Source organism: Antedon mediterranea, chromosome 4 (assembly GCF_964355755.1).
Source record: "Antedon mediterranea chromosome 4, ecAntMedi1.1, whole genome shotgun sequence".
Classification (NCBI taxonomy): domain Eukaryota; kingdom Metazoa; phylum Echinodermata; class Crinoidea; order Comatulida; family Antedonidae; genus Antedon; species Antedon mediterranea.
This window is the reverse complement of record NC_092673.1, coordinates 18,209,719-18,281,807: the sequence shown is the minus strand read 5'-3', so window position 1 is coordinate 18,281,807 and position 72,089 is coordinate 18,209,719. Positions and strand designations below refer to the sequence as shown.

The 72,089-nt window shown below is 34.1% G+C and overlaps 3 protein-coding genes and 1 long non-coding RNA gene across 4 annotated transcripts; all 4 read right to left on the bottom strand.

Annotated features, from left to right (window-relative positions):
- Positions 1–22,073: 22,073 nt before the first annotated feature.
- On the bottom strand, positions 22,074–36,194 carry LOC140047641 (uncharacterized). Its single transcript, XM_072092678.1, has 4 exons — positions 36,098–36,194; positions 24,369–24,407; positions 22,967–23,503; positions 22,074–22,171 (listed from the first exon to the last, which is right to left on the bottom strand). The coding sequence occupies exons 1-4, from the start codon at positions 36,192–36,194 to the stop codon at positions 22,074–22,076; spliced, it is 771 nt and encodes a 256-aa protein (XP_071948779.1).
- A 378-nt stretch (positions 36,195–36,572) lies between these two features.
- Positions 36,573–37,745, bottom strand: LOC140046559 (uncharacterized). The gene is made up of 3 exons (XR_011844808.1): positions 37,613–37,745; positions 37,436–37,507; positions 36,573–36,749 (listed from the first exon to the last, which is right to left on the bottom strand). It is a non-coding gene; the product is annotated as an uncharacterized lncRNA (long non-coding RNA).
- A 278-nt stretch (positions 37,746–38,023) lies between these two features.
- LOC140047640 (uncharacterized) lies at positions 38,024–67,530 on the bottom strand. The gene is made up of 29 exons (XM_072092677.1): positions 67,073–67,530; positions 66,600–66,765; positions 62,769–62,866; positions 55,386–55,442; positions 54,887–55,023; positions 52,564–52,653; positions 52,283–52,474; positions 51,876–52,118; positions 51,422–51,616; positions 51,169–51,339; positions 50,774–51,076; positions 50,092–50,184; positions 49,804–50,008; positions 48,766–49,320; positions 48,413–48,559; positions 47,768–48,292; positions 46,919–47,005; positions 44,605–44,773; positions 44,017–44,102; positions 43,454–43,518; positions 42,901–43,194; positions 42,143–42,170; positions 41,743–41,885; positions 40,708–40,797; positions 40,357–40,536; positions 39,885–40,136; positions 38,644–38,829; positions 38,167–38,361; positions 38,024–38,032 (listed from the first exon to the last, which is right to left on the bottom strand). The coding sequence occupies exons 1-29, from the start codon at positions 67,119–67,121 to the stop codon at positions 38,024–38,026; spliced, it is 5,010 nt and encodes a 1,669-aa protein (XP_071948778.1). The 5' UTR covers positions 67,122–67,530.
- A 1,274-nt stretch (positions 67,531–68,804) lies between these two features.
- LOC140047639 (uncharacterized) lies at positions 68,805–71,865 on the bottom strand. The gene is made up of 6 exons (XM_072092676.1): positions 71,564–71,865; positions 69,881–69,971; positions 69,524–69,617; positions 69,225–69,332; positions 68,954–69,061; positions 68,805–68,822 (listed from the first exon to the last, which is right to left on the bottom strand). Exons 2-6 carry the CDS (start codon positions 69,886–69,888, stop codon positions 68,805–68,807), a joined length of 336 nt encoding a protein of 111 aa, XP_071948777.1. The 5' UTR covers positions 69,889–69,971; positions 71,564–71,865.
- Positions 71,866–72,089: the final 224 nt, after the last annotated feature.

Below are 72,089 nucleotides of genomic sequence, written 5' to 3'. Positions count from 1 at the left end.
TACAACCATGACATAGCTGTAGAAGCTGAATGGTTTGCAGGCATATAACCATGACATAGCTGTAGAAGCTGAATGGTTTGCAGGCATATAACCATGACATAGCTGTAGAAGCTGAATGGTTTGCAGGCATACAACCATGACATAGTTGTAGAAGCTGAATGGTTTATAAGCATAAAACCATGACATAGTTGCAGAAGCTGATTGGCTTGCAGGCATTACAACCATGACATAGTTGTAGAAGCTGAATGGCTTGCAGGCATTACAACCATGACATAGTTGCAGAAGCTGAATGGCTTGTAGGCATTACAACCATGACATAGTTGCAGAAGCTGAATGGTTTTTAGGCATACAACCATGACATAGTTGCAGAAGCTGAATGGTGTGTAGGCATACAACCATGACATACATGGTTTCAGCTATGTCATGGTTGTATGCAGTATATGGAAAGCCATCTCGATAGTGCTTTGCACTCATGGCAATCCTCAGGGTGCTGCACCGCTGTGTTGTCATGTATGTTTGCCTGAAAATTGAATAAAATAAAAAATTAAAAAAAATAAAATAGTTGCAGAAGCTGAATGGTTTGCAGGCATACAACCATGACATAGTTGCAGAAGTTGAATGGTTTGCAGGCATTACAATCATGACATAGCTGTAGAAGTTGAATGGTGTGTAGGCATACAACCATGACATACATAGTTGCAGAAGCTGAATGGTTTGCAGGCATACAACCATGACATAGTTGCAGAAGTTGAATGGTTTGCAGGCATTACAATCATGACATAGTTGCAGAAGTTGAATGGTTTGTAGGCATATAACCATGACATAATTGCAGAAGCTGAATGGTTTGTAGGCATACAACCATGACATAGTTGTAAAAGCTGAATAGCTTGCAGGCATTACAACCATGTGTTAGGAGATACATTTATACTATTATATTATTATCACTTTACCATACGGTAGTATTGTACTGTATATATTATATTGGTTGTAGACTAGACCAAAGTTCAGTAACCAGGTTGTTAATAATTGTACCTAGGAGACTGCTCATAACTCAAGTTGTCAGAGACACTTGTTTCATATTCCATATAAGGAAATTGTTACAACAACTTCATACTAAGATGATGATGTCATTTGAATTTCATCTTAAAACCAATTTCATCATCTTTAAGTTATTTGATGAGATCATCATATATCCTGCATAAGAATATAAATAGTGGTACATTAACCATATTTAATCAGTCCTAATACGAATACTGACATAGCTAAACTAAATGCTGTTAAAGTCTATTGAAGTATCTAGGAGTCTGTTTGACTGTTTTGAACAACTGAAGTAAAGCTTTATATTAGCCTTGGGCTTGAATTTCTTTATGTATTTTGATTGTGTGTTACCACCATCTTATACTTTGATAATTATTTTATATTATTAATTAATCTTTATCTTTATAATCATTTTAATTGATTTTGTTATCTTTTGCTTTTCTGTTTGAAGAATAAAACGTAGACTAGAGTATATAACTAATATCCATTGTATTGCCTATCTTCTGTTTGTGCCTTGCATGTAACAAACGCAACACAATCAAAACAAAATACAAAATGTTATATCGTCCTGTAATTAGTCACGTGTGTTTATTGGAGGGAAAAAGTAGCATGCTACATATAAGAGTGTCTTTTCCTGCAAATTAGAGGTGCCATTTATCATGAATTTTATGTGCGAGCGTATCATTTATTCCGGCCATCTGGGGCGTCATTTAACAAAGTTCGCTTCGCCACAGTTCCTGTCGACGGCCCTGGACAAGCACCTTTTTCCGCCATGTACGTGCAAACGCTGACTAGCGCGAAATGCCCTGTTGTGACGCTTTTACTCAAAATAGGCCTATAGGGAAAATGTTACCCTTTAATAGGCTAGTACCTCAGTTTTCATATTTAAAATATCAATTTTTGTTTACATTTATTTAACGCGAGAGTGCCATTTCTGACCATCTAGAGGTGTAACATTTTCAAAATCGCCTCACCTCAGCCCCAACCATGGTGGGGCTGAGTTGGTGTGGACTTTCTACAGTTGCGCCCCCCCCCCCCCTCTCACAAAATCCTGCATCCGCCCCTGCTGTGTGCATTCCAAGTTCTCAAATTGTTAAAACAAATTTCATTATTAAATAGAAAAGTTTTGTCATTTTTTACACATCACATCAAACTTTACAGTGCATTGTAGTTATTTAATACATCATGAAAATGAAAGACTGTGTTTTCTAAAAATGAAAGACCACAACACTGTGTTTGAATGTTGTGAGATCAGGGAAACCCCATGGAAGGCCTGTTTGTTATGTGGTGACACCAGTATAGAAACAACGTCAACTCAGTTCTGATTGGTTGGTTAAAATGCTTACATAATACATTTGTTCTCTATTCATATTATATAAAGTAAAACCTGATTCGATCAACAAGCTGGATGGATCGGTGGTGTATTGATGAGGGTATAGGCCTAGAGGCAGGGTTGCAGGGGTCGACTCTCTGCTTGTCAATTCTTTTTTACTGGAGGCCCGATCTCCTCAATAATGAGTCGAGCATGAACATTAAAGGGGGGTTCCGGTTTAAAATTATATAAAATATATTTGTTTGTCTCTTCAACGGTAAAAGTTTCAATTTATATAAGCGCCCAGTGAAGCAGAACGAAGGCTGTGAAATGAGGCCAGATTACAAGTGCAGCTACGGCAAAATCACACTGTGGTTACAGAATAGGAAATTCGTGAAATGGTCAATCTTCCGACGACTCGTTAACCATATCAATTACTTTTGTAAAATTATACTTATCTGATGTAATTTTAGTCGGTCTTCCCATTTATAAAGTCAATTTTCTATGAAAATTCATCACAATTGTGTCAAATCATTTGGAGATTCAGTTTACGTTTGCCGATTTTCAGCACTGACTTAGGGAAAAGCCTTCAAAATCAATGAAGCGTAACGTATACTGTACATTCCTGCTGCTGAGGAGCGATACACATGCTCTCTGCCCATGCCTGACATCGTCACATGATAAGCAGGTACAGTATACAATACCAAACTGGTCGGGTCGAGTATACCCCGTCTATAATCACAACATGAACGATGTACAGTATTTCATTGAAGGTCGACTCGACCTACCGGAGTGGTATCTTATAGATAATAGAGATCGAATGAGAGCAGGGCTCGCAGAATCGCTTGCCCGACGTCCCGCGGCAACCAAATAAATACGTCGGGCAACTAAAATTTAACATGTCATGTCCCGACGGGCAACCTCTTAAAATCACCGAAAATGTCCACGATGTTTTACAGGGGTTGTGAAAAACTGTAACAATGAAAATAATAGTCGCGCACGAACGAATTCTCTTGACGTCGAGACCAGTGTAGTGTTTGTTAAGTAAATGTATGGATCGGAATTCGGTGGTATGGAACGTTATCTCCAGGAGCCAAAACATGTGTTTCTATGCAGTCGGGCGTATCAAGTCGTTGCGTATAGAGTTTCCAGGTCTGTCATATAGCACGCGGTCTCTTGCGGCATCCATTGATCGCGAAATAGGAAGCGTTGAACTCTCGGCTTTTAACTTATTTGAAGTTATTATACCAGGGAGTTTCTAATTAACAACTCCCTAGTTATACTATAAACCAAATAAAATAGGGGCTAGTATGTTTTTGTTTTTCTCAATTATCGACATCATTTTACGGTGGTAATAAAATCTGAATCTACTACTTAGTATTAATTATGTGGCCTACAGCCTGATAGTAGATTAGGCCTATGTTTAATTACATTCATGTTATGTATTTTGTGTGTAATAAATAATTTGCTGAATTACTGTAATTATTGTTCAAATGTACAGTTGTATTGAAAATACACAGTATATTATTAAATTATTATAATAGATACGTAATTTTAATTGTCTGTGCCAAATAGGCGGCGGCCGATGTTTTTAACACGGCCAAGTAGGCCTACCATTTTTTTAATAAATATTACAGAATATAAATTTAATAGGCCTAATAATTTATTTAATAAATACATTGAATACTTAAATAGTTACAGTATATTTTTTATTATCAACATTGAAAACAATACACTTCTTCGGGTATCGCCGAGAGTTGAACTTTCAAAAACTCCAACTTGGCGGAGCACGTGGTTTTCACCACAATTCGGCACAGTTCCCTTGTGTTTTCAATCACCAACTTGTGCGAGCAGATGGTTGTTTTTATCCAACCTGTGCGAGCTTCTACTGAAACAACAAGTAAACTTCCACAAGCCCGCACTCTCCACACACCGTGCCCATGTGCTCCTACTACGTACGGCAGCTGCTGTGAGGTTTTTTGCTATACGCATGCGTATTGTTTCACGTCACGTATACGGACGTCAGTTGATGTTTGTTTTTTTTTTCTTCTCTATGATTTCAACGCGTTACAAGCTCATCACCTTCATTAGTCTGGGCTCCAGACGGAGTTTTTTTCTTAATATTAGTAAAAATATAAACATTTTTGCACATATGGCGTTTCATACGTGTATTACTTGAGTTTGGATACTCCGTCTGGGGAAACACGCAAAAGTCACGTGGTTTGACACCAAGAATTCTTGGTGCATAGATTATCCGGTTGACTAGTTTCAGCTGCATGCGATTGGCTACTCACTCGTACACTGTTTTAATATTCATATTTCAGAATTTCAAAGACTCAACAACTAAGATGGTACGCATGCGCTATGTTACGTTTAGACAATGTACTTGGGTACATTGATCGGGACATTGATGAAAGTTTCTGAAGGCTAGAAATGATTTTATATGCCTAGTAGTAGTCTGGTAAACATTTGATAGGATTTTCCCCAAGAACATGAAAACTCGTCTTGCTTCTCCGCAAATCAAACATTGAATGGATCATTTAATATTACGCGGAGATAATTTGATTTAAATCCCACCTAGACCCTGTCCTGTTCTGTGTAGCGGGTGTCGTAGCCCTGTCTGTTGTGTGTGAATCCTGTTGTGTGCCGGTGGTGGTATGTAGGCCTACCTCTTATTGGCGTTTTATTTGGCAGATCATCATACGTGCGAGGCCTAGGCTAAGGACTAAACAATTAATAAACAAAACAACTTGGCAACACGATTTCATTATTTCAACAGTCTCGATCGTACATTCAGCACTGTACGTACTCGATCTTTTTCATTTTGAAACAAAATGATCATTGGTTGATTTGAAATCCATATTTACATACCGCCCGCCCCATATAGCCAAATACGGTATGATAACCTACGTCATTCTTATCAGTTGTTTGCGGTCTGCAAATCGATTTCTATACGTGTTTCACAAGTCTGTATTTTCAGACAAAAATCGCGGTCGAAATAAAAACAAATAAATTATTAAAAAAAACAATACAGACTTGGAGCAAGTCTACACCTTCATAAGTACTTTGTTTAAACTTTTTAGGCCTAGGAGGCCTACATTTCTATAGGCAATATTTTAGATATATCTATTAAATAATTGTAAGATAATTAGTGCCATGTCTAGGCCACTACATTTTAAATATCGCAAAATAGCTTGATTTCGGAATTTCATTGCACAATAGAAGCAAAACGTTTTTGCTCCCAAAGTAAACCCACGTGACGTGAATACGCCTTTTTCATTCACGAAACGGAACACATCTTCGATCGATGACAAACAATGCCGTGCAACGAAGCGTAACCAACAGAAATAACATAGCGTTTTCAAGGGATTTCAGGACACCATGTTAATTAAACAATCGCAACTCTTGTACGGAGGATCGTATGAGAAAATAAATTACTGTAAAATGTTCTTAAAAGATTGGCCTACATCACTGTGTAATTGAAAAAATTTGAAAAATTGTTTACACTACTTTAAAATCCATCGGAAAAAACACCACAGTGTATTAAGCATAGGCGTTTTTCACCGACGTTTTTTCGCGGTGCAGTCGCGGTATAAAACGTTAAAATTAAGTTAAAATAGTGGGCAAGTAAAAAAATGATGAGGGCAACCAAAATCTAAAACCTACTTGCCCGAAGGGCAACCAAATATTTTAGGATTCTGCGAGCCCTGGAGAGAGTTGGAATATTGGTGAGCATAGTATTGCTAATTTTAACAAGTGTAGCCTATAGTAAATAGCCTGGTAGTATCAATTCGCATAGGGTCTACTACACTAGCTAGCTCAATTTTTAACTGTTCCGGATCGGCTAGGTCTCCTTCCTACTACTAGGTCAACTTGCTTGATGCAGTATCCGCTTTTTTGGAGAGTAAACTATTTTAGGCCTACTTACAGTAGACGATCGCGGGACACCATAACGTGCGGACGGCGATCAGACCTTGTTTTGCCTCAATATTTACATACAGCCGATTTTGTAGAACGTTTTAGGTTTAGATTGTTTAGGAGTTTGGTTGATAGGATGGGTTTGGAATCCACTGAGTTTTGTTATTTATGGGCCAATCGTCTAGTAGGCTAGCTAGGCCCACGGGCCCCAATGTTTTAACGTAGCCATCATCACATGGAATCCCTACGGTAGTCAGAATGGCTCTCACCCATAAAAAAAATGATTTAGGTTAGGCCTAGTACGTGAAGCCGATAATACGATCTGTACTATAGAGGTAAAAATAGTACAATTTATGACTCTATGATCTGTACTAAATTTTGTATTCATTAAATGTCAAATAAATATATGCTACTACTGTTATTATTACACTTTAGGCCTTCTAGCTTAGAAAATCTACAAAAAATGTATTTCACAATGATCGGGTGGTCGTCGTTTGAGAGGGGAGAAAGATGTAAATTAGTCGACAAACACAACGTACATGACGTCGCGAGTTTGGAATCCACTGATGACGTGATTTTGTGAATATCTCATGAATATTAATGAGCTTTCCTAAAGCCTGGTTTCCAGTCGACGTAAGAAATTAGAATTTCTTACGTCGACTGGCTCGTTTTTACATTGGAAATTGAAAATCGACAGGAAACCGGTTGAAAAAAGCTAAATGTCAAAACGACGTAACGCAAGTAGAAATCGCCGTAGTACAAATGTTTGACAGGAAACCGGTGACTGAAGCTTCCGTCTGTTACGTCGATATTCGACTGTTCGACAGGAAACCGGTGAATTTCTGGATGAACATGCCTTACGATGCGATTTTATACCCTTTCGCTTACGCTTACGAAAGTTGACTTGAGAACCAGCCAATCAGTGACGAGGACTATGTGACGTTGGCAAGAAGGTCAAAGCTTGGAAAGGTGAAATAAAGTAGAAAGTACCGTATATAAGAATATTGTTGACAATAAATGATACGTAAATAAACCTGAACCACGATGTTGTTCAATTCGTGATAGAATGTAATAATTTAGGTGGATGAAATACAAAATAGATGTGAGAACTATACAAAATTGTCTTGCTTGTTACTTATTATAATTATATAAACATAGTAAAAATACGATATAATGGGTAAAAATAATACACATTGGCGGACTAAATTAAAAACTAAATGGCAATAAAATGTTAGAGAACAGTGTCATCATCAGGCTTATCAGGAACAATACGTTCACCTGGCATATAGTTTGCATTCAAAAGCAGGTGGGGAAAAATTACGTAATGATTTTGTTTTAATTGTAGGATGAAGGTAGGTTTAGGTAATAAATTAATAATATATACGTATTTATTAAATTCACCGTAGTGTTTGCAATTTATAGGCCTATGATAATTTGATGATGAAAATAAATAATTATTAGCCTACATCATTTGAATTATCTATAATTTATAAAAAAATGAAAACCGGGTAAAAAAAACCAATAGATAAAATGTATAAATAACATCGTAGGCAAGTCATGATATTCAACATTATAACAACAGTCTAATCATAAACAATAATTAAGCCATGCAGGGTGGTACAAAGAAAATCAAAACAAAAGGCGGCAGACAAAAAATTAAAACTCCGATAAACAAGCTCTCTCGGGTGGGTAAAATCATGGGATTGTTTAAGCCGCTCATAAAATAATTCTCAGAATAAAAAGACTAAATTTGTCGGCGACTATCAAAAGAAGAATTGATAAAACATTTTAATTAATAACTAATTAAGATTATGTAAAAAATATGTCATAGCCTCACTGCACTGTTTATGTTTTGGAAAATGGCCTCCTCTTTTCGCACGGAATTTATGAGCCAATCAGAAATCATTTCTTGTTATCACGTCATATGTGTTGTAATCGCAAGGAAAAATTTCAACTCGACGTAAGGGCAAGAAGGACAGACTTTGCGATAAAATTCAACTTTCGTAACGACGGAATCAGCACATGTAATGATCTAAATTTTTGCGGTCCAACGTGATTATGACAATTTCGTGTCAACGTTAGTTTTTGGTCAACTGATCGGAACGCAAGCGTAATCGTAAGAAAACGACGCAATCGTAAGCGGAAACAAATCTTACGTCGACTGGAAACCAGGCTTAAGCTGCTGAAAAACAGACTCTCCATGAATTTACCCTAAAATGTATATGAAATTTAATTGTTTAAATTTCTCGTTATTAATATTACTTCTTCATTCTGACATGTCTATATAGGCTTAGCCTAGTTATAACATTTTTTATTTAATAAAAAACGGCGCTAGTTCCGTTTCGCACCTGTTTTTATTTCGACTTCCTTTTGACTCGAAATTGTTAAGCAACTTATTGTGAATACCACACCTTAAAATTGGGCCTCATAAGTACTTTTATGAAGAAGAATCACATAAAAAGTAACAAATAAATCCTTAAATTGATGATTTTACAGACATGATTCTCGCATACCGTTCGCGAATTTAGCATACTCGAAGTTCAATATTTTCGTTTCTATGGAGCGCCAAAAGAGCAACAACAATAGATGGTTAAAAACTCAGTGGAATGCGTCTTCTTTTAATGCATTTATTATTGAAATACACGTTTAATTTTAATATATTTTGTCAATAAAAATGCTGTAACATTTTACTGCTAATAATTTGCTGTTTTCAAATAGCAACCAACCCTAGGCCTAACTAAGAGTAAGAATATAGACTAAGAGGAATATTATTTAGATCAGGTATACCCCTACAACAGTACATGTAATATGATAATGAATTAAATCCTAAAATAAAAGTTCCTGCAAAAACCATGTACAGTATCAACAGTAATATTTTTGTTGCGTTGACATTGACAAATATGATAAAATTGAACGTAATTTTCACCAATAAATGCATTAAATATACGCAATTTACTGAGTTTTTAGCCCTCTAATTATGATTGCTCTTATGGCGCTCCATAGAAACAACAATATTGAACATGGAGTATGCGAAATTCACAAACCGATGTGCGAGAAACACGTCTGTAAATTCATCAATTTAAAGGATTTATTTTTTACTTTTTGTGTGATCTCCTTCGTAAAAGTATTTTTGAGGCCTAATTCTAAGGTGTGGTACTCACGATAAAGTTACTTAACCAATTTTGAGTCGAAATAAACGACAGGTGCGAAACGGAACTAGCACCTAAAAAACGATATTTAAAAGCAATTATAAACCCAGAATCCCCCTACATCCTCATCCATCCATGTGTTTATGTTCGTCTTAGGACCAATCACAATGCAGTTCTCTAACGACAAGTTGTGGAGACTCCCTCAGCAGGCCTGTCTTTATTCTACTAGGGGCCTAGCCTAGTAGGCCCACTAGGATATAGTATATAGAATAGGCCTAGCTATAAGGGCTAAAAGCCTTTGATAGCTAGAGGTAGGGCCTGCCCTAGCTAGTTAGAACTAGCCTAGCTAGGCCTATCTAGGCCGATATAATATAGTACTAAGTTTGTAGGCCTAGGATACAGTAATGATAATGAAACAAAAACTTACTTCTTGTGTTTGACATTCTTCGGCATCCCATGCATGTTGTTGAGTGGTTTGTTGGGTGAATAAACTTTTATTTTTTATAGAGGGCGCAATCACCATTTTTGTCTACGACTTAACATCGCTGTGTAATGTATAATATCGAAGAACTTTATTACTCTCTGGATTGGTGGAATGGATATTTTGTATAATATACAATGAATAGCAAAGCACGTACATTTTAATACAGTATAATGATCTCCTCGATGTTAAAATCTCCCCATTCAAAACAAACACACATTCCTTACAAACAAAAAAAAAGCTTTTCATTCATTAGTATTTATTTAAAAATATATGAATATAAACATTAAAACACAGCAGCATAAATACTTAATTGAGTTTTAATTTACAAAATTGAATTAAAAGTGAAAAATATCAAAATATAAAACATTTCATTTTTAACAAATAGGTATTAGAAAATTCATTCATATAAAAACTATAATTCAGTTCTGTACAAAAAAATGTATTTATTCAAATCATTATATTTAAACATCGTTCTGCACTTCCGTTTACCTGGTCTCATTTGCATATGCACATGTTAGTTATTTATAATTAATGTAAATATGTTAAAAATTACAAAAACAAAACAGAACAAACACAGATATGTTTTGTTTTTGTAATTTTACAAACTTAGAAAAGAAAGAACAAAATATTAATGTGAATTGACTTATTATATTTATTGTAGGCCTATTAAGTACAGTAGGCCACACTTTAACCAAGAGAGAACAAAATATTAATGTGAATTGACTTATTATATTTATTGTAGGCCTATTAAGTACAGTAGGCCACACTTTAACCAAGAGAGAACAAAATATTAATGTGAATTGACTTATTATATTTATTGTTAGGCCTATTAAGTACAGTAGGCTACACTTTAACTAAGAGAGAACAAAATATTAATGTGAATTGACTTATTATATTTATTGTTGGCCTATTAAGTACAGTAGGCCACACTTTAACTAAGAGAGAACAAAATATTAATGTGAATTGACTTATTATATTTATTGTTGGCCTATTAAGTACAGTAGGCCACACTTTAACCAAGAGAGAACAAAATATTAATGTGAATTGACTTATTATATTTATTGTTAGGCCTATTAAGTACAGTAGGCCACACTTTAACTAAGAGAGAACAAAATATTAATGTGAATTGACTTATTATATTTATTGTTGGCCTATTAAGTACAGTAGGCCACACTTTAACTAAGAGAGAACAAAATATTAATGTGAATTGACTTATTATATTTATTATAGGCCTATTAAGTACAGTAGGCCACACTTTAACCAAGAGAGAACAAAATATTAATGTTAATTGACTTATTATATTTATTGTTGGCCTATTAAGTACAGTAGGCCACACTTTAACCAAGAGAGAACAAAATATTAATGTTAATTGACTTATTATATTTATTGTAGGCCTATTAAGTACAGTAGGCCACACTATAACCAAGAGAGAACAAAATATTAATGTGAATTGACTTATTATATTTATTGTTAGGCCTATTAAGTACAGTAGGCCACACTTTAACCAAGAGAGAACAAAATATTAATGTGAATTGACTTATTATATTTATTGTTGGCCTATTAAGTACAGTAGGCCACACTTTAACTAAGAGAGAACAAAATATTAATGTGAATTGACTTATTATATTTATTGTTAGGCCTATTAAGTACAGTAGGCCACACTTTAACCAAAATGCAGCATGAAGAATGACAACATTGATATCGCAAAATATGAATTAAAAAGGGTGACAGTTAACACAGACTGACAATTGCACATCATTAATAGTTATCATTATCAATTTGGTCATTTTTTGTAAAAATCTCTGTACTATAAATACAGGGATTCCTACAGCTTTTAGATTTATCAATAACAAAGTGTGTTGTTAAAATCCCTCTACTATAAATACAGGGATTCCTACAGCTTTTAGATTTATCCACAACAAATTGTGATGTTAAAATCCCTGTACTATAAATACAGTGATTCCTACAGCTTTTAGATTTATCAACAACAAAGTGTGTTGTTAAAATTCCTGTACTATAAATACAGTGATTCCTACAGCTTTTGGATTTATCCACAACAAATTGTGATGTTAAAATCCCTGTACTATAAATACAGTAATTCCTACAGCTTTTAGATTTATCCACAACAAATTGTGTTGTTAAAATCCCTGTACTATAAATACAGGGATTCCTACAGCTTTTAGATTTATCCACAACAAATTGTGTTGTTAAAATCCCTGTACTATAAATACAGGGATTCCTACAGCTTTTAGATTTATCCACAACAAATTGTGTTGTTAAAATCCCTGTACTATAAATACAGGGATTCCTACAGCTTTAAGATTTATCCACAACAAATTGTGATGTTAAAATCCCTGTACTATAAATACAGTAATTCCTACAGCTTTTAGATTTATCCACAACAAATTGTGTTGTTAAAATCCCTGTACTATAAATACAGGGATTCCTAGAGCTTTTAGATTTATCCACAACAAATTGTGTTGTTAAAATCCCTGTACTATAAATACAGTGATTCCTACAGCTTTTAGATTTATCCACAACAAATTGTGTTGTTAAAATCCCTGTACTATAAATACAGGGATTCCTACAGCTTTTAGATTTATCCACAACAAATTGTGTTGTTAAAATCCCTGTACTATAAATACAGGGATTCCTACAGCTTTTAGATTTATCCACAACAAATTGTGTTGTTAAAATCCCTGTACCATAAATACAGTGATTCCAACAGCTTTTAGATTTATCCACAACAAATTGTGTTGTTAAAATCCCTGTACTATAAATACAGGGATTCCTACAGCTTTTAGATTTATCCACAACAAATTATGTTGTTAAAATCCCTGTACCATAAATACAGTGATTCCTACAGCTTTTGGATTTATCCACAACAAATTGTGTTGTTAAAATCCCTGTACTATAAATACAGTGATTCCTACAGCTTTTGGATTTATCCACAACAAATTGTGTTGTTAAAATCCCTGTACTATAAATACAGGGATTCCTACAGCTTTTGGATTTATCCACAACAAATTGTGTTGTTAAATCCCTGTACTATAAATACAGGGATTCCTACAGCTTTTGGATTTATCCACAACAAACTGTGTTGAGTAGAAAATGGTGTTGTTGAGTGGAAAATGTTGTTGTCTTTGTTACAATACACTTAGGTTGTCATGGTCTAATTATTACATGATTTCTTGATTTAAAATACAATTTAGCATCATTAATCATAACTACCATAGTTATTAATACAAACAAATAGCAACATTATTATCATCAGTATCATTATATCAAACACCTAATTGCTGCCCTCATATCCTGTCGCGTCCCCTTATTAATTTGAATTTTTTTTTCTTTTATCAAATTATTACTTTACTTTAAAATGTTTATAGCTGCAATATACACTTTGAAAAAAATTGAGATTGTAGGGGCATCTCTAATTGTATCAATATTTTAAAAAACCCCACTTTTTGTTCCCATATCCTACCAATCAAAAGGTGTATACTAATTATGTAACAGATATCTAAACTGTAATCATTGAGTACACAATTGACAACTGAGTTACAGCTTTAATATGTTGACAACTGTCTACTACAGCAATGAGTACACAATTGACAACTGAGTTACAGCTTCTATATGTTGACAACTGTCTACTACAGCATTGAGTACACAATTGACAACTGAGTTACAGCTTCAATATGTTGATAACTGTCTACTACAGCATTTAGTAGACAATTGACAACTGAGTTACAGCTTCAATATGTTGACAACTGTTTACTACAGCATTGAGTACACAATTGACAACTGAGTTACAGCTTCAATATGTTTACAACTGTCTACTACAGCATTGAGTACACAATTGACAACTGAGTTACAGCTTCAATATATTGACTACTGTCTACTACAGCATTGTGTACACAATTGACAACTCAGTTACAGCTTCAATATGTTGACAACTGTCTACTACAGCATTGAGTACACAATTGACAACAGAGTTACAGCTTCAATATGTTGACAACTGTCTACTACAGCATTGAGTACACAATTGACAACTGAGTTACAGCTTCAATATGTTGACAACTGTCTACTACAGCATTGAGTAGACAATTGACAACTGAGTTACAGCTTCTATATGTTGACAACTGTCTACTACAGCATTGAGTACACAATTGACAACTGAGTTACAGCTTCAATATGTTGACAACTATCTACTACAGCATTGAGTACACAATTGACAACTGAGTTACAGCTTCAATATGTTGACAACTGTCTACTACAGCATTGAGTACACAATTGACAACTGAGTTACAGCTTCAATATGTTGACAACTGTCTACTACAGCATTGAGTACACAATTGACAACTGAGTTACAGCTTTAATATGTTGACAACTGTCTACTACAGCATTGAGTACACAATTGACAACTGAGTTACAGCTTCAATATGTTGACAACTGTTTACTACAGCATTGAGTACACAATTGACAACTGAGTTACAGCTTCAATATGTTGACAACTGTCTACTACAGCATTGAGTACACAATTGACAACAGAGTTACAGCTTTAATATGTTGACAACTGTCTACTACAGCATTGAGTACACAATTGACAACAGAGTTACAGCTTCAATATGTTGACAACTGTCTACTACAGCATTGAGTACACAATTGACAACTGAGTTACAGCTTCAATATGTTGACAACTGTCTACTACAGCATTGAGTACACAATTGACAACTGAGTTACAGCTTCAATATGTTGACAACTGTCTACTACAGCATTGAGTAGACAATTGACAACTGAGTTACAGCTTCAATATGTTGACAACTGTCTACTATAGCATTGAGTACACAATTGACAACTGAGTTACAGCTTCTATATGTTGACAACTGTCTACTACAGCATTGAGTACACACAATTGACAACTGAGTTACAGCTTCTATATGTTGACAACTGTCTACTACAGCATTGAGTACACAATTGACAACTGAGTTACAGCTTCAATATGTTTACAACTGTCTACTACAGCATGTTAAGCTTAATAAAACTAAATATCAAACATGAGATATTATATACATACATAATACTGGCATTGCATTACCCACTTTATTAAACTAAAAAGTCTAATTTTAATTTTAATCTTTTCATAAAATCAATAATAGAATTTGAAACGTTAAAAAAACTTTAAACTGAATTTTGTAAAATTCTAATGAGAGTTCTGATTTTAAAAAGTTTATTGTATTTTACAAAAATCCTGAAATCAATGTTGTTGTTTCATTTGACAAGCAAGGCTGAATTCCTTGAGGGGAAAATAATTGTGATATTGACCCTTGGATGGCCATCTTTAATTTAACACCCTCTAAACCTCTAGTCATTCATCATCGTGAAAAAAACTCCCATTTTGTTTCACATATTTTTCATTTTACATCTATCTTTGATATTCTTTATACAAGGTCTGTTTACAGTATCTCTCCTTTTTTCAGAATAGCGTACTGTCTGTCCGTCTGCTGCTGCGTTTGTTGACTGAGTACGAGACTTGGTGACTTTCTTATTCACACACCAGATACAGCCACCACCAAAAGTTACCAACAATCCAATACCAATGCCAATTATTGCTGCTAAGCCGTCATATATAATAATTAAGATGACAAAGGTTGCCAATAGAATAAACCAAATTACAGTAACTATCCACCAGTGAGCTGTAATCAAAATGAAAATTTTACATAATTTAATCTACAAAAAAAAGCATTTTATAAGAAAACAAAGGATTTCTTACATATTGAAACTACAGTAGTTTTTTTTTATAGAAAAACAGTGCATGACTTTAGAAACAAATTCAATTTTTTAAACTGTTATATACACAAGTTAAATACTATACCTTATAACAACTTGCAACGTTTGCTACGTTTCTTGTGCTTTCGACTAGAATTAAAAAAGTACAATTAAATAATTAAAATTCTAATCAAGTATTAACATTAAAATTGTTGTTTCTTTCAACCTGATCTTTCAAATGATCGTAGTTGAACTTTTAACAATGATGCGGAGAGCCACAAGACGCTTTTGGTAATCTTGCTGGCCTTTGTGGGGAGGCGGAGTGTACAGATACAGATAAACTTTATTTCATTATACACAGGAATTTTACATGGTCACAGTTCAAGGTGATGATATTGGAAACTTAACAAATACATCAAACAGATTATCTCTGAAAATGTTATTTATATCATATCATACTAGTAGGGATAAATTATTTCTACAATTGTTCGTACGTGTCACCGTCACCGATGACCGAAGTAATCTCTTTTATCTTTTTTATTTTGTTTTTTTTTAATTGTATTGTTATAAATTTTATGTGGCAAAATAAATGAAATGAAAAACTGCCCATTTATTAACAAAAAATATATTTTAATTTTATCAAATAACAATACATATGTGGAAAATACTTACCCACCATGATGTGTACCTGAAATAACAACAAAGCAAGCTCATTAAGTAATAGATATGGTGAGAAATAATTAAACAATTAAACACTCTAACCCCAAAGTATAAACACAGTTAAACCTAAAACATTTAATATTATGTTAAAATGTGGATCAAAGCCTTGATTAAATAAAAAATATATAGTTTGAATGTGTACAGTACAGTATACAGTGTTATAAAACACCTAAATAATTCCTGTCATTTGATTGGACTATTGTGGGTCACATGGTGTGTAATAGTATGCACTATTTAGGTTAACAAAGTATGAACACAGTCACTTTATTTTATGTTTCAGGCTTGCTCAACACAAGTCCTCCTTCAATGTTACTTTGTCATATTATTTATCTCCTTTTATTTTGTTACTATGTTATTGAAAGTAAATAAATGTTTAAATGCTAAACATAAACCATTTTAATATTATGTTAAAATGTGTACCAAAGCCTTGATTAAATAAAAAATATATAGTTTGAATGGCATGTACAGTATACAGTATTATTTAGTTGTTTTAATCAAAAGGCACGGATATTTCAATTAATTAAAAATGTTATTATCTAGCAGGGAAACTCTGCTGGCCTTTGTACATACAAATAATACTATATAATGATATCAAATTTACAAGGAATGATACAACATTTATCTATTTAAAAAAACAACTACTATACTAATTTCAAATTGCTGATTAATACACTAATACATTTAACAATAGTTTTCATCAAGTCATTAAAAAAAAAGATAAATAAAACAAGTATCTATACACATGTTATTAACAGAAAAAAGATTACAGATGGATTATACCTGGTTTCTTGATGAGCGATTCATCTTCATCTTCCCCATCTGTAGAAAAAAGTTTTTGGAATGTTGTAAAATAATTAAATTACATTTATTATTAGTACAACTAGCTACAAGATGTTATTTTAAGTATGCTAAACGATAACTACTGACTATTAAAAATTAATATAAACTGTTAAATAACAGTGAAATATTTAATAAATAAAAGTTTTTGGAAAGTTCAAATATCTAAGCTGATATTGTGTGAACCACAGAGTGGAACGAATGTTTAAGCAACAAACAGGATTAATGTATAATGTTTTGCTTCACAGGTCTACCTAAAAAAGAAATGAACGGAATAGATTTGGAGAAAGTCAAAGAAAAACTTAAACTCAAGTTATTTTAAGGTTGCCTAATAAATACAGATTTTAACTGCATAAACAACTACATTCACTTAACATTGAAAGGTAATAAAGCCTTGTTCTAATGCCTTGATATTCACCTGAAGACACACCTGCACCTGACGGCACAACTGCATCAGAAGACACACCTGCACCAGAAGATGCGCCTGCACCAGAAGACACACCTGCACCAGAAGATTCGTCTGCACCAGAAGATGCGTCTGCACCAGAAGACACACCTGCACCAGAAGACACACCTGCACCAGACGACACACCTGCACCAGAAGATCCAGATGTGCCAGTACCAAAAGACATGCCTGTACCAGAAGACATATATACTTATTTAGAATACATATAATTATGTAGAATATGACTACTGGATGATTTCTGGATTTTTCAATCCACCTAGGATGGATGATGATTAAAAGAAGTGTTTCAGTAAGCTAATTGTCATTGAAACAAACTATTAATTAGGAAATGTAAATAAACTGGTGTCCGGCTACATAAATTGGCATGGAGGTGGTGATGGGTACGCTCTCAACCTGTGAACAGGTTCACAAAATAGCCCCTGTATCAGGAGGACTACCACCTATCTGATAGGACAGTGATTAATTCACTATTAGTAATCCTTGGCCACATTGCCTAAAGACATAAAATAAAAATACAACTTAATGATCCTCTTGCAATAGTAAAGAGTCGGTACTAATTTGACCCTCAAATGGTATGCTGAGCCTTACAGGAATTATGAGTCATTCACAATTTTATAATGCAGATTATTATTATGTTCCAAAGGTTTGGGTCAATCTGATTTATAGGGATAATATCATGGAATACAAAAATACTTTTCAGTTCAGCTCATTTTCCATTGGACTCATTAAGCATATTATTGTTATTTTACTATCTTGTCATTCAATTCAGCTGAATTGCCATTTAACGGAATGTTGGTTGATATCCTTAATCAACCATAACAGCAGACAGACAGGGACATCATAATAATTTGAATCTGCCTAAATTGTTTAATTTGTTACAGTACTCTTACTTGATTGTATTGTACTACAGTATGTACTATATGTTTTAACAATGCACCATGATGATGAACAAAAAACAAATAAACCAACCAACCATCAATGAAATTCTTCCTAGCTTTTGTCATTCCATTTCTTTCTGAAACATCAAGAAAGTTGGATTGGTAAAATAGAGCGATAATTCTCAGGGTAATTCCTGGAAATTTTCAGTTACGACATTCATTATCCATTTTCTGTGTTACAAGTTCATGCAGGGTGTTGTTTTGTGTGTTGCTTGAAACACATTGTTTATACGTAACTTGTACAATTAAAAATTTCACTGGTTTCATCAATGTAGGCTACTTTAAAACTTCATTGCGTCTCTGTACAAGAGACCATCATATTTGACACATTATGCATATGATTTTCCCGGGCTTGATCAGCTAAAGTAACAGATGCAGCTCAATTACATCCGACAGATAGACACTGAAAGGTCTATCTGAATTGGGGCTATTTTCCCCCAAAATAGTAATGGTACTGACATTTTTAAAGTATAAGAGTACAACAAATTCGGGGGATCTAGACATTGTAATAAATTACCATTCCCTAACATATAGAGTAACATAGTATTTACATGAACATTCTAGAATTAGATGTTTTGATTTAAGAAACCATGTATAATTAATAAGAACAATCAAGAACATTCCAGAAGTCCTATTAATAGAAACTGTAATCAATAGAATAAGAAGAAGTATAAGGAATGATCTAGAAGGTTATGAACATATTGTATATAAGGGGAAGTATGACAATTGTAAGTGGGAGAAGGATTTTGATTGAAGCATTTATTTTGAAGAAGGTGGTTGGATTAGAGGTTGGATATTATATTGTAAAGTCATTGTGAAGCTGTTGTTTAAAGCGCTTACTGGATTGTTAAAAGTTGAAGTTGATTGAAATTAAAGCTTTGTTTTTGAGTTATTTTACAACTTTGTGGATTTTGTGTGTATACTTTTATGTCACAAGGGAGTTCCTAAAGTATTTTCAACCGCTCGGAAACATACGTGAGAGGAGTTCGTGACATAATTTGGTGGCAGCGGTGTTCAGCCTAATTTGGTGGCAGCGGTGTTCAGCCTAATTTGGTGGCAGCGGTTATTTCGATCTACTGTTCGACTTAACTGTGTATTTATCTACGGTTGTGATATTTTGTGGTAGCAGTTTGATCTATTGTATTTTGCCATAGATTGGTGGCTGTTTTAGGATCAACTGTACTTTTATTGATATTTTGTTAAAGCGGTACTTACGATACTGTGAGATTTTACGGAAGCCGTGGTGCTACGTTTTGTTTAATCGTAAGTACACAAACATTGTTTTAAGAACAGTACATTATTTATTTGGAACAGTAGACTTGTGAACGTCTCGGTAACTACGATTAACTAGTAACAAGACCCTCATCCAGATTTAAAATATGGCTGATAAACAATCAACAACAATATCCGGTAAAGTGTACAGCAGTACAGACTTTTTGGTGTTGTTAATGAAGCAACAAATACAACAACAGAGTCTTCTGATGCAGCAGATGATGGATAACCAAGAACGTTTACATCGGGAAGATATTGAAAGGAAAGAAGGTTTATGTCGGGAAGATATGACGGTCTGTAAGGACGGAATTTTATTTAGGCATGTTTTTACTAAACACCAGACAGAACCCATAGAGAAATTAGTGGTTTTATATCATTGCAGTAATAGTGTTTTGAAATTTTCACATGATATTTCGTTGACAGAGTATTGTAAAGCCTCAAAGTATAAAACTAAATTTAAGGATTTTATGATTCCTATGTCAGTAATTGTTAGTGAACCATTCCGACAAATTTACATGAATATTGTTTGTTCATTATTAGTAATTATTAATGATTATGTTGTATGTTATTATGGCGTATTTAAGTTTTATAGAATAGGAGTGGGTTAACTTTTGCCACGTCCGTGTATACTTGCCCCTCAAAACTCCAAGAAAGAGTTTTGAGCTCAGAAAGAGGGGGGAGTGTAATAAATTACCATTCCCTAACATATAGAGTAACATAGTATTTACATGAACATTCTAGAATTAGATGTTTTGATTTAAGAAACCATGTATAATTAATAAGAACAATCAAGAACATTCCAGAAGTCCTATTAATAGAAACTGTAATCAATAGAATAAGAAGAAGTATAAGGAATGATCTAGAAGGTTATGAACATATTGTATATAAGGGGAAGTATGACAATTGTAAGTGGGAGAAGGATTTTTGATTGAAGCATTTATTTTGAAGAAGGTGGTTGGATTAGAGGTTGGATTAGAGGTTGGATATTATATTGTAAAGTCATTGTGAAGCTGTTGTTTAAAGTGCTTACTGGATTGTTAAAAGTTGAAGTTGATTGAAATTAAAGCTTTGTTTTTTAGTTATTTTACAACTTTGTGGATTTTGTGTGTATACTTTTATGTCACAAGGGAGTTCCTAAAGTATTTTCAACCGCTCGGAAACATACGTGAGAGGAGTTCGTGACAACATCCATATATCCTACCTAAACTAACATAATGATCCTCTCCTATCAGACCAAGAAGAAGCTGCTGGTCATCAGAGTTCAAATTTCCTTTGATGTCATTGAACAAATATCCAGATTCAGAACTTTGTTTCTGACTTGTAACTATCCTTATGTTGCATTTGAGAAGCCTGGCCATTGCACGCACTGCAACTTCATCAACCCAAGTTCCATTTTGTTCAAGGTTATGTAGGTAATGATCATTTACATGTTCCTTAAGTGGGTCGTCGTTATCCTAAAATATGTAAAGTGTTAATTAACCCCTATATAGTAATATTTTATTGCACATTTACTGTATAGTATTGTAAAAAGTTTCAGTCTCACCAATTGTTGCAAGAATTCTACAAGTTCAGTTCTCATGTTTGCTACAGGTTGTACAGGCAGTTGCATTCTTTTCAATTGATCTTGTATGCAATAGAAAAAACAATTGCCGTCTCCAGGAACATTCTTTCTTATCATTAAACCTAAGGATGCTATGTTTTTTTTCAGTCGGCTATAGTGATCTTGATGCAAATCTGAATCTAAAGTGGTTAAATATACCATCAATATTTCAGTCCCAACATTAATTTTCATTTCATTCATTTTTATTGTTAAGCAAAAATAAGCATCAACTTTAAATAACCTATAATAGCAAAAAGATTTAAATAGTAATTTCCACCGCAAAATTGCAGTACATGTATTGTATATAACATTTAGTTCAGTTATTTTTCCATCATGTGACCCAATTGTTCAATAAAATGACAAGAATCTACTTAGGTGTAATAAATAGTTATATCATCAACTTGATTGGTTCCATTGTGATTATAAGATTTCTTTTTTTTTCCTTTATACTTCTTTCCGCAACTTTTGTTTGGGAAGTTGTAAAGTGTTTGAAGTTTTAAATTTGTTAACTAAACATTTTGCAAATCTGTCAGAATACAGATATTTATGTGAAATTGTGCGGGAAATGTTGTTTTTTTACGCACCATAAGACACACCTGCATCAGAAGACACACCTGCACCAGAAGATGCGCCTGCACCAGAAGACACACTTGCATCATAAGACCTAGACATGCCTGTACCAGAAGACATATACTTATTTAGAATACATATAATTATGTAGAGTATGACTACTGGATGACTTCTGGATTTTTCAATCCACCTACAGTAGGATGGATGATGATTAAAAGAAGTGTTTCAGTAAGCTAATTGTCATTGAAACAAGCTCTTAATTAGGAAATGTAAATAAACTGGGATAGGCAGAAGTGTTGATCTCTATAATTTTACAACATTTATGCTGCCATATAATCTAAACTTAAGTTTATAATGGTTTAAGTGTCCGGCTGCATAAATTGGCACTGAGGTGGTGATGGGTATGCTGTCAACCTGTGGTTTTCTTAAACAACTTAATGATCCTCTTGCAATAGCAAAGGTCTGAATCAGCCTCAGAGTCGGTACTTTGACCCTCAAATGGTATGCTGGGCTTTACAGGAATTATGAGTCATTCACAATTTTATAATGCAGATTATTATTATGTTTCAAAGGTTTGGGTCAATCTGATGTATAGGGATAATATCATGGAATACACACACACTTTTCAGTTCAGCTCATTTTCCATTGGACTCATTGAGCATATTATTGTTATTTTACTAACTTGTCATTTAATTCAGCCTAATTGACATTTAACAGAATGTTGGTTGATATCCTTAATCAACTATAATAGCAGACAGACAGGGACATCATAATAATTTGAATCCTAAATTGTTTAATTTGTTACAGTACTTTTACTTGATTGAAGTGTACTACAGTATGTACTATATGTTTTAACAATGAACCATGATGATGAACTAAAAACAAATAAACCAACCAACCATCAATGAAAATCTTCCTAGCTTTTGTCATTCCATTTTGTTCTAAAACTCTACGAAACACAACCATCTTTGTGAAATCCTCATCAATGATCCCTCTATGTTCAAAGTCCATTATCATACTCCAGCTGTCTTGATATGTCTTTACCAATATATTGTTAAATAACCTGGCAAGTGTTGATACTTCATCCTTCGTAAGTTCTACTCCCAGTTGATAAACCTTCTGTCTGAATGGTGTCAACATTGATACTACATGATCCTTAATATCTTTTGGAGGTTGATTCTCAACGTTTGACTGGAAGCCAAATTGCTTGGTTACTGTTATTGTGTCATATAGAAGAGTAAGATTTGATGTACTCAAACTTCCTGAAGCTCTTAAATCCTGTAGCAGATCCCAAACACTTCTAGCTCTTTCCACCTCAACGTTAGATTTTGAAAGAAGGTCTTTGTATAAAACTTTCAATATTTTGAGATATCCAAGTCCATCAAACCATGCTGCTGTATCAGTTAACAGTTGCCGGAAATTATTCTCTGAAATTTCTGTAAGGCAAAAATGATATATTAATTTTTTCATCGAAGTTTTTAAAATTATTATTTTTTTCTCTGAAAATGAAATTAATATTTATTTTGATAGATAGAGTTACAGCAACATATATTTGTTAAAGTATAGACACATAACAAATAAAGTACTATACATTTCTCAAATTTACACATTTTTGTCAATTTTAGACTAATGAAGTCACTCCTGCTAGCCTTGAGCTAATGATTAAAATGTGATGTAAGAAATTAGAAGTACGCATATTGACATCGTAAATCTATATCATTACAAGAAGAATAAGATGTAACAAGTTCTAAAAAAATCTTTAAAAAACAGATATTATTAAAGATATATTGTCTCACAAAAACAATGTTTAAACATTTTTTTTTGTGCCATAGTATCACATATATTTATTCACTTTGACCAAAAATCGAAAACAAAATTATTTTACTTGAATAAATAATTATGTTCGCTTGTTTTTTTTTTCTATGGAAGTGAAAAAAATGTATTGAAACTGTAAAATGGACTAATAAATTATTCATGTTTTTATACATCTTTAACAAATATCAAACAAAATAGTTAAAATAGAAAATAGAGAATGTTTAAGAAAGGCAGACCATTGACCATTTATAAGAGTTGTTTTTGTTTCATTTCATTTCTTATTTAGCTGCTAACATTATTCTAAACTAATGGCTGGTGATGTTTTGGGAAATTTTTTAGTCTCTAGATCACCTTGACCTTTGAACCACTTACCTAAAACCAGTTAATATTTGAATATTATTATTCATTAAGAATAAGACAATTGATGACAATTTTGGTTTAGAATATTTTAATACAGTTGGCACACATAATTAATGTCTACTTTACCTTGGTTTGATTCTTCCTTCTTTGAAGGTTTTGTTTCATCTTGAAAAGAAAAAGAAATAGACAATCAAAATTTAGGAAAAATTGTAAAAAATGTTATAAAAAATATTTACAATATACAATAAACTATAATATACAAATAATTCTCATAGAATCCATTTCAAAATAAATGACCTCAAATACTATAATAAGTAAAAGGCATTTGTGTCGATGTGCCAAGAGCAGCTGAGTAGCTTGTTTTTATATCAGCAATAACATTTACAATTGATACAGTAAATACATGAAGTAATTGGTAAATATCTTGAAATCACTGGAGTTAGCTCCATGGTGCTAGTTAAGGTGGGGTATGCAGCAATAACATTTACAATTGATACAGTAAATACATGAAGTAATTGGTAAATATCTTGAAATCACTGGAGTTAGCTCCATGGGGCTAGTTAAGGTGGGGTATGCAGCAATAACATTTACAATAGATACAGTAAATACATGAAGTAATTGGTAAATATCTTGAAATCACTGGAGTTAGCTCCATGGTGCTAGTTAAGGTGGGGTATGCAGCAATAACATTTACAATAGATACAGTAAATACATGAAGTAATTGGTAAATATCTTGAAATCACTGGAGTTAGCTCCATGGTGCTAGTTAAGGTGGGGTATGCAGCAATAACATTTACAATTGATACAGTAAATACATGAAGTAATTGGTAAATATCTTGAAATCACTGGAGTTAGCTCCATGGTGCTAGTTAAGGTGGGGTATGCAGCAATAACATTTACAATTGATACAGTAAATACATGAAGTAATTGGTAAATATCTTGAAATCACTGGAGTTAGCTCCATGGTGCTAGTTAAGGTGGGGTATGCAGCAATAACATTTACAATTGATACAGTAAATACATGAAGTAATTGGTAAATATCTTGAAATCACTGGAGTTAGCTCCATGGTGCTAGTTAAGGTGGGGTATGCAGCAATAACATTTACAATAGATACAGTAAAAACATGAAGTAATTGGTAAATATCTTGAAATCACTGGAGTTAGCTCCATGGTGCTAGTTAAGGTGGGGTATGCAGCAATAACATTTACAATTGATACAGTAAATACATGAAGTAATTGGTAAATATCTTGAAATCACTGGAGTTAGCTCCATGGTGCTAGTTAAGGTGGGGTATGCAGCAATAACATTTACAATTGATACAGTAAATACATGAAGTAATTGGTAAATATCTTGAAATCACTGGAGTTAGCTCCATGGTGCTAGTTAAGGTGGGGTATGCAGCAATAACATTTACAATTGATACAGTAAATACATGAAGTAATTGGTAAATATCTTGAAATCACTGGAGTTAGCTCCATGGGGCTAGTTAAGGTGGGGTATGCAGCAATAACATTTACAATAGATACAGTAAATACATGAAGTAATTGGTAAATATCTTGAAATCACTGGAGTTAGCTCCATGGGGCTAGTTAAGGTGGGGTATGCAGCAATAACATTTACAATAGATACAGTAAATACATGAAGTAATTGGTAAATATCTTGAAATCACTGGAGTTAGCTCCATGGTGCTAGTTAAGGTGGGGTATGCAGCAATAACATTTACAATTGATACAGTAAATACATGAAGTAATTGGTAAATATCTTGAAATCACTGGAGTTAGCTCCATGGTGCTAGTTAAGGTGGTGTATGCAGCAATAACATTTACAATAGATACAGTAAATACATGAAGTAATTGGTAAATATCTTGAAATCACTGGAGTTAGCTCCATGGTGCTAGTTAAGGTGGTGTATGCAGCAATAACATTTACAATTGATACAGTAAATACATGAAGTAATTGGTAAATATCTTGAAATCACTGGAGTTAGCTCCATGGTGCTAGTTAAGGTGGGGTATGCAGCAATAACATTTACAATAGATACAGTAAAAACATGAAGTAATTGGTAAATATCTTGAAATCACTGGAGTTAGCTCCATGGTGCTAGTTAAGGTGGGGTATGCAGCAATAACATTTACAATAGATACAGTAAATACATGAAGTAATTGGTAAATATCTTGAAATCACTGGAGTTAGCTCCATGGTGCTAGTTAAGGTGGGGTATGCAGCAATAACATTTACAATAGATACAGTAAATACATGAAGTAATTGGTAAATATCTTGAAATCACTGGAGTTAGCTCCATGGTGCTAGTTAAGGTGGGGTATGCAGCAATAACATTTACAATTGATACAGTAAATACATGAAGTAATTGGTAAATATCTTGAAATCACTGGAGTTAGCTCCATGGTGCTAGTTAAGGTGGTGTATGCAGCAATAACATTTACAATTGATACAGTAAATACATGAAGTAATTGGTAAATATCTTGAAATCACTGGAGTTAGCTCCATGGTGCTAGTTAAGGTGGGGTATGCAGCAATAACATTTACAATTGATACAGTAAATACATGAAGTAATTGGTAAATATCTTGAAATCACTGGAGTTAGCTCCATGGTGCTAGTTAAGGTGGTGTATGCAGCAATAACATTTACAATTGATACAGTAAATACATGAAGTAATTGGTAAATATCTTGAAATCACTGGAGTTAGCTCCATGGTGCTAGTTAAGGTGGGGTATGCAGCAATAACATTTACAATAGATACAGTAAAAACATGAAGTAATTGGTAAATATCTTGAAATCACTGGAGTTAGCTCCATGGTGCTAGTTAAGGTGGTGTATGCAGCAATAACATTTACAATTGATACAGTAAATACATGAAGTAATTGGTAAATATCTTGAAATCACTGGAGTTAGCTCCATGGTGCTAGTTAAGGTGGGGTATGCAGCAATAACATTTACAATTGATACAGTAAATACATGAAGTAATTGGTAAATATCTTGAAATCACTGGAGTTAGCTCCATGGTGCTAGTTAAGGTGGGGTATGCAGCAATAACATTTACAATAGATACAGTAAATACATGAAGTAATTGGTAAATATCTTGAAATCACTGGAGTTAGCTCCATGGTGCTAGTTAAGGTGGGGTATGCAGCAATAACATTTACAATTGATACAGTAAATACATGAAGTAATTGGTAAATATCTTGAAATCACTGGAGTTAGCTCCATGGTGCTAGTTAAGGTGGTGTATGCAGCAATAACATTTACAATAGATACAGTAAATACATGAAGTAATTGGTAAATATCTTGAAATCACTGGAGTTAGCTCCATGGTGCTAGTTAAGGTGGTGTATGCAGCAATAACATTTACAATTGATACAGTAAATACATGAAGTAATTGGTAAATATCTTGAAATCACTGGAGTTAGCTCCATGGTGCTAGTTAAGGTGGGGTATGCAGCAATAACATTTACAATAGATACAGTAAAAACATGAAGTAATTGGTAAATATCTTGAAATCACTGGAGTTAGCTCCATGGTGCTAGTTAAGGTGGGGTATGCAGCAATAACATTTACAATAGATACAGTAAATACATGAAGTAATTGGTAAATATCTTGAAATCACTGGAGTTAGCTCCATGGTGCTAGTTAAGGTGGGGTATGCAGCAATAACATTTACAATAGATACAGTAAATACATGAAGTAATTGGTAAATATCTTGAAATCACTGGAGTTAGCTCCATGGTGCTAGTTAAGGTGGGGTATGCAGCAATAACATTTACAATTGATACAGTAAATACATGAAGTAATTGGTAAATATCTTGAAATCACTGGAGTTAGCTCCATGGTGCTAGTTAAGGTGGTGTATGCAGCAATAACATTTACAATTGATACAGTAAATACATGAAGTAATTGGTAAATATCTTGAAATCACTGGAGTTAGCTCCATGGTGCTAGTTAAGGTGGGGTATGCAGCAATAACATTTACAATTGATACAGTAAATACATGAAGTAATTGGTAAATATCTTGAAATCACTGGAGTTAGCTCCATGGTGCTAGTTAAGGTGGTGTATGCAGCAATAACATTTACAATTGATACAGTAAATACATGAAGTAATTGGTAAATATCTTGAAATCACTGGAGTTAGCTCCATGGTGCTAGTTAAGGTGGGGTATGCAGCAATAACATTTACAATAGATACAGTAAAAACATGAAGTAATTGGTAAATATCTTGAAATCACTGGAGTTAGCTCCATGGTGCTAGTTAAGGTGGTGTATGCAGCAATAACATTTACAATTGATACAGTAAATACATGAAGTAATTGGTAAATATCTTGAAATCACTGGAGTTAGCTCCATGGTGCTAGTTAAGGTGGGGTATGCAGCAATAACATTTACAATTGATACAGTAAATACATGAAGTAATTGGTAAATATCTTGAAATCACTGGAGTTAGCTCCATGGTGCTAGTTAAGGTGGGGTATGCAGCAATAACATTTACAATAGATACAGTAAATACATGAAGTAATTGGTAAATATCTTGAAATCACTGGAGTTAGCTCCATGGTGCTAGTTAAGGTGGGGTATGCAGCAATAACATTTACAATTGATACAGTAAATACATGAAGTAATTGGTAAATATCTTGAAATCACTGGAGTTAGCTCCATGGTGCTAGTTAAGGTGGGGTATGCAGCAATAACATTTACAATTGATACAGTAAATACATGAAGTAATTGGTAAATATCTTGAAATCACTGGAGTTAGCTCCATGGTGCTAGTTAAGGTGGGGTATGCAGCAATAACATTTACAATAGATACAGTAAAAACATGAAGTAATTGGTAAATATCTTGAAATCACTGGAGTTAGCTCCATGGTGCTAGTTAAGGTGGGGTATGCAGCAATAACATTTACAATTGATACAGTAAATACATGAAGTAATTGGTAAATATCTTGAAATCACTGGAGTTAGCTCCATGGTGCTAGTTAAGGTGGGGTATGCAGCAATAACATTTACAATAGATACAGTAAATACATGAAGTAATTGGTAAATATCTTGAAATCACTGGAGTTAGCTCCATGGTGCTAGTTAAGGTGGGGTATGCAGCAATAACATTTACAATAGATACAGTAAATACATGAAGTAATTGGTAAATATCTTGAAATCACTGGAGTTAGCTCCATGGTGCTAGTTAAGGTGGGGTATGCAGCAATAACATTTACAATAGATACAGTAAATACATGAAGTAATTGGTAAATATCTTGAAATCACTGGAGTTAGCTCCATGGTGCTAGTTAAGGTGGGGTATGCAGCAATAACATTTACAATTGATACAGTAAATACATGAAGTAATTGGTAAATATCTTGAAATCACTGGAGTTAGCTCCATGGTGCTAGTTAAGGTGGGGTATGCAGCAATAACATTTACAATAGATACAGTAAATACATGAAGTAATTGGTAAATATCTTGAAATCACTGGAGTTAGCTCCATGGTGCTAGTTAAGGTAGGGTATGCAGCAATAACATTTACAATAGATACAGTAAAAACATGAAGTAATTGGTAAATATCTTGAAATCACTGGAGTTAGCTCCATGGTGCTAGTTAAGGTGGGGTATGCAGCAATAACATTTACAATAGATACAGTAAAAACATGAAGTAATTGGTAAATATCTTGAAATCACTGGAGTTAGCTCCATGGTGCTAGTTAAGGTGGGGTATGCAGCAATAACATTTACAATAGATACAGTAAAAACATGAAGTAATTGGTAAATATCTTGAAATCACTGGAGTTAGCTCCATGGTGCTAGTTAAGGTGGTGTATGCAGCAATAACATTTACCATAGATACAGTAAAAACATGAAGTAATTGGTAAATATCTTGAAATCACTGGAGTTAGCTCCATGGTGCTAGTTAAGGTGGTGTATGCAGCAATAACATTTACAATAGATACAGTAAAAACATGAAGTAATTGGTAAATATCTTGAAATCACTGGAGTTAGCTCCATGGTGCTAGTTAAGGTGGGGTATGCAGCAATAACATTTACCATAGATACAGTAAAAACATGAAGTAATTGGTAAATATCTTGAAATCACTGGAGTTAGCTCCATGGTGCTAGTTAAGGTGGGGTATGCAGCAATAACATTTACAATAGATACAGTAAATACATGAAGTAATTGGTAAATATCTTGAAATCACTGGAGTTAGCTCCATGGTGCTAGTTAAGGTGGGGTATGCAGCAATAACATTTACAATAGATACAGTAAATACATGAAGTAATTGGTAAATATCTTGAAATCACTGGAGTTAGCTCCATGGTGCTAGTTAAGGTGGGGTATGCAGCAATAACATTTACAATAGATACAGTAAAAACATGAAGTAATTGGTAAATATCTTGAAATCACTGGAGTTAGCTCCATGGTGCTAGTTAAGGTGGTGTATGCAGCAATAACATTTACCATAGATACAGTAAAAACATGAAGTAATTGGTAAATATCTTGAAATCACTGGAGTTAGCTCCATGGTGCTAGTTAAGGTGGTGTATGCAGCAATAACATTTACAATAGATACAGTAAAAACATGAAGTAATTGGTAAATATCTTGAAATCACTGGAGTTAGCTCCATGGTGCTAGTTAAGGTGGGGTATGCAGCAATAACATTTACCATAGATACAGTAAAAACATGAAGTAATTGGTAAATATCTTGAAATCACTGGAGTTAGCTCCATGGTGCTAGTTAAGGTGGGGTATGCAGCAATAACATTTACAATAGATACAGTAAATACATGAAGTAATTGGTAAATATCTTGAAATCACTGGAGTTAGCTCCATGGGGCTAGTTAAGGTGGGGTATGCAGCAATAACATTTACAATAGATACAGTAAATACATGAAGTAATTGGTAAATATCTTGAAATCACTGGAGTTAGCTCCATGGGGCTAGTTAAGGTGGGGTATGCAGCAATAACATTTACAATAGATACAGTAAATACATGAAGTAATTGGTAAATATCTTGAAATCACTGGAGTTAGCTCCATGGGGCTAGTTAAGGTGGGGTATGCAGCAATAACATTTACAATAGATACAGTAAATACATGAAGTAATTGGTAAATATCTTGAAATCACTGGAGTTAGCTCCATGGTGCTAGTTAAGGTGGGGTATGCAGCAATAACATTTACAATAGATACAGTAAAAACATGAAGTAATTGGTAAATATCTTGAAATCACTGGAGTTAGCTCCATGGTGCTAGTTAAGGTGGGGTATGCAGCAATAACATTTACAATAGATACAGTAAATACATGAAGTAATTGGTAAATATCTTGAAATCACTGGAGTTAGCTCCATGGTGCTAGTTAAGGTGGGGTATGCAGCAATAACATTTACAATAGATACAGTAAATACATGAAGTAATTGGTAAATATCTTGAAATCACTGGAGTTAGCTCCATGGTGCTAGTTAAGGTGGGGTATGCAGCAATAACATTTACAATAGATACAGTAAATACATGAAGTAATTGGTAAATATCTTGAAATCACTGGAGTTAGCTCCATGGTGCTAGTTAAGGTGGGGTATGCAGCAATAACATTTACAATAGATACAGTAAAAACATGAAGTAATTGGTAAATATCTTGAAATCACTGGAGTTAGCTCCATGGTGCTAGTTAAGGTGGGGTATGCAGCAATAACATTTACAATAGATACAGTAAATACATGAAGTAATTGGTAAATATCTTGAAATCACTGGAGTTAGCTCCATGGTGCTAGTTAAGGTGGGGTATGCAGCAATAACATTTACAATAGATACAGTAAATACATGAAGTAATTGGTAAATATCTTGAAATCACTGGAGTTAGCTCCATGGTGCTAGTTAAGGTGGGGTATGCAGCAATAACATTTACAATAGATACAGTAAATACATGAAGTAATTGGTAAATATCTTGAAATCACTGGAGTTAGCTCCATGGTGCTAGTTAAGGTGGGGTATGCAGCAATAACATTTACAATAGATACAGTAAATACATGAAGTAATTGGTAAATATCTTGAAATCACTGGAGTTAGCTCCATGGTGCTAGTTAAGGTGGGGTATGCAGCAATAACATTTACAATAGATACAGTAAATACATGAAGTAATTGGTAAATATCTTGAAATCACTGGAGTTAGCTCCATGGTGCTAGTTAAGGTGGGGTATGCAGCAATAACATTTACCATAGATACAGTAAATACATGAAGTAATTGGTAAATATCTTGAAATCACTGGAGTTAGCTCCATGGTGCTAGTTAAGGTGGGGTATGCAGCAATAACATTTACAATAGATACAGTAAATACATGAAGTAATTGGTAAATATCTTGAAATCACTGGAGTTAGCTCCATGGTGCTAGTTAAGGTGGGGTATGCAGCAATAACATTTACAATAGATACAGTAAATACATGAAGTAATTGGTAAATATCTTGAAATCACTGGAGTTAGCTCCATGGTGCTAGTTAAGGTGGGGTATGCAGCAATAACATTTACAATAGATACAGTAAATACATGAAGTAATTGGTAAATATCTTGAAATCACTGGAGTTAGCTCCATGGTGCTAGTTAAGGTGGGGTATGCAGCAATAACATTTACAATAGATACAGTAAATACATGAAGTAATTGGTAAATATCTTGAAATCACTGGAGTTACCTCCATGGTGCTAGTTAAGGTGGGGTATGCAGCAATAACATTTACAATAGATACAGTAAATACATGAAGTAATTGGTAAATATCTTGAAATCACTGGAGTTAGCTCCATGGTGCTAGTTAAGGTGGGGTATGCAGCAATAACATTTACAATAGATACAGTAAAAACATGAAGTAATTGGTAAATATCTTGAAATCACTGGAGTTAGCTCCATGGTGCTAGTTAAGGTGGGGTATGCAGCAATAACATTTACAATAGATACAGTAAATACATGAAGTAATTGGTAAATATCTTGAAATCACTGGAGTTAGCTCCATGGGGCTGGTTAAGGTGGGGTATGCAGCAATAACATTTACAATAGATACAGTAAATACATGAAGTAATTGGTAAATATCTTGAAATCACTGGAGTTAGCTCCATGGTGCTAGTTAAGGTGGGGTATGCAGCAATGACATTTACAAAAGATACAGTAAATACATGAAGTAATTGGTAAATATCTTGAAATCACTGGAGTTAGCTCCATGGTGCTAGTTAAGGTGGGGTATGCAGCAATGACATTTACAAAAGATACAGTAAAAACATGAAGTAATTGGTAAATATCTTGAAATCACTGGAGTTAGCTCCATGGTGCTAGTTAAGGTGGGGTATGCAGCAATGACATTTACAAAAGATACAGTAAAAACATGAAGTAATTGGTAAATATCTTGAAATCACTGGAGTTAGCTCCATGGTGCTAGTTAAGGTGGGGTATGCAGCAATAACATTTACAATAGATACAGTAAAAACATGAAGTAATTGGTAAATATCTTGAAATCACTGGAGTTAGCTCCATGGGGCTAGTTAAGGTGGGGTATGCAGCAATAACATTTACAATAGATACAGTAAAAACATGAAGTAATTGGTAAATATCTTGAAATCACTGGAGTTAGCTCCATGGTGCTAGTTAAGGTGGGGTATGCAGCAATAACATTTACCATAGATACAGTAAAAACATGAAGTAATTGGTAAATATCTTGAAATCACTGGAGTTAGCTCCATGGGGCTAGTTAAGGTGGGGTATGCAGCAATAACATTTACAATAGATACAGTAAAAACATGAAGTAATTGGTAAATATCTTGAAATCACTGGAGTTAGCTCCATGGGGCTAGTTAAGGTGGGGTATGCAGCAATAACATTTACAATAGATACAGTAAAAACATGAAGTAATTGGTAAATATCTTGAAATCACTGGAGTTAGCTCCATGGTGCTAGTTAAGGTGGGGTATGCAGCAATAACATTTACCATAGATACAGTAAAAACATGAAGTAATTGGTAAATATCTTGAAATCACTGGAGTTAGCTCCATGGGGCTAGTTAAGGTGGGGTATGCAGCAATAACATTTACAATAGATACAGTAAAAACATGAAGTAATTGGTAAATATCTTGAAATCACTGGAGTTAGCTCCATGGGGCTAGTTAAGGTGGGGTATGCAGCAATAACATTTACAATAGATACAGTAAAAACATGAAGTAATTGGTAAATATCTTGAAATCACTGGAGTTAGCTCCATGGTGCTAGTTAAGGTGGGGTATGCAGCAATAACATTTACAATAGATACAGTAAAAACATGAAGTATTTGGTAAATATCTTGAAATCACTGGAGTTAGCTCCATGGTGCTAGTTAAGGTGGGGTATGCAGCAATAACATTTACAATAGATACAGTAAAAACATGAAATATCCTTAAATAAGGTCAAAATTATTCAAGCATCACTGGAGTTAGCTCCATGGGGCTAGTTAAGGTGGGGTATGCAGCTGTCTTTAATAACGCCACTGCCTAGGCTACGCAAGGCGTACGTCAGGCAGTGGTGGCGCCAGCGGGGGGGTTACGGGGCTGTAGCCCCCCTCGTCGGGGAGCCTAGCCCTCCCCCGTCGTGGAACGCGAGTAGTTTTCGTCGGGGAATATAACATACAGTAAAAATCGTTCTCGTTCACTTCGTAGCTTCAGTGCCTAGAAAACAGCGACGTTCCATTTTTGTTAAGTACGTCGGAGGGCTATTACACTTTATTATGCATGCATTATTGCCAGCAATCTAATAAACAATAGGTACGCACTTGTCTGGCGGTGTCCCTTTGTACGAATCGTTTAACATTGGGCCCGGACCATTGCGGTTTACGTGTGATATCATGTTCCATCCAGGGACCAGAATGTGTACTGTAGTTACTTTACAGGCGAAGTTTACCGACGTGTACTTATGTATCGACGTACGCTATACAGTAAAAGGGTACGAATTATGTTCGCGATCTATTTTATTGTTTGTATGTTTAATTTTTTAATTTACGATTAACCCTCTGTACCGTGGGGTACCTGAAATAGACGTTTCACTGTAGGCTCGCCTACATTACTAAACAAAAAACATGCTATTTTCGTTTAGCCAACATCTTATAGCTAAGTTATTACATTTCCAATGTCCTGTATGTCATGAACTGCTCATCGTACATTGGAATTCCAGATTCACATCTGGGAAATAAACTGATTTCCCCGACGGAAAATGGTCTACGCTTGCGGACGCATTCCCCTCCAAATAAAAGGTAAAAAGGGTTACTTTTTTAGGCCTCTAAGGCCTGAATTTTTTAAAAGTATAAGTGTAATTTTTGAAGACCTTACAGCTCTAGTTTTCAAAATTAGCTCAACCGTCCCCAATTATAGAGCTTGTCAAGGATACATTTCGTTTGATATTCCGATGTACAATATACAGTTAGTGCATTGTCTGGGAACCTAGAGCTATATTTTTTCAATTTTTTTTTATTTCCATGGTATGGCTGGTTCTGGAGACGTACCGGTATATATTTTGTTTTATGTTTCGAAGTGTAATAAGTTAAATTTCCGGGACCTAGCAACTCTATTTTTCAAAATGTTCTTAGCTCCCCCCCAACCATGGTGGGCTGGACCTATAATTTCGTTTCATATTTCAATGTTTTGCAGGGACCTAGCAGCTCTATTTTTGACAATTTTCTTAGCTCCACCCAACCATCCATGGCGGTCTGGTTCTGTAGACTTATAGTTTCGTTTCATTTATCAATATGGACCTATATAAGTGAAATTTCCAGGTACCTAGCAGGTCTATTTTTCAAAATGTTCTTACAGATCAGCCTATAGGTGTTGAGTCTCGCACCTTTACAATTTTCGCACCTTCATACAGCAACCTGCCTACGTCTCTGCGATTATAACGATACCTCTTGGCCCGTGGGTTGGTTTTACGTTCGCATATATTTTCTATGATAGGCATATTGAACTTTAAAAACTTCATTTTTAAATTTGAAAGAATGGATTTACACAGTCATCGCATCGGATCTCGTGCAATGTGTTTTTCACACAGTATTTTATTTATGTACCATAAAAAATGGAAAAAAGTTGGCTACCCTAAATCTGATTAAAACGGCCTCAAATTACACTATAATGCGTTGCTTCTGGGGGCTTCGGGGTCGGAGTATTTAGCTCCCGGAAAGATCCTGGCACCACCGCTGACGTCAGGCTTACGCCGTACGTGTGGACAGGCCCTAATTGTATTATTATTTATTGCTACTGCTGAATCTCTTCCTATTCTTATGTCACTATTATTATTGTTACCTCCTAATAGCCGCTTGTAACGTGTAACATCCATCGTAAAAAAAACGCCAGTTTTGGAGCATGTCAACTTCTCATGCTGGAAATCTTCAAGATTTTGAATGTGCTTCTTTTCTGATGTATTACTACATTCACAAAGTATGCATCTCTCATATTGAATCCCTCTTCTACCACCATCTTTAGTAGGTTCAAATGACTTCTGGATTGTTAACAAAACCTAAAGATATTAATTGAATGTTGATTAAGAACTGCAATTGACCAATATAACCCAATGTAGCAACCTTTGAATCAGCAACACACATTTTTAAAATGTTGTGTTTATTAACTCTTTCAATATAACAACAGTTGGGTCTACAAGAGGGAAAAGTACAACAATAAATAAAATAAACATCTTAGGTGAATTATCACTATCAAAATTGTACATACAAAATCTTTAACAAAGATAAAATAAAATATTCATTCAATTTTGCTGTGCTATTGATCTGCATCTATTGCAATGAAAAGCCAATGCAACTAGTTTTAACAACTGTACCTTAAGTTGCTCACACTTTAAATTGATATTATATTAAGATTATATCATTGTAATTTTTTTTAATATAGAAGTTTCCATAAATCAATTGTTATTATTGAATATTGTAATTTATTTAATATTATAATTATTAATAACTGAAATTACACATCAAGTTTAATTCTATAAGTGGTAGATTTTCATTTTAGCTATAGACTGTTTTTTATTATCTAAAACACCAAAATACAATGACAAATTAAAACGAAACCTCTAAAAGCACTCCACAAAAATGATTTTAAATATTAAAGTTATTAACTTTATTAACTTATTAACCAAATATCAACAACAATATCTATAACAAAATTATATAGTTGTCCAAACTGATGAAACAATACCTCTTTACATGCTTCAGAAGAGGGTTCCTCATTACTTGTTTCATTAAGAGCATTTGTTCTTTTAATAGTCACCTGAAAAAAAAGAAGAAAATGTATGTTTTGATATCTGAATTTGAGTTTATGCTTAGATTAAATTATGACATAATCACAAGAAAATATATGATACAGTAGCCCTACCTTTAACAAGAAATTTCTTTCATCCTCCGTAGTCACAAATTTGACAAGAGATAAGGTCACATGATGATCTTGGTTGAAGTAAAGTGCAGCATGATTATATGACAGTATTGGGTCAACGCCTTCCTTTTGAAATTTGTTGAGGAAATCAATAATCATGTATGGAAACAATACATCTGGCAGATATCCCTTAAAGTCGTAATATATACTGATAGCTGGAAATTTATCAGGCACTGCTTTCACTTCACTTGATGTCTTAAAGGCAAGGCGTAGTGGCACAAAAAATGATCGCTTTCCAACAGATTCCTGAAATTGTTGATTTGTAAAATGTCATTTACAATTATTTTAATGAAAACTAAAGATCATTTCCTGTACATGTTTAAAGATCTTCAGCAGAAAGTTTAATCAAAATATTTATGAAGCCTAAAAATGTTTTAAAATGTTATGTAAAATTTCAATAATGAAATGAATGTATATATTTATCATACCAAAAATCATTATTTATACATACTATTGCATGCAAAACATGTTAGAAAAGATAAGGTAACAAAACCTACTGTAGATGTACTTGCCCTATCTTGGCTGCTGGTTGTCTCCCTCTTGCAAATGAAACCCAATTGAATCATCAGTGCTACAAGGAACTTGAAATTCTTTCCATCGTCAACTTTACGCTCTTTCCATAATTCAAGCAACAAGTCTTCCTCCAGTATGCCTTTGTCAAGATTATCAAAAGCTTTCCTAAACATGGGAAGCTAAAAAAAAACACCACTAACTAGCCATACTTATAATTTTGTGTTAGAATCTGAAGGGGATGCAGGAATTATGTTTTAAAAAAAAACATAATATGGATAAATACTTAGAGATGAAATGACATAGTTTAGCCCATACACATCTAATATTTCAAATCTAATATGCAATATACCACTCTATGTAACTGTCAGCTATTGCTTTTGATACTACAGTGCCTATAGGAATTCACATATACCTCTATTCCCCAAGGAACACTGAATTAAATTTTTTATGAACCTACTTACTGGAATTTCAGGTGTAATGACTGTTACAAAAGCAGTAACAATTTCCACTAGCTGCATTGGATCCAACACTGCTTTATCTGTCAATAATTTGTTGTCAGGCATGTAAACAATTTCACCAAGATCATACAGGAAGGTAAGAAGGATTGATTCATCTGCAATACCATTCTCACTTGCTAGAATTTTAAGCTAAAGAAAAATGTTATTACTATTCAGATTTAAATCAAATATGAAATCATAGGTAGGTATGCATTTGTAACAACATTGTTGTCCTTTACAGGATAAAATCTTTTGATTATATAAAATATATATATATTTCTCCAGGACCAGCCCTACCTCATAGTTGGGACTGAGCTAAAAAAAAATAGAGCTCTTAGGTCCCTATACAATGCACTGACTGTATTTGTATTTTGTATTTGTATTTTGTATTAATATTTGTCCTCAGTGAGGAAATTAGGATTAGGCCCTCCACGGACCCACGGCAGCCAGCAGTGCAGCGCCTACCAGATTAGGCAATGAGAGTAAAGCATCTTGCCTAAGGATGCAATTAGTATGGTACTTCGAAATATGAAACGAAATGAAAATTTTGAAAACTAGAGCTGCAAATTTACAAAAATGACACTTATATTAAAAAAATATCAGGCCTAGAGGCCTAAAAAGGTGGCCCTTTTGGCTTTTATTTGGAGGGGAATGCATCCGCAAGCATAGACCATTTTCCGTAGGTGAAATCAGTTTATTTCCAAGATGTATATGCGTGCGTACCATATTGTACGATGAGAAGTTAATGAAATATGTAAGTAAGTATGTAATAACTTAAATAAAGATGTTGGCTAAACGAAAATAAAATGGTTTTTTTTGTTTAAAAATGTAGGCATACAGTGAAATGTGTATTTTAGGTACCCCAAGGGTTAATTGTAAATTAAAAAATTGGTGAACAGACAAACAATAGATCGTGAACATAATTTTGCTGTAGTGGTTGCTGGGGCATATTCTAGGCTCCCCGACGAGAGGCTAGAGCCCCCGTAGCCAACTAACCCTCCCTGGCGCCATCACTGAGGTAACATTGCAGTGAATATTCCAGGTAATATTACAAGTGGTCTGGCTCATGATTCTTTCAGACATGATTAGGACCATATTACCAATCAATATTGTTTTTGTGGGAAGATTCTCTTGTTTATGCTTTTTTAGATTTATTATTTTCAACACATTTCTATTCTGAAAACAAAACACTAACATAAATTTACCTCTTCAACAGGACACAAAGAAAAGTGTTTTTCTGTCCTTAGTTTATGTATGTCACATCGAAAACGCATCCACTTCAAAGGAACATCCTTTTCTAAATCTGACATAAACTCATCAATAACCTTTTTGAGTTCACTAAAGCTCTCATCTGTTGTTTCTTCACTGTTTTCAATGGCAAAATATTTGTGGTAGACATGTTCTTCATACACTTTCTCTCTAAGTGCATGTCGAAGCTTTTTAAATACCTTTTTTGACTAATAATAAAAAATGTAGGACATGGGTCAATTTACTGTAATTTATTCTAATTAATATTCAAAAACTTCTTTATGAATTATAATAAATAATAATATATATAAATTAATTGATACACTATTCCAGTTGTCAGTTTCTTTACATTAATTTGCCTATAAACCTGCAATGTATTCTTGCTAGTTAATAATTTCAGTAAACGTAAACATAGAAGTAGTAGATTACCTCATCAATTTGTTCTTTTTCAGTCTTACCAAGCTTGCTCTTATGTGTACCCACAATAAGGATAGTTGGTTTGTGAACTCCCTTTGCTTTGTTTTTTCCCAAAATACGACTATGAGAATAAACTGACAGGATGTAAGATAATATGAACTGGAGGTTGGACCAATGATGTTCACGTTTAACCTGAAAAAATAAAATCACACAATTTAATGATTTTATCCATGATTAGCTTGGTAACAAAATATTTGAACAGAAGTCTTTGCAATGTATAGAATATGTCTTTTTTCAAGAAGACTTTTCCACCACAATAACTACAATACTATATATTACTTTACATGGCCTAGAAATACTTACTCCATTAGGATCAATGACAATAGCACGCTTCTCAAGGTCTACACTGAGATCGAACACTACAATATAAAGTGCTTGTAATGTCATGAACATCTGCAAAAAGCAAGTATTTTACTGATTAAACTGATAAATACAATTTTTTACTCTTTCTAGGCAACACTTCTTCTCTGGTACAAATTCATAAACAATATTTTTGCATAAATTTTCCTAAAGCTATACAATAAGTCACCTAAAAAACTATAATTAGTACAGATTAAAAACAAAATCATTTTTCATAAAAAGATTACTGTAAACAGCAATTTTTGGCTAGCTTTTAAAAGTGAATTGTCAAAGAATAATAATACTAATGGATAGAATAAATGATGCATAAAACAATTATTAAATAAAGATCAAATATAGGAAAACTAAAGTCATGTGTGTCACCTGCAGTATATATTGATGTGAAACAGGACGACAGATAAAGAAGTATGCACGATTAATGCTTTTGAGATGTGGTGCTTGAGAAAAATGTTAAAAACACAACATACTCAGCACAGAAGAGAATGATGACATATTGATTGAGATAGAGGAAAGGCAAATAAAAAGGATAGCAAAGAAATATGACATAGAATTAAAGGACTACTAAAAATTGTGAGAGAAAAGATATGGTGGTAAAAGAAGAGAAAGGAAAAGGATAGATATTCTAGATAGAGTAAAAAATATAAATACATAATCTGAACTAGAAGAAGCAGCACTAAATAGAAGTGTGGAGGAAGACAACTGTCATGTACCTTCCAAGTGGCAGATGAGAAGACAAGTAAGTAAATACTAGCAAGATTTTTTCACTAAAATGAACTGTATATTTGTATTTCCATAGGTTACTACATTTCTCAGTCAAACTGCCAACATACTGTAGTTTTTGTATTGAACTAATTGAATACTTCTTACAGAGCCTTTGTGCAGATATTTGAGCAATGGCTGCATATCAATAATAATGTTACTATTATGTTTATGAATACCAAGTATAATAAACAGAAAAATACATATATCATAACTTACACGATGTAGACCATGATATATCAATTGTCCGCCATGATCCCAGATGTTAAACGTGTCTTTCAAGGTTTCCTCCTTATTTTCCTCAATATCCTGAATTACATCTTTATCTAACTGCTGATCTGTATCAACAGGAATGCCAGTACCTGTAGCTAAAACAGATTTTTGTTGTAAATACTCCACATGCACTCCTTATCATGCATAGATTTCCTCATCTTTATTGTTTCAAATTAATTAATTAAATTTCAGTATATCACAGGGCTGTTTAGAATTTATTATGTGCCTGTGATGTTTATATGTGTAAAAGTATGTCTCCTGAGATCCCGCTTTGTAAATCCATATATATAATCCATATATTTGAAGTTAAGGGCGTATCAATTTGATCTCTGGAGCGCGTGCGTACAATTATCATTATCTCTGTTGTACTCATTCTTTATAAATTGTATAGCAGTTGTGATTATTTTACTTGAATTTAATCATATAAATACAATTAAATTCTTTAGTCCTTTAGTCAGGTTATAAAATACTTCTACTAGAAATACAAATTAATTTGTAACTAATAATTATTACTTCTTGTAAAGAACAATAACATTTCTAATACAGCTGATACAGTATTACCTTCCAATTAACTCCCAGGATTGCACATGTTATATTACAGTCATTAAAGAGGTTTATCATCGATATTACATCATTTTTACAACTATTGTTTAAAAAAGTTACAAAAAAATAATCATTACCACTGCTCTGTTTTTCATGATTATTATCATTGTTGTGGTTGTCATCATTTTCATCATTGTGGTTGTCATCATTGTTGTGGTTGTCATCATCATTGTTGTGGTTGTCATCATTGTTGTGGTTGTCATCATCATTGTTGTGGTTGTTGTCATCATCATTGTTGTGGTTGTTGTCATCATCATTGTTGTGGTTGTCATCATTGTTGTGGTTGTCATCATTGTTGTGGTTGTTGTCATCATCATTGTTGTGGTTGTCATCATTGTTGTGGTTGTTGTCATCATCATTATTGTGGTTGTTGTCATTGTTGTGGTTGTCGTCATTGTTGTGGTTGTGGTTGTCATCATTGTTGTGGTTGTCATCATTGTTGTGGTTGTTGTCATCATCATTATTGTGGTTGTTGTCATCATCATTGTTGTGGTTGTCAACATTGTTGTGGTTGTCAACATTGTTGTGGTTGTCATCATTGTTGTGGTTGTGGTTGTCATCATTGTTGTGGTTGTCGTCATTGTTGTGGTTGTGGTTGTCATCATTGTTGTGGTTGTCGTCATTGTTGTGGTTGTCATCATTGTTGTGGTTGTCTTCATTATCACCATTGTTGTAATTGATATCACTGTTTTGGATATCATTGTTGTAGTTGTCATCACTATTAATATCATTATTGTTGTGATTAACATCATCATCGTAGACCACAACATCATTTGTATGGGGTTTCTGAACAACCTAACACATATAATGAACACAAACCTTATAAATAGTCACAGAAGATATTAATGTTCTTCTAATTTACCTTAATATAATAGAAAATACATTTACTTTCCAAAACACATTAGTTTTGATTTGATTGTAAAAGAATTGAAAACTATCCACTTAAAGTCCCATTGATCATTAACAAAACAAAGCCTTCAGTTTTGGCTAGTAATAGTGGTAGAAATTCCCTTTGTATTATTTTAATGTTTTTAATAAAATGTTGTTGACATACGTTTTCAGTTTTCTTTGCTCTCAGTTTGTCAGCGACAACTTTTGTATACTGTTTTGAGGGATTACCTGAAAAAAAAAAAAAAAAAGTTTTCCATTTCTGTATGCCCTAGGTTTGATTTAAGTGAAAAACTTGATATTTGATGATTAAATTGCATGAAATATATATACTGGAATAAAAGAAATAAAAACAAAGGTGGCTCAGGTTGGTTAATAGAGGGTGGAGTAAGAGTAGAAAACAAAGAAGATAGCTTAGTAGATATAAACAATTTTGGAATGGAACTAAACATCAATTGGTGGTTAATATTGAAACTTAAATTTAGGTAGTCAATGGAATAATTTTACCGATCTGGGAGTTCCTAATGTTAATATTTATTATGGAAAAAAAATCATGCAGAAATCAGTCAAGTTACTTGACTGTTCATATCAACATACAGTATCCAACAATATACTACTGTATGTCAGTAGAGGTATTGATCTCCAATTTATCTGTTGATAGTTTATAATATCATAATTCACTGCAAGAAGGATAACAAAAATACTAAAGCTAAATTAATTTATGTTTACCACTATCGTCATAATCTTCTGTCCATGTTGTGGTTACAGTTCTTATCACTGCTATGCCATCTGTAACTTTATGCTCCTTCTCAAATCTGAAGTATAATAATTTGAAATCAATATGTGGAACTTTTAAGTGCTGTAAACATTATGCTTGGGTTAAATCTGAAGTGAAAATCATTTGAAACCAATAGTGAACTTTGGTTGCTTTTAAGTGCTGTAAACATTATGCTTGGGTTAAATCTGAAGTGAAAATCATTTGAAACCAATAGTGAACTTTGGTCACTTTTAAGTGCTGTGGGCTAAATCTGAGGTGAACATTATTTTGAAACCAATAGTGAACTTGGGTTACTTTTAAATGATGTAAAGATTATGCTTGGGCTAAATCTGAAGTGAAAATCATTTGAAACCAATAATGAACTTGAGTCACTTAGTGCTGTAAACATTATGCTTGGGCTAAATCTGAAGTGAAAATCATTTGAAACCAACACTGAACTTGGGTCAATTTTAAGTGCTGTAAACATTATGAATCATAATTTTTTAATAGTTAACACGCATATTTCATAGTTCATTTCACTGTCCTTAACTAGTACTTACTTCTTTCCAAGACAGGCATTTATGAGGCATGTTTTACCTACTCCTTCCTGTCCAATCACTTTAAGCATTCCAAGGTTGACTTTAACATATCCCTCTTTCAAGGCCTTAGTGTAAGCTTCCTTAACGTCTGTACCATGAACAACAATAGCAGATGGAATATCCTTTTCGACTGATAACAAATTAATATTTAAAGAAACACATTTGTGAGAGTGAACAAAGTAAAATATTAACAATAAAGCAAAATCACCAATTTTTTTTCTTTTTTATTTCATACGCATCTAACGGCAAGCAACTCGCCAATTACGGGATGGATAAACTTGAGGCTCAGGGAGTGGAATTGGAAGAGTCAGGATTGAATCCCGTACCTTGGGATTGGAAGGCAAGCATGTTAACCACCAAGCTTCATCTACACTACTTGAATGTAAAGCTAAAAATCTAGCTCTATTCTTTCTACAGTTTTTGTGAATTAAATAATTTATTATCTCTATAAAGAATTATGTTCTTGAATCTTAATGCAATGACTTGGATGTCAAATTAATTACTTCACCAAGTATAATTAGTAATAACATTTAAACCAAAAGATTTTTTAATTTTGCAGTTAAAAAATAACATTTGTGTTACTTGTTAATCTGTTTTAAATTTAGTTTATTCTTTCCAATATATGTGTTTCAGTTTGGGCCATGAGCTCATGCCTACAGAGCAAAAATGGTACAGCATATAATGAAATACAAAAAGAGACTGAAATATCAGTATTTTTTATGACACACTTATTTCTTGGTCGAAATTAAAAGATTTTACAATCAAAGCAATGATATCAATTGTCGTATTCGAATGGGAACTTTCGTTGTTAACATAAACATTCGTTGAGTACTTTTTGTATTCGAATTGTAAATTTGTGCTCAACAGAAATTCATTCGAATAGAAAACGTTGACAACGCAAGGTTTTTCGTTAAGAACAATCTCAACGCTCAAAATACTCCGTTAAATAAGTACTTAACGGAAAAACTGTACTCAACGGTAAAAGTCTCAATCGAATACAACAAATGACATTTTATTAATAAAACAATAATTTTTCAGATCTATTTATTAGAATCAAGATGATGTAATTTCGTTTGATTGCCTTTATCACATCGTATCAGGCATCTTCTACTTCAATGAACTTTCCACGAAAAGAGAAATCCCCACATTTCTTAAATTACTTTTATTAGCCTACATTTATTAACAATCATAATTAAGCATATTATTTAAATATATACCTTGTTTGTAGGTATGACCATTTTATTAAATCAATCTAAATGATGAGGGCTGATAATAAACCAGCAATATCATTATTAATTTGAAACATGTCTATTACGAAAATCTTATTTATTTATTTTTATTTTCAATCTTTCTACATAACAAAAAAATAAGTATAACAGGGGTGTAGTGGAAAGGCAAAAGTAAAAAAATTGTCATCTTGTGATGTGCTTGACCAGCCCCTGTCAACTAGGACGATACAATAAAACTGTAATTATAACAATAAAAATAGAAATACATAGACAAATATGCTAGCTTACTATATATATATTATTGCCCATTCAAAGGCATGCATACCGATTCGGTAGGACACTAACCATGTGCCAGCACTGTTGGCCATATACATTATAAACTAGAGGAAGCTTCTTTAAAAACAAGTTCTTTAGATGACGCTTGATGTACGAACTATTTCCTACATGATTACAGAAATATGCCATATTGTTGACGTAGCGATGTAATCAAACAAACCACAGTGATAAAGGGACATATTTATTTATTGTGTAATTAAAATTTTATAAATACCATAATTAAAGGACTCTCCCATAATTGTGTTTTTATTATATCTGATCTAGTTACGCATGCACGAGTTCTGAGGAGTAGAGAGTAGGTGAAGGCCTGGGTAGGATACCTCATGCAAACACTGTAAATATTAATTAATACGTAGGATGAAAATTTACTGTTAAATTTAAAAATTCTTTAATACTATGTGGTGATCGACCCTCTAGGCAAGAAATGTTTGCAATAAAAAAAAAAGACTAACTAGCTAGGCCTACAGTAAGAGTTGTTGTAGGCTACTGCTGTAGTGTTAACTTTGTGTGGCTTTTTGGTGTGCGTGAGGAAGTGACCTGTGTATAAGACGCACCTACAATTTAGAAGTAAAATTTGTGCATCAAATACACAAGTAGTTGTATAGAAAGAAAAACTGTTTTCATAGCATAGTTTGGTGATCAATCTAATCTTTATTCCTGTACAGTAATACAAAAACATTTATTATAATAATAGAAAATTAAATACTTACATAAAATATTTCTTGCTCTTTTTCCATCAGAAGACACACTAGTACCAGCACCACAAGACCCAGCTGTACCAGTACCAAAAGACATACCTGTACCAGAAGACATTATTAAGACTTTATATTTAGAATACATATTTGAGGGCAAAACAAAGTCTCTAGGGACATTTTAGTCATATTGTGTATGCAAGCATTGAGAAATTGGGTGGAGGATCAAATGTTGTACTTTCGGTCATTTTTTCGTAAAATGTTTCATTAGAGTAAATATAAATATATACATTCTGAATAAATCAGTGAAAAAATCAACTCTCTCTGACTATTAGTTTACTATTTAGAGATATGGTAACCTTGTAGATTCACCGTAATTTGCATACTGTATTTAAGCTAATTTGCATACTGTATTTAAGCTAATTTGCAGATCAAATTTTGATCGCCTCATAACTGTCTTTAAGTTTCCCACTATCTATCAGAAATATTTGCATAATTTAAAAAAAAAAAATGTTCTATTATAAAATACCTGAGTTGATCCTTGTCATTTGATTGTGGGTCACATGATAACAACAACAACAACATTTTTATTGAACCCCATTCGACATGAAGAGTGAATTTTTTAGACCAAAACAATTGGTAAGTATACCATGGACAGGTCCATGAGAATACTGCAAAAGTGTTTCATAGTTTAAGTTTAAAAAAAATATTGCTGGAAAAAAAGCTGTTTTCTCCATATTTTAATTATAATTATAGAGTTTAATTTTAAAAAGTATAAATTAAACCATTTCAAGATCTATATCTACTTAACCACCAAACTTATATCAGTTATTTAGTACATAATACAGTACTGAGAATTAAATTAACCTTCTAACTTTTCAGCAGCAACATCCATCTTATTTTCCTTTAAATGTTCGATAAATGACAGCAACCTATCTTCCCTTAGGATGCCCCTTTCTTCAAGATCTAGTATCACAGTCCACAGGTTGTCACATTGTCTCCTAGAAACATGGTTTATATGGATGAGCTTTGTAAAATTGTCTTGGGAAAGCGTTTTGCCGAAATCTATCAGCGTCTGTCGATACGTTGTAAAAGATGTAACAAGATGGTCAGATTCATCAAACTTGTTCTTCAGATATTTGTTAGCCTCAAGAACACCTTTGGTACCGGTGACACTGATGATATCGATAAGAACTTTAAAGTTGGTAGTGGTAAGATGGCCAGTCTGTTTCAATAAATTAAACAACTCCATGGTGGTGTCAACCTTCTTTAGAGCATAGTAAGGTGTTATCAGATCTTTGCACAACACCTTCAGCATATCAAGTGAATCATGCTCGTCATACCAATTCGATACTTGTACCAACATTGTCAGAATTTTTTTCTGAGATGATTCTGTACAAAAACAATACTTAAGATATTAACAGTATATAGTATAAATTGGTATATACAACAGACGAATAAGTAACAATCTATATAATATATAGATATTTTACTTAATAGAAATATCATTACCTCCAAATATTGACTCTAGATCTAATGCTGGCAATGACTCTGGCTTTGGTACTGGCACTGGCTTTAGCTCTGACTCAAACTTTGAGACTGACTCAAGATCTGGTGCTGGCAATAACTCTGGCTTTGGTACTGGTTCTTTAGTAGGGCCTATATAATGTAATAAAACAATAATATTAGCATTAGTATAGTTTTTATTTTTATTGATAATGATGAATAGTGATGACGACTTAGATATAATTATGATGAAGTAATGACGACGATAAAACATAACAGTCTAACGATACCTATCCATATCTTTCTTTCTTCCTAATGGAACAGAAATAAAATATTATAATAGAAAATTAAATACTTACATAAAATATTTCTTGCTCGTATTCCAATACATGCTGCAAATATATTTAATTTTAATGGTTCATCCTCAAGCTGTAATTCACTTTCCAAGTAAAACACTACGTCCCACATGTTTTGAAAAGCAAACCTTTGTAGTCCATAATAAGCAATGACATCTTTTAACTCGTCTGGTCCAACTTCAATCAATGCCCTAAATAACCGTTTCCGGTAAGAGGATAACTTTTCACTAGTACCTTTGATGTTGTTATCTTCCATATACTGCTTTACAAGATCTACAGCAAGCTGTAAACCTGATACTTCGGCAACCTCAACAAGGATGGTGACATTATCTGGTTTCATTTTACCGTTGTCATGGAGGACATTGAACAGATCAGTTGCTTTGAAATCAGTACGTGTGAGGTATGCTCTAGGAATAACATCAAATAAGCAACATTTTAGCCAAAGGTATCTTTCCCCATCATAGTGTTTTCCAAGATCATATTTCAACTCATTGAACTTGGTTGGTAAGTCTGACATTTCCCAAGATGTTGGTTTTGTCCGAGAATCTTCAAATGATTCTGAATATAGACAAAATATTAAAGCTAAATAAATAATTACAAAAGTAATAATAGGCCTATCGTAGTAAATTATGTAGAATAAAATACATCTAACAAATTAACTAATCAATCTAATTTTCATTCTTATATACAGTATAGAGTACAGTAATACAAAAACATATTTTGTAATAATAAAAAATAAAAAACTTACATAAAATGTTACTCAAATATTAGGATACAACAAATTTAACTCTAAATTATGAGGCAATAATGCGAATAATATGGAATGGTAAAGATGACAAACTAGTAGTTGACAAAAATATTTCATAAGCCTACAGTATATCAATACACTGGTGTCTAACATAGACCAGTAAAGGTTTCATAGTACAAATTAAGATGATTGCAAATTTTGTAAGATGAAGATATCTTTGTTGACAAAAATTGAGAATTCATTAGGATGAAGTATGATGATGACAACATTAAAGAATAACCAAACCAACTTACTCGTTGAAAAGAAGCGCTTTATATGAGCAGTTTTCATAGCCTTTCTTCTTCCACATGAAACAGAATCCTTTTTCAAACACTTGTCAAGATCAATTAAGTGATGTTCATCTGGTTTACAAGCAGTGCATAACACACGCAGATTGTAGCCAATACCCTTGTATATATTGCAGACAGTTTTTAGTTGCTCTTTCAAATAGCTTAGTACCTAAAACATGGGAATGACATGTTATTTATAGATTTATATAACATGATAAATTTGTTTAAAAGTGATAATCTCATATTAATTACCTCTATGCAGACACTTGGTTCTGGTTCAGATATCAACCTTTCATCAGCTACGTTGATACGTCGACGAATTTGATTACAGCGTGATATTTCAAGCTGTTAAGGAAAATATTCACACAGTATCTTATGACAATGCATATAATTAATACAGATGGATAAATACATAATAACAAATAAACATTGAAATGGAACATAAATATAAAAGAAATGTGTTGCATTAAAGATATACAGTACTGCATTGTCCCCCTGAAAAAATAATTTCAAAAATAGTTATTTTCTTAAAATGTTATTATTTAATGTCACATAATAGTTATTCACGTTGACCCAAATTTGGATAAAAACAATTTTGTTAACTGTTTAATTTGTTTTGAATAAGTGAAACCATTACTGTTGTTTGTTGTTTTTTTTACGGAAGTGAATAACTTTAATAAAACTGCAATATGGGCTATTTAACGTCAAATTTTTAATTAATTTGTCATGTTTTTGAGGGAACAATACATCGTTACAAAATTAGTAAAGCAAGGTTTGTTGTACTATTAAAGAAAAAAGTGTGTAATACAGAAGAATGCATATATATACGATATTCAACGTTAATTGATTTTATGTTTTCTCTTTATATACACATTTTTATTAAATATTGAAATTAGAATATAATTAATAGAAAAAATAGTAATTAATTTCATACCTTTAAAGCATGTGGTTTTTCCCTTTCATGGTTAATTTTGACAGAACCTAAACTGATAGTGTGACCACTAAATCTAAAGTCACTACGATTCCGGAACACTTCTGAATCATCACTACCCTTTTCTGTCATCAATTCAAGAAATGCAACAACCAATGTGTGGTACACAGCATCAGGAAGAAAGTCCGTCGGGGTCAGATAAATTGATACTGTTTGTTTGTCATCTGCTGATACTTTCAGAATGTCTTTTTTGTCAACTTTGATTCGACAGGGAACTAAAAATATCCGGTTACCTTCTTTAATTCCCTGTTAATATAAACATCACAATTACACATAAATTGGTACCAGTGATTAGTAAGAGCTTAATCAAAGAAATGAATAAAAGTGTATTTGCCAACCTTTGTCTTCTCAAAGAGCAAACGAAAAACTTTCATCAATTCTACAAAGATTTCAAAAAGATCTTCATCTTCGTTTCGCCACAAATAACGGAGTAACGTCTCTTCAAGAACTCCTTCATTGCTAAGCATTTTCCATAGCTTCTGTAATTGCTTCCGATCATCTGCTTTCTTCTGTGTACAAAAAAAAAAGATTCTAAATGTAATAGACCTACTGATATACAAGTCTAGTTATATATAATATGCATTTACTAACCATTTCAAACATTGGTGTAAATACTGTGATGACTTTTGTCAAAACTTCAATCATCCAGTGAAGATTTGTTATCACAATGTTTCTTAATTTCTCGTTAGTTCCAGTATACATGATAATTCCAGTGACATTCAGATAACTTATGGCAGTGGCGAGAACATCTTGAGGAATTCCACATTGAGTTGCAATCTCAGAAACCTAATGCAGAATTGACATTTTAATATAATTATTACACTAAATTCATTTGACAAACAAATAACTAAACAGGACAGTACTATTGCAAGGTGCTATACAGATTGTTCACTGCCGCATTACTGACTAAATAATTACTATTACTGATTAATGTTTGATTACAATTATTCACCTCTGAAGTAAATATTCTGAGTACACACACAACATATTGAATAATAGAATTCTATAACTAGACGTTGAAAACAAAAGTAATTCAAACTCTTACCTCTGTCAAGGTAATGTACAATCTTGTTTTTCCAATTATTTGCAACTTTTCCTGCAAATTAACCCACTTTACAGGAACTTCCTGTACCATTGCTTTCATGTATCTACCAACGTTTCGCTTAAGTTTTTCAATACCTTCATGTGACTTTACAGTGTTATCCACCATGTACATTTCACGATCTACATGCTTGGCATACGGCATTCCTTTCATTGCATCAAACATCTGCATGAACATTTTCTCAGCCTTTAATTAGTAAAATTGTATATATATATTAACAATACAAAAAAAGGTTTCTTCTTTTATTTCATGTCATGCTTATCCATTCTGATGTACCATTCATAAATAAGCAATGTGCATGTGTAGAGTCAAATAATATTTAAGTTATAAATGTATACTATAGCTATTACCTTCATCTGTTTTTCTAATTTTGTCCCTGGTAATTTATCCATATGGGTAGCAACCAAACAGATAGGAGGTGACTCTATTATCTTGCCATCAATTAAAATGAGGTTTCCTGAACCATGTTGTAGCACAGTATGTTCATAAATAGACCTTATCCAGAACAAATTCATGTCCAAATTAGTCATTCCTAGGGAATCCTAAAATCAAAATGTAATTGTAATTAGAAAATAAACAATTCTCTGTTAATAAATTTTACAAAATAATCTGAAATACTTGGTGAACTTACAATTGATGAATATCGTGGATTAGCTAGTTCGTCCAAGTTATCCATCACATTAAACGTAACACAGTATGATACTTTGTTTGTCAGGAAGAACTGAAAGATATAAATACAATGTAAAGGTTAATAGATAGAATATTATAATTATTGGAAACTTTACTTTTACAACAGTGGCACACTGCATTGATAAAGGTGCGTCCAAACAATAACTTAAAATGAAACAAAATGAATACAAAAATGAAATGTTTTAAATTAAATATCACCAGATCTGAATTGTAGCCATTCAGTGTTCCTATTTTTAATTTCTTTTGTTTTTTTTAAATTGAAAACTTGTTACTTTTAATGTGAAGTGCATAGAGGATTTACATATTATGCCCTAAATAAAGACAACATTTATAATTATAAATAATAAAGAAATATAGGTTTTTCAAATGTTGGCTACCAAAAAAGTTAATATTAATTAATACTGTTGGATATAGAAAATAACTAAAATACAAAACTGTAAAAAACTTGCTATGGCACAAACAAAACAGAGAATATACATGTTTCATTTATTGTCAGTATTATGTTGGTTATTATTGCCCAACATCTTCTATTGTCAGTATTATGTTGGTTATTATTGCCCAACATCTTCTATTGTCTGTATTATGTTGGTTATTATTGCCCTACATCTTCTATTATCAGTATTATGTTGGTTATTATTGCCCAACATCTTCTATTGTCAGTATTATGTTGGTTATTATTGCCCAACATCTTCTATTGTCAGTATTATGTTGGTTATTATTGCCCAACATCTTCTATTGTCAGTATTATGTTGGTTATTATTGCCCAACATCTTCTATTGTCAGTATTATGTTGGTTATTATTGCCCAACATCTTCTATTGTCAGTATTATGTTGGTTATTATTGCCCAACATCTTCTATTGTCATTATTATGTTGGTTATTATTGCCCAACATCTTCTATTGTCTGTATTATGTTGGTTATTATTGCCCAACATCTTCTATTGTCAGTATTATGTTGGTTATTATTGCCCAACATCTTCTATTGTCATTATTATGTTGGTTATTATTGCCCAACATCTTCTATTGTCAGTATTATGTTGGTTATTATTGCCCAACATCTTCTATTGTCTGTATTATGTTGGTTATTATTGCCCAACATCTTCTATTGTCAGTATTATGTTGGTTATTATTGCCCTACATCTTCTATTGTCTGTATTATGTTGGTTATTATTGCCTTACATCTTCTATTGTCAGTATTATGTTGGTTATTATTGCCCAACATCTTCTATTGTCAGTATTATGTTGGTTATTATTGCCCAACATCTTCTATTGTCAGTATTATGTTGGTTATTATTGCCCTACATCTTCTATTGTCATTATTATGTTGGTTATTATTGCCCAACATCTTCTATTGTCTGTATTATGTTGGTTATTATTGCCCTACATCTTCTATTATCAGTATTATGTTGGTTATTATTGCCCAACATCTTCTATTGTCAGTATTATGTTGGTTATTATTGCCCAACATCTTCTATTGTCAGTATTATGTTGGTTATTATTGCCCAACATCTTCTATTGTCAGTATTATGTTGGTTATTATTGCCCAACATCTTCTATTGTCAGTATTATGTTGGTTATTATTGCCCAACATCTTCTATTGTCAGTATTATGTTGGCTACTATTGCCCAACATCTTCTATTGTCAGTATTATGTTGGCTACTATTGCCCAACATCTTCTATTGTCAGTATTATGTTGGCTACTATTGCCCAACATCTTCTATTGTCAGTATTATGTTGGTTATTATTGCCCAACATCTTCTATTGTCATTATTATGTTGGTTATTATTGCCCAACATCTTCTATTGTCATTATTATGTTGGTTATTATTGCCCAACATCTTCTATTGTCATTATTATGTTGGTTATTATTGCCCAACATCTTCTATTGTCAGTATTATGTTGGTTATTATTGCCCAACATCTTCTATTGTCAGTATTATGTTGGTTATTATTGCCCAACATCTTCTATTGTCTGTATTATGTTGGTTATTATTGCCCAACATCTTCTATTGTCTGTATTATGTTGGTTATTATTGCCCAACATCTTCTATTGTCAGTATTATGTTGGTTATTATTGCCCTACATCTTCTATTGTCAGTATTATGTTGGTTATTATTGCCCAACAGCTTCTATTGTAATTTTTATTATGATGGTACCGATACAATTACTTGTATCTAAATCCAGATAAAAAGTAAACGAATCACATGTTGTTTTAAATATGATTTTACTATCAAGAAAAAACTCGAGCATAATTAAGACAAACATACCCTATGTGTTATATAGTAGTCTAGTTGACCAGCGTAGTCCCATATACTAGTTTTGTCACTCACATCTACCTTTCCTGTTGCCATTGTTAAACTTTTCCTTGCAATATTCACAACTTTATCCCAGGTTTTATCATTGCCTTTTAAACACAATAAAAAAAAATCACTATTGTAATATTGCTTGATATACCTACTGTAAATCTGCAGATATAAAAAATAACATTTTGATGTTTTAGTATGTTCAAGTTCAAAAAACATTTATTTGTTCAACAATGGCATTATACAGTATAATATATAGATGTGTACATAAATGAAAACATTAGTAATAAGCCATCATTTGGGGTCTTCTCTAGAAGAAATCAAGTTTCTTGTCTCAAGAAAGACCCCAGAAACAATACACATACATTTAAACTAATACAATTTACTACATAAAATAATAAATAAAAACGATGAAATAAAAATAGATACTTTCAGTGTACTACAATCATAATAATGTGCCTACCTTCATCTAATTTCTTTTCTAACGCATGTGCACGAATTTGCTTGGATAGTTCAACACCTTTACAAAGCAAGAAAAATGAAACATATATTATTTATAGATCAACAATATTAAGTGATATTTATTATTAAGAATAATAATCAATTTTTATAAAGCACTATTTACTGATGTCTCACAGCGCTAAAATACCAACAAGAATTATTGAAAAAGGTGAGATTTTAGAAGTGACTTGAATTGCTTACACTGACGGTTAAGGTGTGTTTTATCACAGCGAACAACTTTTCCTGTTGTGACATGAAATGAGATTAAATCCTGCAGATAAATTGGCGCAGACCCAGAAACTGATTAGTAAACTAGTGTGGATATTTTGTAGATTATACACTGTTCAATTTTAAGCCAGTGAGTTCTTTAAAAAAATGAGACACATGATCAAACTAGTTAAAAACTAAAAAAAAGCTTGGCTGCACAATTTTGCAAAACTTGAAGACGTTTGATTTCTTTGCTAGATGTTCTAAGAAGTAAAGAATTAATAATAATAATAATAACTGGTACTTGATATAGGGCATTATGCTGAAAGCCTCAATGCGCTTTACAAAGACAGAAAATGTAGAAAAATTACAAATTAAAAAGGTGGGTTTTGAGGAGAGATTTGAAGACACTGGTGGAAGTAGCCTGACTGATTTCAATAGGCAACGCATTCCATAGAGAAACGGATGCCGAAGAAAATGAACGATTTCCATAAAACTTAGTGGAAGGATGAAATATATGGGCAAGAAGAGACTCAGATCTAGGAAGTGTATTGTCCTTTGTCGAGTGCAGACGTGTTTGAGCGGAGCTCTCACACGTATACGTTTTTTAGATACAGTACTCGCTTACCTGTGATAGCATGTTGCAAGGATAAGCTACTAACTGCATGAGACCTGTATACCTACCTGGATAGTAAACGTATCCGTTGCATTAAATATAGGTACACTTTTGTTATTTATTCTAACTAAACATCTACAATGGCCAACGTGGAAAACAATGAGCCAAATATTTCTAATGTAAATATTAGCGCCGCTGAACCGAACACCTGGCTGTCGACTCTCATCAAGTCAATCATGGGCTGCAAAACCATTGCTGATATTAAATCAACATTATGCGACGCAGTCACCAAGATTGTCTCCTTGGAAAAAGACATTACCATCCTCAATCTTGAAATCACCGGTTTATAAAAAGAACTGAGGAATTTGCACGCCGATATGCAGGAAAATTCTGATTTCATGGATGTTAAGCTGAAAGATATTGCCGAGGATACGCAGCAATCCACTACGGAATGCATAGAAGAGATACGCGACAAAATCGACAACCTAGAAGGACGTCAATGCCGTAACAATCTGAGGTTTACTGGCATACCCGAACAAGCGGAGGATAGTGAAAGGTACTGTTAATTTCCTTTCCTCATTTATTTCCAATACCACCGGCATCAAAATCGCTAATGATGATATACAACGAGCCCATCGAGTTGGACCACGTAATACCACCAGGGATAAACCAAGACCACTTGTTGCATACTTTCTCAGATATTCCACTAAAGAAAGAGTACGCAAGGCAGCTCCAAAAGTGAGACCTAAATTTAAAGATAATAACATGATGATTTTACCAGCAGAGTGATAAGTAGAAGAAAGGCATTATACTCATCGATGAAATACCTGCATTCCAACAAAGTAAAGGCCTGGCTCCACCTTGACAAATTGTGTTACATAGGCTAGATGCAAATGGTTATGTTCGCACATTCATCGACATGGATCATCTTGCCAAATACTACCCGAACCTCAAGGAAGCACATGCCCCCGAAGCTACTGAGTAATTCTAGTCGTCGCAATAATTTAACTTTACTTTGACTCTACTTACCGTCAACCGAAATATTACCTATAATATATTTTTATTTCAAGAATTGTTTATTTTGCTTCTCATTAATTATGTATTAATGTATACAGTCTCATGCATGCTTATTGCTGTATTTTTTTTTTAGATAACGCTATACGCAGCTATTGTTAATGAATGTTAATTATCTTCACTTACTTCCTTTTTATGACTTTAATGTGAATTCTGAACTTACTAACAACAATGATATTTCTAACATAACCTTTAATCCAGTTAATTACAACGAAAATGACAAATATGATGAATCTTTTGATCAACTAATTAATAATCTCAATTCACAGTCAGTTACCCTAGATGAATGCAGCTTTTATGATTATTCACAATTTAATTCTAAGTTTAATACATCCTTTAATACTAAACTATCTCTCCTGCATCTTAATATTAGAAGTATTACGCATAAAGTTAATGATCTCGAATGCCTTTTGAATTCAATTAATAACAAATTTTCCATAATCGGTATCAGTGAAACATGGCTTAATGAAAACTCCCCTATTCCTTTCATTAATAACTACTCCTTCTTTGCAAGTAATAGAAGCAATAATCAAATTGACGGAGGAGTTGCATTTTTTATACGTAATGATATTAGCATTACAATTCGACGACCTTTCCGAATCACTTTTTGTTGAGATTGAAAATTCAAAGACAAAAAATGATATTATAGGCATTATTTACAGAGCCCCCTGTGGAGGGCTAGATTCTTTTACTAAATCCGTCGATAATGTATTAACCCAAATTAACAATGAAAACAAAAATTGTCATCTCATGGGAGACTTCAATATTGATTTATTAAAATTCCATAACCATAAATTAACAAACACCTACCTAAATACCTTAATTTCCCATTCTTTTTTTCCAACTATTTCAAAACCAACTAGGATTACCTCAACTTCGGCAACCTTGATTGATCATTTTTATTCCAAACAATCTAACTATAAAATAGTTGCTGGTGTTTTACTTAATGATATCTCCGACCACCTTCCTATATTTCAGTTCATTGATCAAGAAATTAATGATCAAAACCTTGATGATAATAGCGCCAACTATTCATTTCGTATAAACGACCTAAATGCCTTATCGATTGATTCAATTTACAAATATCCACTCCAGACACTTGGTTAAAAGTAATATAAAATCAAATAAAACGTTTAAACAACCATGGATGTCATCTGCTCTCTTAAAATGTAGTTCTCGGAAACATAAACTTTATAACAAATATATGCACACGCGTAGTAATAATGACAAATTAAACTATACAAAATATAATAATATTTTCACTAATCTTTGTCGCACTGCTAAAAAGAATTATTATACTTCCCAGTTTGATAGATATAAAGGTAATTTGAAGAACACATGGCTTGTAATAAATTCTGTTTTAAATAAAGGTAATAATAATAACAAGCACCCGAATCTAATTAAAGACGGTGATAATATTTACAAAACTCAAAAAGAGATGTGTGAATCGTTTAACAACTATTTTTCTACAATTGGTCCTAATCTTATTAATAGTATGCCAACTAATATAACTGATCCATTATCTTATCTTCATTCTACGTTTGCCAACTCATTTTATATTAGCCCAGTTTCAATTGATGATGTTAACCTAACAATATACAATATAAATTCTAATAAAGGGTCTGGATCTGACGGTATTACTGCTCGTGTCTTAAAATCTGTGTCTCCCTTAATCATCCACCAACTTACCCATTGTATAAATTCATCTTTTTTATCTGGCACTTTTCCAACACACTTAAAACTAGCTAAAGTTGTGCCCATTTTCAAGAAAGGTGAACGAAGTCAATTATCTAATTTTCAGTGTTTTCCAAAATTATTGAAAAACTCATGTATTCTAAACTTTCTGATTATCTCACAAAATTTGATATACTTAATAAACGCCAATATGGTTTTCGAAAAAATCACTCTACATCCCATGCCGTTTTAGATCTTATTAATAATATTTCATTTACCAATATCTACTACTACTATTACTATTTCATTTATAATTATCATGAAACTATTGAAATATAATTTAAATGATTTTTATATAGAAGATGTTAGTTATGTTATTATACTGTAATTTTTTATCCTAAATTATATAATTATATATTCTAGGTTATTTTTATTTTTTTAGTAATGTGTTTTGTTGTGGGTCCCTACGAGACAAGTTTTTAACTTCTAGAAGGGATCCATGATAATAATGACTACCCCAATTACTGCTTTATCTATGTTCACTTTAATATCTTTTTTCTATTTTGTATATATTCATTCATTATTATCTAAATAAATATTATCTGAATTATCTGAATTAGATCTCAGGACCGCTTGGAGTGGAGTTGTGGCCTGGTGGTTATGATGCTTGGCTGCCAATCCAAGGGTCCTGGGTTCAAGTCCTGTCATATGTCAGGATTTTTTCTAATGACAATTTACAACTCCACTCCCAAAGACTTGTAATAAAGACTTTGTTTATGTAGAGCATTGTGTGTATATGTTTGTCTCGTGAACGGATTGCCACCTTTAAGAAGGATAGTGATTGAATTTGCTTATGGTTATCCTTGGCAATTTGCCTAAATATATAAAATAAAAATAAATAAAAAAATAAGGTTGAATAAGTTCAGAAATGAACTTAGATGAAGAATTATGAAGAGCTTTGAAAACAAATAGCAGGATCTTGAAGGTAATTCTTTGTGTTACTGGAAGCCAATGAAGCTGTCTCAGCACAGGTGTGATATGTTGCCTTATGGGGCTTTGAACGACCAATCGGGCAGCTGTGTTCTGGACTCGATATCCTTTGCTGGTAAGCTATAAAGTAATGAGTTACAACAGTCTAGCCTTGATGTAACAAAGGCGTGAACAAGAATCTCAGTTGATTTTGAATCCAGGTACTTCCGAATGCTTCCAATTTTACGAATAGCGTGAAGCCCAGCTTTGCAGATGTTATGTACCTGATTGGACATGCTAAGCGTTGAATCCATGACAACTCCAAGGTTTCTACAGGATGAGGAAGGTTGAATGAAAGAATTACACGCAGGTTTAAAACGAGAGGAAAAATGAATAAGTTCTGTTTTAGCATCATTCGTTACCAGGTTGTTAGATTGACACCATGCTCTGACTTCGGCAATACAGGATTCAAGTTTACTGACGGCAGAATCACGCTGATTAGGGTTGAAAGTGACATAAAGCTGAGTGTCATCAGCATACGCCATACACTTCACATTGTGAGATTCAATGAGGTCAAGTAGTGGGGCGGTAAATAAAATAAACAGAAGAGGACCAACCACAGACCCTTGTGGAACTCCAACAGTAAGCAGAGACGGGTTCGACAAAACATCCTTGATGACAATGGACTGGGACCTATCATTTAGATATGATGCAAACCAATTATGACCAATTCCAGAGATACCGTAACGTGATGATAGACGATGTAATAACTGCTTATGGTTGATGGTGTCAAAAGCAGCACTGAAGTCCAAAAGGACCATAAGAACCTCATTATGGTTGTCAAGTGCAATGCTAATATCATTATGCACAAGAAGAAGTGCAGATTCTACACTATGGTTTGGACGATAGGCGGATTGTCTAGTGGCAAATAACCCATTTCTATTGTAACGAAAATCCGTCCTCGGGTTCGTTCCCTTTTTGGGGAAAGGTCTGCGGTACCACGAATGAACTAAACACACAAATCAATTACAATCTTTGGAGTAGCCTCCTTTATTCTTCTCTGATTTCTAATTTATGTGTACAAGTGATTATAATAATTAATCTGATTAGTTCTGTTATTACGCCGGACTTAAAATAGTAGCGTAACCACCACCCGCACGTAACCTCCACAGCAACACAATGGTGTAACTTCCATGGCACGTAACCACCAACACAATGGTGTAACCTCCAACTGCACGTAACCACCAACACAATGGTGTAACCTCCACAGCAACGTACACCAACACAATGGTGTAACCTCCAACTGCACGTAACCACCAACTATGGTGTAACCTCCAACTGCACGTAACCACCAACTAAGGTGTAACCTCCAACTGCACGTAACCACCAACTAAGGTGTAACCTCCAACTGCACGTAACCACCAACTGTGGTGTAACCTCCAACTGCACGTAACCACCAACTAAGGTGTAACCTCCAACTGCACGTAACCACCAACTAAGGTGTAACCTCCAACTGCACGTAACCACCAACTAAGGTGTAACCTCCAACTGCACGTAACCACCAACTAAGGTGTAACCTCCAACTGCCTGTAACCACCAACTAAGGTGTAACCTCCAACTGCACGTAACCACCAACTAAGGTGTAACCTCCAACTGCACGTAACCACCAACTAAGGTGGAACCTCCAACTGTGGTGTAACCACGTACCGGCTAACAGGGTAACCACCAGTGGTCTTAACCACTGGCTACTAGGTGTACCCACCAGTATCACAACCACAGGGTGTACCACGGCTAACTATATCTCAAGCAGTAACACAACCAGTAGGTGCAACCACCGGCTCAGCTATCTCAAATAGTGATACAACCAGTACAGTAGGCGCAACCTCCGGCTCACTATGTCTCAAATAGTGATACAACCAGTACAGTAGGCGCAACCTCCGGCTCACTATGTCTCCAACAGCAGCACAAGCGGTAGGCTGTACCCTCCGGCTAACTTACTTGCTGTGTCTTAACTCTCCTTTTATTATTCAGCTCTAATTTCCTCTTTCTTTTCTCTAATCCTCTCTACACTTTGTTTTCCAATTTCTCTAATGTCCCTACTTATGTCCCTGCTTCTCCGCTTTTCCAGCTCCAATCTCTCCCTCCTTTTTAACGCAGCTCGAGGTAACCCTCCATTGCCTTCCTTCTCCAATCCCTCCCTGCTCTTTTTCTCACGTCCGTTCTCTCCTACTCTTCCTGCCTAACTCTGCCTCCATCTGCTGCCCTCTATCTTTTCCTTCTACCCCAAAATCATTACACTATTCAGATATGATTGCAGCTGACTGGACACAACCCTCTCAATAATTTTTCGAAGAAATGGAAGATTGGAAATGGGTCTGTAACTTGCAAATTTCTCAACATCCAAAGATGGCTTCTTTAACAATTACAATAGTCCAGTCGTGCCAAGACAAGACAATGTATATCAATATACCTACAAATTTGGTATACATTTTGAAGGTATTGAAAATAAGAGGTTGTTTCGTAAATTCAATTATGACGATAATTGTGTTATGGAATCTTATTTAAAGGAAGACATACATTTTTTATTTTAAGGTTAAGGGCCTACTAGCAGATTTATGAGTCTACATATTTTTAACTACAGTACTTAATAGCGTTGTTCAAAATGTCATTAAACTGCTGTTATACAATGTACAGTAAGATTAATAATGGAACTTAAAAAATTGGTTTAAATTCATAGCAACATTTTGAATGTGTTATATACGGACGTTAATCAATATTTTCCTCTAGCATTTCCTTGACTCTTACCTCTTACATCTTTCATCTTTTTCCATTTGCTCTTATTAGTTGCCTGAAACACTGTAGTTGCAACGATACCATCAGTAGATGGTTCTCTGGGATTAAATCTATTATAACAATGTATTAGTAAAGTTGAACAATATTTATAAGTTGTATATAGTTAATATATAAGTTTGACAATAATTTTAAAAAGCAAAATCTCAAGATTGAAACCCCATATATTTATACATCTTTGATTACAAAAATCAAATTTTAACATAATATTTGTTTTATATTTCAGTGTCTAATATATAAAGTAGCATAGTCTGAGATGATTGGTCATCACAAGATAGACTGGTAGTATGAGAACTAAGCCAAACTAGGCTTTAGTTTACAATAGGACAAAGCAAGTAAACAATAGCCAAAGTTTGGGGATTGGTATAAACTACACAAACCAACAGTGGTGTTGGTAGTCTATTTCGTGAGATCCCTACCTGTATAGACTCTACATATGCCAGAGTAGAACCGGCATCAGGAGGAGGGCGTGATTGTGATTAAAACCAAACTTACCCTACTTAGAAGGCCGACAAATTGCCGACGCTACGGTCGCCTGGGACGAGACAACGTCCTGGAGGTAGCACGATGAAAAAGTGGTCTGAGCTCTCCACCATGCCGCCGCTAAAATATCCGAAACGGGCACACCCCGAAATAACGCCCACGAAGCCATTGAGCCGCGCACCTCATGCATATGAGCTGGCGGCGGCAAGCGTGAAGATGCATACGCTGACTTGATGGCGGAAACGACCCAACAGGCTATCGTATCCTTAGAGGCGGGGCCATGGGGTTTTATTGTCGTCACAAACAGATGTGACATTCCGTTTCGTAAATGTTGCGTGCGATTAACATATATTTGTATCGCACGCACTGGGCACCAAAGCCTGTCTTCTCGCACAGAGGAGTGCGAGGAAATTTTAGAAATAAAAATGGTTGGTGGAGAGTGGTTCAGGGTTTGGGTCTTTGCTAAGAACCCTGCTCGGAAAGTGAGACGAACACCGTTGTTCTCAAACCGAATATGGCCAGGGTCTAAGGAAAGTGCGTGAATCTCACCCTTACGCTTACATGACGCTGCGGCTACTAGAAACGCAGTCTTAATAGAAACATCGAGCAGAGATGCTGAACCAAGGGGTTCGTATGGCGGTTTTGTAAGGGCCTCAAGGACCGAGTTTAAGTCCCACCGGGGAAGCAAAGACCGCACGGGAGGTCGAGCATTAAACATTCCTCTTATCAGCATCGGTAGTTCTGAAGAAGAGGATACTGACGATCCGTCGGGGAACCTCGGTACTACTACTGCAATAGCTGACCGGTACCCCGCTATGGTTCTGACCTGGAGTCCCGACTCAAATAGGTCATGGAGAAACCGGGAGACTTTGCGTAGAGAGGCGGAATGAGGATCGATTTCATAACCGGCACACCATCGAGTAAAACGCTTAAGGCGGCTGTTGTATAGTGTTCTTGTCGACTCCCGTCGAGACTGGGCTGCCAACAAGGCAGGCCCGTCTGGAATTCCTGCACTTCTGAGGCGATTCCTGACAAGGGCCAGGCAGTCAGCGTCAGGGATTGCAGGTTGTGAAGGCCTAGCCGGGCCCGGGATTGAACTAAGAGGTCGGGCCGAATTGGCAGGGTCCTGGGTTGTGAATAAAGCAGACTCAGCATTGCTGGAAACCAAGTCTGGCGAGACCACCATGGAGCTACCAGGAGGATTTTGCATTGATGGCGGCGAATGCGAGCTGTGACTAGAGGAAGGGCGGAAAGGCATACGCCCACATCCCGTTCCATGAGATTGACAGGGCGTCGGTGGCCCAGGCCGTGGCTTCTGGGTACCGGGAGCAAAAAATTGGAAGTTGAGCATTCCGGCTCGTCACAAACAGGTCGATGAGAGGTCGTCCGAACGTGTTGAAGATCTGTTGGACGACGGCTGTCGATAACATCCACTCGGTCGGAAAGACAGAGCCCTTGCGACGGGAGAGGGCATCGGCAATCGTGTTGAGTTTGCCGGGAATGTGAATTGCTTTTAGGTGGATCCCCTGCTGGTGGCACCAGTTCAGGAGCTGCCATGTGTAACAACACAGGGTTGGGGAGTGCGTCCCGCCCTGACGGTTGATGTAAGATACCACCGTGGCGCTGTCGGACAGCACCAAAACAGCCTCCCCGTGACACAAGTGGAGCAGACTGTGTAGAGTATTTGAGACTGCTAGAAGTTCTAGGACATTTATGTGGAGGGCTGATTGCAACATGGTCCAGGTTCCCGCTACCTGCTCGGAAGGCGCATGACCGCCCCACCCAGAGAGGGAGGCGTCGACGGTGACTCACACCGCCGGAATAGGATCGGAGAAAGGTTTTCCCCCGTCCAACCCTCCTGGTTGAAGCCACCACTGAACGTGAGAAGCTACGAATGTATTTAGCGGGACCTGGGCCAGAATGTTTCTGGTGGAAGGGGAAAAATGGTAAAGGAGGTGGAGTTGCATCGGACGCATGTGAAGTCGGGAGTTCGGAACTAAATCTACGAAACTCGCAAGGTACCCCAGAACTTTCAGCCACATCAGGGCTGGAGATGATGGTTGGGACAACAGGAGTTTTATCGCTGTCCGACAGGTCTCTATGCGAGCTTGTGATGGGAACGCCAGGGATTGAATGAATGCTGCCCAGTCTCTGGGACACAGGCCATGTAGGACCGTGACCAGCGTGTCCATTCTGAACCTTACCGGGATTATAAACTGATTTAAACTTAGCGGTCCTTAATATTTTGGCCTGACGGTTAATTCGTCTCAGCAAGTCTGGGTGGATCCCCACAACAGGCACATTAGAGGTCGTCACAGTTTGGGAGAGCGAGTCCCAAAGGCCACCGCCCAGAGAACCTCCAGAAGCATCAGGTGTTTCATACGGGATTCCCAAGTGGGAAAGAATACCCGGTAGCGCCCTAGAGACGAGCTGGTGAAGTCCGGACGGGAGTGGCGTATCATCAACGTCAAATTCAGGCTCCGACCCATCATCTATGTCAGTGGAATCCCCACAGACACGCACCTCGATACCTGGATTGTTAAGCGAGGGGACGGGAAGAGGTGCCCTGGACGATCCAGTTTTAATGCGCTCCCTCTCCTCTAGGGTCTTACTCACTTGCTCTGATATTAATTTCAGCATATCCAGGCTTAGCACCTGAGGCACAGGCAGCGGGTCAGGGAGTACGACCCCGGAGCTAACAGACATGGCTCTACCAGGGGGGCTAGAGTGCGCCAAGGCCCACTCATCGGCGGAATTGAACTTCGCCGCAGGCCAGCGTATGCATACCTCGCAGGTCGCAGATTGGCTGCATTTGCGGCAGCGCGGGCACGCCAAATGGCGGTCCAGCTTCGTGGACGGGCGGGGCCCGCCACACACAGAACAGGCTGCGGCTTTACGAGCAGACATGGCTGCAAACAATAAGGATACTGTTGATAGAAGCTTCTTTTCACAAGAATGCTGCTAAACTGTAAACACAATAAAGTCCACAAAGGTATGCGTTGCTAGCCAGGTGTCCTTTGTTATTGTTCTTTTAATTAGTTTTCCTTCAAGGTTTCAAGGTCACACGTTCGCTTTCCATGGAAAGCAAAAGGAATATGAGGACGATGTCATGCGTGAGAGACGTTTGTACGGCCCCTGGACTATTCCATTTTCCTTTCGAGGGGTGTCCATATTGGGAATAATGGCATATGTAGAGTCTATACAGGTAGGGATCTCACGAAATAGACACATGTTTTTTGGGGTTTTTTATTAAAAAAAAACATATGAGTTACTACATATACACACATCAATTTTACTTGTTACCTTTTTCCAAGCATGGCCTTTACACAACTAGTCTTGCCTGCACCTTCTTTTCCAAGGAACATACACCTTGCATTTACAACTGCAATTTCACCATTTTCTAACTCATCTTTATATATCTTAATTGCATGTGCACCTTTGGCATATATTTCGGCAGGAACTAAGAATTCTAATATGAAATTATAAAGTAGAAATAAATATAAATCTATAATGTTAGTTCTTTTCCCCTAAGGGTCATGTCAAGTCAGTGTTGCCAATTCTAAGACAGTGGCTGTGTGTGAACAAGTATATCAGGGTAACTCCTACTCATCCTTTAGATGTACTAGGTTCTTCAAAGTGAACACAGGCATTTGTGCACTGAAATTACGGTTTACAGTCCTTATCCGAGAAGACTCGTTCTACCAGACCCATGGAGCAGGTGAATCTTGAACCTTTGTTAATATTATGATGATTACTTTACTAGAAAACTTACTTACTGTCAAAGAACTTTAAAATCTTGTTTTTTTCCTGGTAAACCATCTGCATGTTATTTTCTAAAACATTCACAGGTGTATTCCCCTCCTATAAAATACATACATTTACATATACAATATTATAACACACCTGACTAGTGTATCTGATTTGATTGGTTAATTACACATCATGTGTGCCATAGGTTGTTCTACTAAAAAGAAAACCGATATAAAATGGACATAATTAATGATACTGTAGAAGCTAGATTAACTTTTGTATGCACTTTGAGTTCCAGAGAATTTGACTTCAGAAATTGGTTTAGGGTGGTCAAACAATCATTTTTTGCTTGGTATACACATTTTGAAAATGTGGTGAATGGTCAAACGGTCAAGGTGAAAGGCTATATGAGCAAACCCCCATCTTTTTTAAAGATTATATAGAATGTTAGCCTACTACACAAGAGTATGATGCTAATGAACACATTTTGTAACAAGATAAAAGTAATTAATAATCAATCTATAGTTTGCATTATATATAATTGCTCTTTTTGATGACACATTCAAAATGGAACTGAAATCAGGGTACCCAGGAGCAGAACCAGAAATAAACATTATATATAATTGCTCTTTTTGATGACAAATTCAAAATTGAACTGAAATCAGGGTACCCAGAGTGGAACCAGAAATAAACATTATATATAATTGCTCTTTTTGATGACAAATTCAAAATGGAACTGAAATCAGGGTACCCAGGAGCAGAACCAGAAATAAACATTATATATAATTGCTCTTTTTGATGAAAAATTCAAAATGGAACTGAAATCAGGGTACCCAGGAGTGGAACCAGAAATAAACATTATATATAATTGCTCTTTTTGATGACAAATTCAAAATGGAACTGAAATCAGGGTACCCAGGAGCAGAACCAGAAATAAACATTATATATAATTGCTCTTTTTGATGACAAATTCAAAATGGAACTGAAATCAGGGTACCCAGGAGCAGAACCAGAAATAAACATTATATATAATTGCTCTTTTTGATGACAAATTCAAAATGGAACTGAAATCAGGGTACCCAGGAGCAGAACCAGAAATAAACATTATATATAATTGCTATTTTTGATGACAAATTCAAAATGGAATTGAAATCAGGGTACCCAGAGTAGAACCAGAAATAAACATTATATATAATTGCTCTTTTTGATGACAAATTCAAAATGGAACTGAAATCAGGGTACCCAGGAGTGGAACCAGAAATAAACATTATATATAATTGCTCTTTTTGATGACAAATTCAAAATGGAACTGAAATCAGGGTACCCAGGAGTGGAACCAGAAATAAACATTATATATAATTGCTCTTTTTGATGACAAATTCAAAATGGAACTGAAATCAGGGTACCCAGGAGTGGAACCAGAAATAAACATTATATATAATTGCTCTTTTTGATGTCAAATTCAAAATGGAACTGAAATCAGGGTACCCAGGAGTGGAACCAGAAATAAACATTATATATAATTGCTCTTTTTGATGACAAATTCAAAATGGAACTGAAATCAGGGTACCCAGGAGTGGAACCAGAAATAAATCAAAAGGGGGAGCAAAGATTACTTTTGGCTGGAGGCAATTGGCTTTCTGAGCAAATTAGTTTGTTTCAAATGGTTTAAGCACATAACTATATTATAGTCAATTTCCAATATACATCCTGGAAAGGAATCAAAATCATGAAGTTTATAAATATTAATAATAGACATCATGTGAAATTGTTTATCTGTAAATATAAACAACAGCAATAATTACAGCTAAATAATGTAGTATAAAATCCTATTTGTCATTATTGATAAACAAATAAAATGGTTTACTGCAGAGAATGGTTGCCTACTACACTAGCATGTAGATTACCTTATTTTTCAATGTTGCTGCAGATGTGTCATTCTGTACAAGACAAGTCACTATATCTAAGGTAGGATTTACTTTACTCAGATATTCATGTAATGGAGTGTCCCCGTCCTGGAAAGGAATCATAATAATAAAGTTTATAAATACTGACAACAGCAAAAATTACAGCTAAATAATGTAGTAAAAAATCCTATTTGTCATTATTGATAAACAAATAGAATGGTTTACTGCAGAGAATGGTTGCCTACTACACTAGCAAATACCTGTGGATTACCTTATTTTGCAATGTTGCTGCAGATGTGTCATTCTGTATAAGACAAGTCACTATATCTAAGGTAGGATTTACTGTTCTTAGATATTCATGTAATGGAGTGTCCCCATCCTGGAAAGGAATTAAAATAATAAAGTTTATAAATACTGACAACAGACATTATGTGAAATTGGTTTTCTGTCAATATAAATAGCAGCAAAAATTACAGCTAAATAATGTAGTAAAAAATTTTAAATTTTAAATTTCAATGAAAAGAATTTCTTTTTGTTAATATTATGAAAATATATATATATTTTTAATACCTCATTGATAGATTTCACAAGATCTGGCTGTGTTCTACAAATGTGTTTAATTGTTTGCAAATCATTCCTATGCAAAGCTTCTTCTAATTTGTTCCTGTTAAAATGATTATAAAAGATTATAATGAAGTGTTACATTAGTTTATGAAAATGACGATTGATGGGAAATAATATCATCATTAAATTCGATGAAAATGGGCCCTTTAATTGTAATATTTATGATTTCGTAATCTTTTAAGAACATTTGAAAAGTAATTTTTCTACAAATAATATCTTAAATTGTTATCTTTTTCATTTAAACTATAAATTAATTGAAGGTTAATCTTTTTGATTTGAAATAATAAAATTAAAGAAACCTACCTTTCCATTTTCAAAATACAGTGTCTTCATTTAACATTTATTAATGCCGATAGCTTCTAACTAGTATAAAAGTAAGCCTACACATTCTCTTCTGAAAATATAAAAGGTAAACATTTAATATTTCCTGGTATGTAAACTATCTGTATCTCTATAAATTCCTATTGAAGTTTATAAATATACCATAATATAGATGTTTCTGATGCTGGCTGTTTTACTTTGTCGTTTGGATTTAGCTTTTGCTTATTATATGTGTACATTGAGATACAGCTACTGATACTCACAACAATGTCATTTTGTTAAAATATTTGTTTAAAGATTGTCACCCAAAAACATGAAAAATGAAGATTAATTAAATCAGACTTTGAATAGCGGGTTATTTTGTAGTTTTAATAAAGTTAATCACTTCTGTAGAAAAAAAAAGAAAGAAATAACGTTTTCACTTTACACAAAAACCATTGGCTGGCAGCCAAATTGATTAATTTTTGCTTTAAATTACCATTTTTTCAGGTAAAAAAATGTTTTCAATTAAACTTTTGGTCAAAGTGGATACCTATTATGGGACATTAAAATGGCATTCAACAAAAAAAATTAATTATTATTTTTAAATGGGGAATAATACATCTTTATAGCTATCAAATTGTCTGATACTATCTTGTCTGATTTTAAATGTTCATATCTCCAACTCTGTAGCCTGAGGTTATTAAATGTTCATATCTCCAACTCTGTAGCCTGAGGTTATTAAATGTTCATATCTCCAACTCTGTAGCCTGAGGTTATTAAATGTTCATATCTCCAACTCTGTAGCCTGAGGTTATTAAATGTTCATATCTCCAACTCTGTAGCCTGAGGTTATTAAATGTTCATATCTCCAACTCTGTAGCCTGAGGTTATTAAATGTTCATATCTCCAACTCTGTAGCCTGAGGTTATTAAATGTTCATATCTCCAACTCTGTAGCCTGAGGTTATTAAATGTTCATATCTCCAACTCTGTAGCCTGAGGTTATTAAATGTTCATATCTCCAACTCTGTAGCCTGAGGTTATTAAATGTTCATATCTCCAACTCTGTAGCCTGAGGTTATTAAATACATAGCTTTTGTTAGACAAACCACAGCTCTGTCTACAATATCAAACTTGACAAAGAAATTGTTATGTTCTCAAATAGGGTAGTGATATGACCTCATCATGTCCATATATGGTGGTGTAGACAGAGCTTTACAAATAATTTTCAGGAAATAAAAGAAACTAGTGCGAATCATCATTAATTCCTAATATGTGTGTTGTATTCAAAACATTAGCAATGCAAAAAATACCAATTGTTTGTGTCACAGTAACTGTGTGGTACAAAGGCAATACTGATAATAATCAATTGTTTACTGGATATACAAATGGAATGGAAACTTCAGTATCATCAGACTGTTGAACATAAAACTGGTGAAAATGTATACATAATGAAAGCTATTCCAGCAGAAACATTTTATATTTCAACATCACTGTGTGTGTTTCATACATACAGCATGTATAAAATATAATCCCATCAGACAGAAACATTAAAGGCTACGACAATTAACTTGCATCTGTATGCTGGTGTTACTGAATGAAGATGAAAATTGTAATTTGTTCTCACACTACATACTTCTGCTGGATTAGATCAAGCAAAATTTATGTGTCTTGTGTTGTTTACCTGTACTGTTTATTTGTAACCTTCAAATGACAAAGAGCTTAAAACGTCAAATTACTGTAATGAAATAAAAACACACACAGTCACTAACAATAAATTCATAAAGAGTTGGTGGTATTGGTAACCATAACTTACCCTTGTAGGTTCATGTCTGAATATTCCTCCATTCCCTGGTCCATCGTCAAAGGTGTTTATTGTTATGCTAAGTGCCAACACCTAGTTTACAGCGTTCTGTGTATCACATGACTTTGAGAGTCAGTCTTGCATACTAAAAAATAACAGAAAATATAAGTTGTCAACTTATATTATTATTATAAGTAGTTTCTATATACTTCATATTAACAAAGAACAACCTTATATTATTATACAGTAAGTAGTTTCTATATACTTCATATTAACAAAGAACAACCTTTTGTAAAGAACATGTTAACTAGAGCATATGATGCCATTTTACTACACAATTGGCATCTGGATATTGTCCAGTCAAGGTTAAGTCAATAAAAGAATGTACACACAATAGCAAGGCACA

Coding starts and splice junctions, on each gene's coding strand:
- LOC140047640 (XM_072092677.1), bottom strand. CDS start 67,121: ATGCAGATGGTTTACCAGGAAAAAAACAAGATTTTAAAGTTCTTTGAC. Junction 51,617..51,875: donor TGTACATTACCTTGACAGAG/GTAAGAGTTTGA, acceptor ATTCTGCATTAG/GTTTCTGAGATTGCAACTCA. Junction 41,886..42,142: donor CAACAGAGATAATGATAATT/GTACGCACGCGC, acceptor TTTTAGCTACAG/GTACTGGCATTCCTGTTGAT.
- LOC140047639 (XM_072092676.1), bottom strand. Junction 69,333..69,523: donor TTGTGAAATCTATCAATGAG/GTATTAAAAATA, acceptor ATTCCTTTCCAG/GATGGGGACACTCCATTACA. Junction 69,062..69,224: donor CAGCAACATTGCAAAATAAG/GTAATCCACAGG, acceptor ATTCCTTTCCAG/GACGGGGACACTCCATTACA.
- LOC140047641 (XM_072092678.1), bottom strand. CDS start 36,194: ATGCCTATCATAGAAAATATATGCGAACGTAAAACCAACCCACGGGCC. Junction 24,408..36,097: donor AGGCAGGTTGCTGTATGAAG/GTGCGAAAATTG, acceptor TTTCTTTTCAAG/ATGAAACAAAACCTTCAAAG. Junction 23,504..24,368: donor GAAGGAAGAATCAAACCAAG/GTAAAGTAGACA, acceptor TTTGCCTTACAG/AAATTTCAGAGAATAATTTC.